The 71607-nt window shown below is 39.2% G+C and overlaps 6 protein-coding genes across 6 annotated transcripts; 2 read left to right on the top strand and 4 right to left on the bottom strand.

The window, feature by feature from the left end:
- The first annotated feature begins 11595 nt into the window (after positions 1 to 11595).
- LOC122650790 lies at positions 11596 to 25133 on the top strand. Its single transcript, XM_043844192.1, has 9 exons — positions 11596 to 11869; positions 12010 to 12076; positions 12203 to 12280; positions 13341 to 13393; positions 16890 to 16973; positions 19224 to 19276; positions 19370 to 19434; positions 19534 to 19592; positions 24886 to 25133. Exons 1-9 carry the CDS (start codon positions 11666 to 11668, stop codon positions 24973 to 24975), a joined length of 753 nt encoding a protein of 250 aa, XP_043700127.1. The 5' UTR covers positions 11596 to 11665; the 3' UTR covers positions 24976 to 25133.
- A 617-nt stretch (positions 25134 to 25750) lies between these two features.
- Positions 25751 to 27669, top strand: LOC122661202 (putative pentatricopeptide repeat-containing protein At5g47460). The gene has a single exon (XM_043856546.1). It carries the CDS (start codon positions 25828 to 25830, stop codon positions 27643 to 27645), a length of 1818 nt encoding a protein of 605 aa, XP_043712481.1. The 5' UTR covers positions 25751 to 25827; the 3' UTR covers positions 27646 to 27669.
- A 1147-nt stretch (positions 27670 to 28816) lies between these two features.
- Positions 28817 to 29847, bottom strand: LOC122642119 (GATA transcription factor 4-like). The gene is made up of 2 exons (XM_043835541.1): positions 29556 to 29847; positions 28817 to 29450 (listed from the first exon to the last, which is right to left on the bottom strand). The coding sequence occupies exons 1-2, from the start codon at positions 29817 to 29819 to the stop codon at positions 28842 to 28844; spliced, it is 873 nt and encodes a 290-aa protein (XP_043691476.1). The 5' UTR covers positions 29820 to 29847; the 3' UTR covers positions 28817 to 28841.
- Positions 29848 to 34181: 4334 nt separating this feature from the next.
- Positions 34182 to 43201, bottom strand: LOC122650949 (protein NONRESPONDING TO OXYLIPINS 2, mitochondrial-like). Its single transcript, XM_043844335.1, has 3 exons — positions 42944 to 43201; positions 42718 to 42836; positions 34182 to 34339 (listed from the first exon to the last, which is right to left on the bottom strand). Exons 1-3 carry the CDS (start codon positions 43123 to 43125, stop codon positions 34314 to 34316), a joined length of 327 nt encoding a protein of 108 aa, XP_043700270.1. The 5' UTR covers positions 43126 to 43201; the 3' UTR covers positions 34182 to 34313.
- Positions 43202 to 45275: 2074 nt separating this feature from the next.
- Positions 45276 to 46229, bottom strand: LOC122653800. Its single transcript, XM_043847743.1, has 2 exons — positions 45903 to 46229; positions 45276 to 45821 (listed from the first exon to the last, which is right to left on the bottom strand). The coding sequence occupies exons 1-2, from the start codon at positions 46227 to 46229 to the stop codon at positions 45276 to 45278; spliced, it is 873 nt and encodes a 290-aa protein (XP_043703678.1).
- A 294-nt stretch (positions 46230 to 46523) lies between these two features.
- Positions 46524 to 47777, bottom strand: LOC122653790 (putative nuclease HARBI1). The gene has a single exon (XM_043847732.1). The coding sequence runs from the start codon at positions 47775 to 47777 to the stop codon at positions 46524 to 46526; it is 1254 nt and encodes a 417-aa protein (XP_043703667.1).
- Positions 47778 to 71607: the final 23830 nt, after the last annotated feature.

Genomic DNA, 71607 nt, shown 5'->3' with positions numbered 1-71607 from the left:
GGTATTTTAGGTTGAAGATGAAGGAAAGGGTAGTCTTGTAAATTTAATTCTAAAGTTTTAATACAAGGCTAAAACAGTCTTTTTACAACAATAATTAACAGCAGACTAACACCGTTAGTGTAGAGGGGGTGACTGAGTATTTTCAAATATGAGGGGGTGATTTGAGTATCACCCCATTTTCAGGGGGTGTTTCGTAAATTTCCCAAATTTATATGGAGATTCAATGACCTTGAAATGCCCCTGATCCAGTTGGTATAAGATAACCAATGCAAGGTTTTTATGAGTTTAGGCTGTTGTAGGTGCCATTATCTAGAGTTAAAAATCCATTAAGTTCAACAGGTTGCAAGGGAAACAAAGGAAAGGGAAGGGAAGTGAAATTAATACTAAAGTGAATACTTTTATGATCATTACCTCACATGATTATATAAGTAACTCCAAAATATTTCAAATATAGTTATTATATTATTTTGCAATCCAATCCATTTGATTTTAAAATTAAAATAACATTACATTTGAAAAGTATAATTATCAAATAATATAATAATTTTAAATATATTACAAATTCACGATTAAAATACTTTTCTTTTTCGTTTCAAAATTAATTACACTTCTCTAGACGAAACCTTAGAAAAACAACTCTAAGCAATAGTTAATTATCAAAACGTGGAATGGAAATCTTTTCTATTTTTATTAATTCAATCAAAATCCAAAGTCCGAAGTATGAAATGACTGTTACAATACGTCTTACCAGTCAATGAATTTCATTTAGAGGCATAAATTCCTCCGTCACAACTTAATCCAGGCTTGGACATCCTAGACTTCCCATGTTGAACCCCTAGTTGCACACGAAGTAAGACACAAAACTGTTCCACGGAAATGGCTAGTTTCATTAATTCAATGTAAGGAGAGGGATGGGTATGCTAGCAATATGTTGTATGCCAGCACCTTATGTGTCTATCTCTCTCTCCCCCTTTGAAATTACTCCCTTATCCCTCAAAGGGAGGAAAAGATAGACACTTAGGGTGCTAGCATACGGTATACCGCTAGTATACCCAACCTATTCCCTTCAATGTAATACCAATTTAGAATTTGAAAACACCATTTACATGACCCCTCTTCTATTTAGCTATTTGAAACCTCTTCTGTTATGCCCGAACCCGGTATCCTAATATTTTCTTTCTTTTATCCTTGCGACGTGTAGAGGGTGCTGTCATGTATGCCGGTGAGCTGTTCACGATGGTGGTCAAACCAAGCTACAAGATTGTTGACTTCGACACTGGTTTGCCAGTCGAGGAAAGATTCCTCAACCGGGAGTGGGGGAAATTCATCGACGGTGACTTCGTTGACTACCCTCCAAGTACCAATCCCAAGAGTGAGGAGTATCGGACGGCACACCCTGTATTGCCCTACTTAGACACTTCACTTGGTGATCAACTTAGCGTCGCGGTGGGAAAGCTCTTCGGGATCCCGGAGGTTGCACCTTGACATGTCAGGGATAAGTAGTTGACCAAATTTTGTTGTGTGCTTACTGCCCTCTCAAAGCCCTCGAAGTGTGGTCCAAAGGCCCTGACCTCTTATGGTGGGAACCACCTTCCTACTCACATCGGATGTAAGGTTACTGGTTGCCTCCGACCCTGCATCCAATGCTGCTGACAAGGACTCTTTTGGGTGAGACCCTATGGCTAAGGTGTTATTGGTGCCCTACCATGTTTGACCCTACCCTTACCCCTTTTTATTAACTTGACCTTGTGTGGGCCTTGGGGCCCAAGTTAGGATTTTTAAAGCTTGTGTAAGGAAGGATGGTTGTTTGACCCTATCCAAACAGACCCTAGGTTACACTTATGAGGCCTTATCCAAATAGGCCAATAAAGGTGATTTTCTATATGAGAGAGATGGGTAGGACTATTCATTAGTCTTGGCTCACTTCTACCTAACCTAATCGTGCTTGAGAAGGGAGTTATGAGGAAAGAGGGTTAGCAAGGAGAAGGAAGGGAAGAAGAAGAAGGAAACGGCTGCTGGGTTTGGAGCTTTAAAGAGGGCACATGTTGTGTATCTCAGACCAGGTAAGCTAAGTGCCCCTTTTCCCCCTTGCTCGTTTGAGCTTGGGTGGTTCTTTGGTTGCAGCCCCAAGATGGGGATTTCTTTTTGGAAACCCAAAGGGTTAGCTCGAGCCATGTGTAGTTTCCCCTTGTAGGATGCTATCCTATTTTCTTTACATCGCTTGAGATCTCCAACTGGGTCTCTTGACCTAAGGTTCCAACCACCTAGGAGCCCCAAATCTGGACATGGAGTAGTTGACTCCTTTAAACCCCCTTAAATCTTTGGATGTTGGGTGTTTCTAAGACCCAAATAGACTCCAAGACACCCCCTCCCTAGTCCCTTGAGGCTTAGAGAACCAAATGGGACAACCCTGGGGGCTTTTAAAGACCTTGAAATCGCACTTGGGTTGCATCAGAGGCAGAGTCTGCGTGAGTCCGATGTTGCCTCCGATGTGGTTTGAGCCTGCAGGAAAAGTCGGACTCAAGGTCGGAGGCAAGACTGCGTGAGTCCAATGTTGCCAGAGCCTACAGGGAAGGTCGGACTCAAGGTCGGAGGCAAGCCTGCTGAGTCCGACGTTGCCTCCGATGTGGCCAGAGCCTGCAGTGAAGGTCGGACTCAAGGTCGGAGTTAAATCTCTGCTGAGTTTGATGTTGCCTCTGACGTAGTTTTCAAGGCTTATAACTTATGTAAACTGTGGGATTTCTCTATGAGGCCTCCCCTACACTCTCTCACACTCTTATTCACTTCCATAGGTGCCAACATATGTGCAATGGATTGATTTTGAGCGAGAATCGTTGCACTTATACAAATTCTATTTAAAGTAATTGGTGAGTGGGTTTGGGTGACTGTTTAAGCTTGTTTATTATTACTTATTCATGCATTTATGAATTATATTGTGACATTATCATTCAAGCATTATTGTATATTTGCATTTATTCTTATTCGATGATGATGATGATGATGATTAGGATGATATGGATTTGTGTTGGGTTACGGTGCCAGGAAGTACTGGCACCGGAACCCCCAGATTACATGGAATTGTATATTACATCTCATTCTTACTTGTATGCGCCGTGTTGTGCTGGTACCCGGGTGTTAGATGGAATTGGATGTTGATACACCCAGATGTACCTCTCAACACGATAGGATTTATGTAGTATATCTGTAGTTAGGCTAAGTTTTCTATGCTACGACCCTTACCAACAGGGGTTTAGGTGTTGGGTAGCCAGAGCACCTGCTGCCTATGGAGAGTTAGAGAGGCCAGGCCAGGGGTAGTAATGGTTATTGGGGTCTGTCTCTGGGTGGTGATGGCTACGATCGGCGCGGGCCCCATAGTAATAATTGATGTTGTATTGTGCTGAGAATGGAAGGATCCACAGTGTCTTCCCGAGTTATTGCAGTAGCATATGCCCATTGACTTAGCATTGTGTGTTAGGTGGTAAATGAATTGATTTTGCATGCCCTTTTCTTTCTCACTAGCCCGGTGGAGCTAACCCCTGTGTACACATTCTTTTTAGATTTTGATGCAAATGATTACTGTGGACCCAGAGACCGTGACTGAGGATCATGGCGATGGTTGCCTATGATGATTGTGCCTATGGGCTGTACTGTTACTTGGGATCGTTCCCGTTTTGTTATTTTTGAGAGCCTTGTGCTTTATATAAAGTTTTATGTTTTACCTTTTTGGTAGCTACTTGATGGTCATAGGAATTTTGTAACTATGTTACTTATTATCATTAGCCAATGAACATCTTATAATTATTTCATTTACGCTTTCGCAAACTCTGACCTATCTTGAAATGTAATATTCCTTTGTCTTTCGTACTCTGATATTATTGTATTTTAATATTGATTTATGACTGTGAGTTGGCCATTGCATCGAGATCCTGGCGGTGAGGTGGGATGACGTGTGTCACCCCAATCATACCCTGATATTGTACTTTATCCCTTGTCGGGATAGGGGTGTGACAACATGGTATCAGAGCGTGATGCTCTGCACCAACCACAGTCTAGCGAAGATTCATGATTTACTCTACTCCACTAGATTCAAATTTAAAAGCTTTCAAGAGAATAACTGACTTGTGTGTGAACTTAGGGAGAAGACATTGTTATGAAAAATAGTTTACAATAATAGCATATAATAGGAGAACAATGTGCTTTAACAAGGAGGATGGATCTTATTAATAGTTCAACTGTTGCTACATAAACCTCCCCTTGCCTCCAGTGTACAGCAAAAATGATTATGCTATTCTATTACATATTAAACAATGGGTATAATACAAAGTGGTTAAAGATTTTTCCATGCAATCCAACCTAGGGAGAGTCATTAGGATAGATTTCCATAAAACTTAGCATGTTGGGTGTATGTTGCTTACCAAACAAAATAGTAATATAAGAGCCATTACAACTAGAGGACTAGTTAGTTAAAGAGAGAACCTTTATTTCAACCCCACTTGCAACCTAATGACATAAGACATACCAAGCTAGTGGTGCAAGTCATGGGGTGATCATGAATAAGCCAAAGCAGGAAAATTTGGAGAATCTCAAGTCTACTTAGTAATCGTTTGTATACCATAACCTTAGGCAATAGTTGGGTATGGTTTGATACAACTTTAGTCATAATGGAAATCCTATTTTATGCAAGGCATGATGGAATCATAACATGGGATACTTACCACTATAAATCCAATCCAAGAAGACAAGTATAACAGTTGTAAAGTGGCATGCCTGAATGAAGCTCGGATGATTCAGTGAACTAGTACATTTTAATGATGTCTATGAAAGGAGTATAGCTATGGTTAATTGGAATGAAGGCTTGAACCCCAATATTGAAACCTAGTAATGGCTTGTAATGAGTAGACAAAAGTATGTATGCTTATCATAATCCATGTTCAAAATACATCAATGAGAAGTGTTTTGTCTCCTAAGTGTAGTGTGAAGAGGAAATAGAGAGTTTTATTTTCTTAGTAATATTATACCAATTCACTTAAAAAAAAAATAAAAATAAAAATAAAAATAAAAACCCTTCCACAATTTTACCCAAAGCAGTGGGGTATTTTCAATTTTGGGTTTGGCTTTCCCCAAGCCATACCCTAGAATCATGGACAGCAGTGCTAAGAAATGAATGGGTTGTGCAAACGACCCTATCTTAGGTAAAATAAGAGAATCCAAACACTCTTGGAAGGAAAATTTTAACAAAAACCACAAACAAAAGGGAAAACAAAAATTTGAATGAGAGGGCAAGCTGCGGGCTATGTTCTAAAAGGAAATTTTGACATCGGATGCACACCCTAGTTAAATCTGATTCTGCATTCGATGTTTTTTCTATGCTGCAGCTCGGATCGGATGCAGGTTACTGGCTGCATCCAATCCCTCCTTAAATCTATTTCTGCTGGCTTTTCATGACCAACCCTCCTCCAATCCTTTTGCACTTTATTGTGCCCCTTGGTCATGTTTTAGCCTTGTCTTGCGAGTGTGTCAATGTTGAATTTGGTCAAATCCGCTTGTGTTATCTTATGCTTGTATTATTGATCTTAAGGTTTAACACCTAGTTTAATTGTTCACTGTTGTTGTACTATCTCTCTATACCTAGTCCAACTGTTGGTAAGTGACTCACGAAAGGTTTTATTGAGTAGCCTAGTCATTAGAGAGAGGTACATTTTATTTTTTTGCGGCCTTAGTTTTTAGCCCGGGCATTCTTGAGAAAACAGCTAGAGAGTCTGAGTTTTAGTTCCAAGTACCCTTGGGCGTGCCCACCCTTGGTCTTGTTCGACCCTGAGTACCACTTGAGAGTATTAGTTGGAGATTTCAATATTAGCCCTGAGTGATCCTCTAGAGAGCTGATTCTTAAATCTTGCCTAACCTTGAGCATCGCTTAGGAGAATCGATCTAGAACAGAGGCTAGGAAGTGAGTAATAGCTCCTGAGATGAAAGTTGTTGTAAGTTATTCTGTCGGGAGTTGGTCTTGTAGTCTTGTGTGATTGTTTGGCTTTAAAAATTGGAACTGAAAGATTCGACAGAACTTTACTCAACAATAGGTATGAGTGGAGTAATGGGTCACCAATGCGTTCCCTCCGTATTGGGAGTGAATAATAGGAGATTCCATCAATATTCCAATTCATTCTAAAGTTGACTTAAGTATTGGGAAATCAGAAGTGAAAGTCTTCAAAGCAAAGCCTTGTAAGAAAAGTAGTACAAACCTAACCTTGCAACCCTAGTTAAAGGAAGTTTAATATTGGGCGTAGTCCAGAGGTTTAGTTAGACCTTTTGTTTCCTTGTGGTTTGTATCTGAAGTTTGAACCTCCCTGGACTTTTAGACACATTGACCTTTAATCGAATTGAGCCTAGGATTTGTTTTGATCGTTTGCTTAGAGGCAAGGAGTTGTTAGGCGGTCGAAGTATCCTCATCTATTCGGATCCCTAGGCACATCAAATTTCGAGGATGAAATTTCTTGTAAGGTGGGGAGAATGTTATGCCCGCATCCGGTATCCTAATATTTTCTTTCTTTTATCCTTGTGACGTGTAGAGGGTGCTGTCATGTATGCCGGTGAGCTGTTCACGATGGTGGTCAAATCAAGCTACAAGATTGTTGACTTCGACACGGGTTTGCCAGTCGATGAAAGATTCCTTAATCGGGAGTGGGGGAAATTCGTCGACGGTGACTTTGTTGACGGTGACTTTGTCGACTACCCTCCAAGTACCAATCCCAAGAGTGAGGAGTATCGGACGGCACACCCCGTATTGCCCTACTTAGACACTTCACTTGGTGACGAACTTAGCGTCGTGGTGGGAAAGCTCTTCGGGATCCCGGAGCTTGCACCTTGACGTGTCAGGGATAAGTAGTTGACCAAATTTTGTTGTGTGCTTATTGCCCTCTCAAAGCCCTCGAAGTGTGGTCCAAAGGCCCTGACCTCTTATGGTGGGAACCACCTTCCTACTCGCATCGGATGCAAGGTTACTGGCTGCCTCCGACCCTGCATCCAATGCTGCTGACAAGGACTCTTGTGGGTGAGACCCTGTGGCTAAGGTGCTATTGGTGCCCTGCCATATTTGACCCTACCCTTACCCCTTTTTATTAACTTGACCTTGTGTGGGCCTTGGGGCCCAAGTTAGGATTTTTAAAGCTTATGTAAGGAAGGATGGTTGTTTTACCCTATCCAAACAAACCCTAGGTTACACTTATGAGGCCTTATCCAAATAGGCCAAAAAATGTGATTTTCTATATGAGAGAGATGGGTAGGACTATTCATTAGTCTTGGCTCACTTCTACCTAACCTAACTATGCTTGAGAAGGGAGTTATGAGGAGAGAGGGTTAGCAAGGAGAAGGAAGGGAAGAAGAAGAAGGAAACGGTAGCTGGGTTTGGAGCTTTAAAGATGGCACATCTTATGTATCTCAGACCAGGTAAGCTAAGTGCCCCTTTTCCCCCCTTTTTCTCTCTTTTCCCCTTGCTCGTTTGAGCTTGGGTGGTTCTTTGGTTGTAGTCCCAAGATGGGGATTTCTTTTTGGAAACCCAAAGGGTTAGCTCGAGCCATGTGTAGTTTCCCCTTGTAGGATGCTGTCCTATTTTCTTTACATCCCTTGAGATCTCCAATTGGGTCTCTTGACCTAAGGTTCCAACCACCTAGGAGCCCCAAATCTGGACATGGAGTAGTTGACTCATTTAAATCCCCTTAAATCTTTGGATGTTGGGTGTTTCTAAGACCCAAATAGAATCCAAGACACCCCCTCCCTAGTCCCTTGAGGCTTAGAGAACCAAATGGGACAACCCTGGGGGCTTTTAAAGACCTTGAAATCGCACCTGGGTTGCATCGGAGGCAGAGTCTGCGTGAGTCCGATGTTGCCTCCGATGTGGTTTGAGCCTGTAGGAAAAGTCAGACTCAAGGTCGGAGGCAAGACTGCGTGAGTTCGATGTTGCCAGAGCCTGTAGGGAAGGTCGGACTCAAGGTCGGAGGCAAGCCTGCTGAGTCCAACGTTGCCTCCGATGTGGCCAGAGCCTGCAGTGAAGGTCGGACTCAAGGTCGGAGGCAGATCTCTGCTGAGTCCGACGTTGCCTCCGACGTAGTTTTCAAGGCTTATAACTTATGTAAACTGTGGGATTTCTCTATGAGGCCTCCCCTACACTCTCTCACACTCTTATTCACTTCCATAGGCGCCAACATATGTGCAATGGAGTGATTTTGAGCGGGAATCGTTGCGCTTATATAAATTCTATTTAAAGTAATTGGTGAGTGGGTTTGGGTGACTGTTTAAGCTTGTTTACTATTACTTATTCATGCATTTATGAATTATATTGTGACATTATCATTTAAGCATTATTGTATATTTGCATTTATTCTTATTCGATGATGATGATGATGATGATTAGGATGATATGGATTTGTGTTGGGTTACGGTGCCAGGAAGTACTGGCACCGGAACCCCCAGATTACGTGGAATTGTATATTATATCTCATTCTTGCCTGTATGCACTATGTTGTGCTGGTACCCGGGTGTTAGATGGAATGGGACATTGACACACCCGGATGTACCTCTCAACACGATAGGATTCATGTAGTATATCTATGGTTAGGCTCAGTTTCTTATGCTACGACCCTTACCAACAGGGGTTTAGGTGTTGGGTAGCCAAGGCACCTGCTGCTTGTGGAGAGTTAGAGAGGCCAGGCCAGGGGTAGTAATGGTTATTGGGGTCTGCCTCTGGGTGGTGATGGCTACGATCGGCGCGGGCCCCATAGTAATAATTGAGGTTGCATTGTAGTAAGAATGAATGAATCCACAGTGTCTTCCCGAGTTATTGCAGTAACATATACCCATTGACTTAGCATTATGTGTTAGGTGATAAATGAATTAATAATGGCATGCACCATGGACTAGTTGTGATTGTGCATCTCCTTTTCTCTCTCACTAGCTCGGTGGAGCTAACCCCCGTGTACACATTCTTTTTAGATTTTGATGCAAATGATTACTGTGGACCCAGAGACCGTGACTGAGGATCATGGCGATGGTTGCCCATGATGATTGTGCCTACGGGCTGTACTGTTACTGGGGATCGTTCCCGTTTTGTTATTTTTGAGAGCCTTGTGCTTTGTATAAAGTTTTATGTTTTACTTTTTTGGTAGCTATTTGATGGTCATAGGAATTTTGTAACTATGTTACTTATTATCATTAGCCAATGAACATCTTATAATTATTTCATTTACGCTTCCTGACCTATCTTGGAATGTAATATTCCTTTGTCTTTCGCACTCTGATATTATTGTATTTTAATATTAGTTTATGACTGTGAGTTGGCCATTGCATCGAGATCCTAGCGGTGAGGTGGGATGATGTGTGTCACCTCAATCATACCCTGATATTGTACTTTATCCCTTGTTGGGATAGGAGTGTGACATCTTCTAATCTGATTCTTATCCGAATTAACAAGAAATGACAAGAATCAATAGAACACCTTTTTTAAGAATGTGGAAGAACATATAGGGACTGGGATGGAAGGCTTCAATTCAAAACGATTGATTGTAATGTTTAAAATCATGTTCTGAACCATTTGAGCTGAGCTTGATCTAGCCTTGGTCAAGCTTGAATTGAGCCCCAATCAAGCAAGGAAAATGCCTCAAAACAACTAAACGTGAACCACAACCAAATGACATCCTCTTTGCCAAAAAAAAAAAAAACCAAATGACATCCTAGTGATACCCAAAAAAAAAAAAAAAAAAAAAAAAAAAAAAAGACGTCCTAGTGATTACATGTAAATTTAAACTCACATTTTATCCTCAATGATTCTTTTGTTCATAATCATAATCTGCATAAGTTTGAGAAAACTTGCCATATTTTGGTCCTATCAATAGTTTTTTATTTTTTATGGAGGTGTCGTAATGAAGTTATGTTTAAAAACTCTTGTCATTATCATGTTAGATTGTTATATGTCATTATTGGTTGGGTTCATGGTCTTCAACTGTTTACCCAAAAAAAAAAAAAAGGAAACTTAAATCATTTATTTCAGAACATCTTTTTTCTTCATCCACCTTTATGCCTTTTTTCCTAGCCATATTCAGTATTAGCCACTGAATAATGAAGGCTAGCAAATGAAGCATCATAGATTATTATTTGCAGTGGTACCTTTCCTCTAATAACGGGAACTGCATGATGGGTGTTTGTTTTTTTTATTTTTTATTTTTACATTTTAATATTGTGATAATATTGTGATAGCTTATATTAATCATGGATTTATAGGGGATCCCCAAGAATCAGAACTTCAGGGATTACATTAGAACTTACAGACAACAAAGGCACAAGGGTGCTCTCAACTAGAAGTCTGGGTGGATAACCAAGAGGTGATGGACTGGCTTCTGTTGGGAAGTTGTAGAGGTAGGTCATGGGAACTTTTGTTTATTTTTATAAATTACTGAATTAATGAAGTCTTTTATGTATTGTTAAAAGGTCTAAATACGAGATTTTGATTGCTCATAGATGGACATGTAAAGCAAGGGTTGAGAAACACTCGACCCCAAAGGCTAATGATTTTGTTAGTTTTTTATTATGTTGATATATATATATATATATTTATTTATATTTTTTATTTTTTTTTATTTTTCATAAAAAATACAACTTCTCTATTTTGGGATTTCATCATTACCAGTACAGACTACAGGCCATAGTCTTTGGACAAGGTTTTAGAAGATGAGATCGGGATTAGAATCAATAGGGACCAAGTATGATTTGATCCGAATGGAAATCGGCTAGAATCAGTCCCAATAACCCCTAGCATCGGCCCTCAAATAAAAAAACACAACAATTTTAAGGTTTTTAAATGTGAATTGGTCGTATCAAATTGATTGGAATTGAGATCGATCTCGTTTTGATTCTAATCCAAATCGACCAATTCATCGAACTGAATCCATGCTCATGAACCCACATGTGCCTACCTTTTCCACATGGCAAGTCAATAGTTTTATTTTTGTTTCTTTATTATTATAGGCAATAGAGGGTGGATCTTGGCATAATGACGAGGTTGCTCCATTGTGACCTATACTGGTCACAGGACTTAGTTGGAAAACAACCTCTTTCGCAAAACAAGGGTAAGACTGCATACATTATGTTGTGGGCAATAAAATCTTTTTTTTTTTTCTTTTGGTAGAGGGGGGCAATAAAGTCACATCCTTAATACTTTATACAATGGCTGGGCCAATTGGGGAGCACACCTGGGTATATCTACTTAGGGGCAAAGACATCATTTCACGGTGCCTTGTGAGAGGGTATAGAGCCATAGAGTGCGCCACCAAACAGAGATCTTTTGAGAGAATGTTCTTTGTATCACAGGGCAGGCTACGCCCAAGCACATGGACTGCCACTTAGAGGGGCAGGATAGTCATTGCGCCCACCCCCATGGGCGGCACAGACAACATCGCCCCTTTCCCAAATCTTTCGCCAAATATTTTGCACAATCGGAACATCCGAAAGGCCGAAAGGCCGAAATGCCACATTTTTTCACATATACGAAATTAAGAAACACTACAAGCCACAAGCCGTGATAAATTCCGTCAGCGCCGGAATCCCAATTTCCAAACTCCCAATCGAAGAGATACATTCATTAGACAGCAACCAGAGTAAATAAAACTTTGAAGCTTTAATGGCGACAGTTGCAGGTTCGGAAGAGAAGTCAGAGTTTTCGTCAGGTGATGACCTACAGAAGCCATGGATCGAATACGCCGTTCAACAAGCTCAGCTCATGCAGAAAACCCTCGAAGAAACTGTCGATTCCGCCATTCAAACAGCTGGTTCTCGTCTTTCTGAAATTCGCTCTACATCTTCTGCTCATTTCCATATGACCCTAGTACGTTACTACGTATCCAAGTACTGTTAACATTTGAGTTCCCTTCTCGCCCCACCTTCCTTATTCCGGCCCAAAATCGATACTTTTCTTACATTGGTTGATAAAACAAATATATTAAATTGTTGTAATATCGATTTTAGGATATTCTGCAAGATAAGAAGTCCGATTACCATGCTTACGAAGACGATTTCATTGGGAAGATCAAAGGTCGCCTCCTCCTCTCTTCGCTGCCCTCCATTTTTTTTTCAAAGTATTACTCTTGGAGCTTACATTGCAGTTAATATGGAGTTTCTGCTCAATTTGACGGACACTTTTTTTTTTTTTTTGGGGCAGAGGGTATTGTTCTTGCAGCCTCAAATCCAATGGTTACCTGTGGGGTCGCAGCTGGTGTGGGATTTTTGACATTGAAAAGTATGTTTGATGGTCGTTTAGCATTTGAATTTTATGTTGTTGTCTCAATTAGAGATCAGTGAATGATAAATAATTGTCCAGAATGAAAATTTTGGTGAAAATCTTTGTACTGCCTGTTCCTTTACTTCGAGGTGCTGAACACAGAACACCTACGGGAATTCTTTTACTTGTCCAAACATTGTTTGGCCCAAAAAGCAGTAGTGTTGAATGTTTAATGCTTCCTTTCAAATCAGCATAATAGCATACCAAGGGGGAAAAAACATGTGGTTCAGTCCAAACAAGAGTCTTTTTTTTCTTTTGGTGGCCCTTTGTTAGGGTTGGACCACAATTTATTCCTATATTGGAACCTTAGACTGGCACATAGCCCACTTCTCTCAGAGGGCATTGACATTTGACTGACCAAAAATCTTTCCTTATACATTATTATGCATGAGATGCATAGAAACCTAGATGGAGCAGAGTGGAGGCTTAAGGGCATATTGTTAGCTACTATCCATTGTTGTGTCTCACTTTCCATGTTTTCCAGGATTGATATCCTTGCCGTGGATATTTTTATGTACTTTGCCATTTGGTAATTATATTGGATCTTGCCTCATTTTCAAAGCTCATAAATTCAAGATTTCCAGCTTAGAACAAAAGATTTATGTCTGGGTAAACTTCTGATTATGGATTCTGTGGCAGTCAGATTCCGCAGAAGGGTGGCATGTTTAGTTTGGATTCTGTGATGGATTCTAGAACATAGGGACAGAATCAGGTTGATTCTCATGATCTATCTTAGAGTGAGTCTCTAGGATTTTGGCGGTGATTCTCCTTCCAGATTATGTAATTCAAATTTCAAAATTTCCATGGACTGTAGAATCTAATTAGTATCCTATTTAAGTATAGCCAAATTTACACTTGATTACATTTAAGATGCTCATTAATTGCAAGCTGTGGTTCACATATAATCTCAGTTTATTGTATGATTAACTGTGTTCTCTGCAATTAATGAAACCAATACCGGGGGTTTGATGTCTTCGTTATTTCTTATGCATGATCTTCATTTATTTCCTGTCTGCAGAGCCAAGGCTTATCTTGTACCACAGAACACTACGCCTTTTTATGAGTGAAGAGGTATGCATAAACAATGCCAGTAGCCACTTGCCCACTTCATAACACAATTCATTCTTATCATCTCTTGATTTTTTTTCCATGTAATATTCTTTAATTCATTGTTTGGAAAGTTGACTAGTTACTTCAGATAGCTGGTCAATTATCTCAACTTTATTGACACCTTGGGCAAGTTTTATTCCTCCCATATTTTCATTTCTAAAAAATCAGAGAAAATTAACCTTTTGAAGCTTGAATGAGCTACAAAAAGGAAAACAGAGAATGTTGGGCATAAAACTAGTTAAAGAGAAACCTACTTTAAAGCTCTACATTATCCAAGGATATTATGTTGGTTTTTCCATGGAGTCAATCTACACTCTTAATTTCTTAGAACTTGTTATAAATTGTTATTTTTTCATTCATCAAAAGTGGGCCGTGAGAAATGTTAGGTTTTAGCCTATAAAAAGTGTGGATATGCTCATAAAAAGTCTAATCTCTTTCCTCACCAATGCCTTTTATGTTATATTTCTTACAATAATTTAGTGAATAATGACAGATTTTATTGATAGGATAAAGATTAAAAAGATATTGTGGAAGGCTCGACCCACGAAATGAGGGGCTTTGAGAGCCTGTTTGGATGATGAGTCACCTGCTAGACAATGAGGTGCTCTTTGCATAAGATGTTCATAGAGGAGACCAAGTTCCTTGTTCATTTTCAAGAAAGCCTCAAATGTCCATATGTAGATTTACAAGGCCTACCCTACTAGCCTGGAAATGCACTGATAACAGCTTGTGAACTTCTTGTGGATGCTCAAATGCTAGATGAATCCATTCCCACTCAACAATCAATTAAATTCATATGATCAAGTTGTTGGTTGAGGGGTGGGTTTCTATTGTGGAAGCTGATAGATTGACGCTTTGTGTACAAATTTGGTTCTTGAATTCTGCTAACTACCTTTTCTATGAATGCACAATCTGCATCTTTGATAACAATGCGGTTAATAGTATCATGAGAGGGAGACATGTCTGTCTCAACTCCTGATCTAGTCTAGCATCCTCTCTTCCCTTAGGGCCCACAGGATGGCCAGCAGAACACATGTAGCAAATGTTTTACACAGAGCAAAGAGTGAAGCACCACAACAGATCAATGATGGTTTTTAGGACAATCCTTGATCATGCCAATGAGTTGTACAAAATGACATGGAATCTCCACTTACACATTTGCCGGGCAAATAGTTAGGTACTTTTCTCATCGCCTTATAATTACATGGGCAATGATCAACAACCTAATAACTCTAGTTGCTGGACAAATAGTTGGGTACTTTTTCCTCATTGCCCTATAATACATGGGCAATGATCAACAACCTAATAACTTCAGTTAATTTGTCAACATTAATAACCAGGATAATGAACTTTTTCTTCGAGGATTGGTTTCCCTTAATCCCAAAATGATCCCCAAAGTCTTAGGGTCAAAGTTGAAGAAACATTATTAAAAACTCAACCAAAATTTGTTGGCTTATAGAAAACTCAACAAGGAACACATCCATGCAGCATCTTGAGCATAGGTTAAAGATAAAGAGACCAAGTAATAAGGATTGGAAATTTGGACTTGCATGTAGAATTCATGAATGAGGGTGGGCCTTGGTGCAACCGTAAGGTTGCTCTATTGTGACCAAGTGGTCATGGTTCGAGTCTGGAAACAGCCTCTTTGCGAAAGCAAGGGTAAGGCTGTGTATATTATGACCATCCCCAGACCCCGCAGTGGTGGGAGCCTCGTGCAGTGGGTATGCCCTTTTTTTTTCCATGTAGAATTCATGAATCTGATATTCGTATCTGATGGCCTATTAAAGGAGCTACTCATACAATATTGGCTTTGTCTTAAGTAAAAGCTTGAGGACAAAGATGAGACTCCAAAGTCCAAATCTCCAATCTTAAAATCATAATTCCAGTAACCCTAAATCCAAGGTTTGTGTAATGCTTACAACCTACATTAATTACATCTAATTGGGATACTATTATGACTTTTCAATTGAATAGGAGAAAAAGAAAAGAACCTTATACAACCAAGAGAAACAGGAAAGCCAGTTCCAAGCAGACTAATGCATCCCAATAAGATTAAGATGTCTGGGGATGACTTGAAAAATACCCAAAACAGAAATAAAATTCATAATTTCAGAAATATCATGTCATAAAAAATAATAAAGTCCATTGAAATTCAAAATAATCTAACTGCATGAAGTAAACAGTTATTTTATACTGTAAACTTAATTAAAACCATAGGACTCTGTGGTGCACTGTGATATCGTATGGCTTGGGCCCTTAACTTCTTGGCAACCCAACTCAAAAAGGGTTTAGCTTCTGAATTAAGGAACAAGTGCCAGTTTTCCATCTCCTCCAGGGCATGTCAGAAGTGTTAACCTTCTTGCTGGCGACCTCCCACTTGAGTGTTTTTTTTAAACTTTATTGAACTGTTTAGAATCCACAAATAATGCCTCTTTCTTTGTTGGATTAATTGGAAACTTGATTATTTTGCAAATTTAAATATGGAAATTGAAGAGAACCAGCAAAAAGATGGTACTTGAGGTTATTTATAACGAGTGAGTACGAAAAACAATTATGTGTACTATGATTTGTATCCATACAAGTTTATTAAGTCAAAGCATTGGATGGATGCTATACAATCGTGTGTAGGTTCTCTCATAGTTGTTCTCGAGTGAGATATCATCCTGGATCAGGATGGCATGAATGGATCCTCTACCTTTCCACCCTTGTTGTACAGTTGTAACCTAATGATTACTCAATTATGGAAGTTGACACTCACTTGGTTGTGAGTAGGGTGGTGTACAAAGTGAAAAACCCAATGGTAGACTCTTGACTGATTCTTGATCTTCTCATTGACTTTGCTCAAGTCCAAAGATCTTGTGGAACCATGGTTTTACAAGTGTCATTCTTATTGATTGAATGTGGGCGAGCCTCGGCGCAATGGTTAAGTTGCACTATTGGCTCGAAACTGGGAAACAACCTCTCCCTGGCAAGGCTGAGTACATTTGCCCCTCCCAGACCCTGCAGTAGCGGGAGCCTCGTGCACTGGGATGCTTTTTTATTCTTTTTGATTGAATCATGTCTGCAGCCCTTTTTATTCAAGGTAGGAATTTTTTAACCTTGTCCTGTATGTTTTTTCTCTATTATTTAAAGAACTGACGCCCCTGATGCAAGTAGACCTAAAGTTGGTGAGGGATTAATGACTTTAATTATTGGTAGTTTAATACCTTTGCCTCCCAGCTTGTCTGGATATGCAAGTGCATGGTCACAGATGGGATTAACAATTACCTGATTTTATTATGCTGTGATTTAGGGTTTTTAGACAAATATTATGGCTACGAATTAAACTGTGTTAGTGATTAATCAGTTTGTGATGAGTTAACAGTAAAACTTCTCTTTCCAAATTTCTTGGTGTATAATTAACAATGCAACATGAGTGCTCCCACCACAACCCCCACACCTTTTCCCCCTGTTGCAGTCCTTGGTTTCCCGAGCTGATGCCAAAGTTAAGGAGCTGAGGCAATCTATTGAACTTATAAAGGCTGAAAGTGAGAAGTTGGAGGTAATCCTTTTACTGTTTTTGAGTGTTTGATTGATATTTAAGAATAATTTTGCATTCATTTATGTTCTCACTTTTTTGTCGAACAAACAATTTGGCTTTGTGTATGGGAAACAGGTTTAGGATTTTTTTTTAATATGTCAGATAAGACTGAGCCACCAGCTTGATATTCGTAAGACCGAAGGAAAATCCCATTGTCTGATTAAGTTGCTTCAATGCTCAAGGGTGTAGGGGTACCTTGCTGGATCCTTGAAATCCAAATTGGCATGAGAGTAAAGTGTTGAGTAGTTGCATTGGCCATATTCACATTTGATTGGGTCACAGCAATTGTCCCTTATTCTCTCCTAAACCAACTCATTACTATAGAATTGAAAAAGATCCACAAAAATGCATCAGCTTTGATGATGCAGTTATGCGCGGGGTTAATTAGGGTTATTATTGTAATTTCATGTTATTTTTATCCTGTGCATTGTCTATTAATTTGGCAGGTTAGGAGATCAGATTTAGAGTTTTAGTTTTTGATTAGGAGTCTTAGTCTTACAAAGTTATATATGTGTATGCTTGTAATCCATCAACGGATTTGAGTTTGGAATAGAAGTTTTTATGGTTGCTGGTTACTCTCATTGGAGGCCATCTTGCTGTTTTGTCTGATATGTCTCTCTCTGGTAATTCTTCTTAATCCTACTCCATCAGAGGTCATATTTCTCCATATTCCCTTCTTCTTTCCTCTTCTTTTCCTTCAGTTATTCTCCATTATTTTATTTCTTGTTTCCCCTTGTTTCTTGTGTACTCTCTCCAACGTTAGGTTACTCTGTTCCAGCGCTAAACTGATTTGATGTTAGGGTGAGTGATCTCTCTCAATATTACTTTTGCAGTCTCCATTTTTAGGGGTATGAATCACTGGTTATGGGCGACTTAAACCCTTGAAGATCACCTCTTTCTCACTTTCCTAATGAAGCTTACTTGGTTAAAACCAAACCTGGTCTTGCTTCTACCGCCAGGCCTGGTTTCAGATTTTTTAAAATCACATTTGGGCTTCAGATTTGATTGATTGTTAAGTTGGTTTAATAGTTCAAAGGATTAAGAACCTTCCCTTGAAATTTCAGCTATAACCGAGCTTTCTGAAGTGAGGACTTCGTCCCGGTAGCAGACCTGTTCTTCAGCCTTCTATTCTGGTCGTGAGGGTGAAGACAACCTCTTATTTTACCTACAACTAAAGGTCATATTTCTCTTAATTATGAAAAACTCTTCACTTCTCAACTTAATTCTGTTTTATTTCTCCTTCTATTTAAATGCCAGAAAACCCCTATCTTGTCAAATCCTATTTACACTTTGATCCTTCACTTGCATTATTCACTCTTAGGGCACTAAACTGTTAAAAAAATTACAGAATTGCCATTGCCTTTAAATTTTGAACCGTTAATTATTTGGGAGGGCCCTCGCAACCAATAATCAGTGTTATTGAAATCTAGGTTGCATTATTTGAATTCCTAAGGAGTGTGGGAATTGCAAGAGCCTGTCAAAGCTATTATATTTTACAAATGCCCATCTCTATTTGAGTACTAAGCAAGTGAAAGTGAGTAACCTAGGATCAAACCGCAGTCTTGATGCAAACTTGATTCCGTGCTCAAGCCTCAAGTTCCTTTGACTGCTTTGAAACTTAAAATATCAACTTATACATGATCTTACCTTGTGTACAACAAATGGGGTCGGCTACATGGATTCGTGGAAAGACAAACTATAGATAATAAAAGTAAGAAGAAAGGAACACAGCAATATCGACAACAACTCAGCAATACGCCACCTATATGGGGTCGGCTACATGGATCCTTGCCCTCCAATCAGCTCTATTCAAGGTCATACTTGAGACAAGACCTAAACTATGCATGTCTTTCCTCACCACTTCTCCTATGGTCATTTTAGGCCTGCCCCTGGCTCTTTTAGTCCCTTCAATCTGAATTAACTCACTCTTCCGAAATGGTGCATCCCAGGGCCTCCGTTGGACATGACCATGCCACCTCAAACGATTCTCCCATAGCTTATCATGAATCGGTGCCACTCCCAACTCAGTTCTAATACGATCATTCCTAGTTTTGCCACACAACCATCTCAACGTCCTCATCTCTGTTACACTTAGTTTATCCATATGACTCTTCTTACCTTGCGTTTTGATACCAAAAACCTTCTTCTTCGTCTCCTTCTATGTGTGTGTACCTTGCAATGATAATTTGAATGAGTCACTTTTGTTTTCAGAAGAGGGCTTTACAAGCAGAAGAGGAGATGAGACGGGGAAGAACAAAACTTAGGTTCGTTGTTATCCATTTACAGCAGTGCACTGATATTTTCAATTTATGATTTCTTTACGTACCCTATTGACACGTTGGCTTGATGCATTTCAGACAGGCAGGGAATCAGATCCAAGGTGTAATTCGTTCGGCTTATAAGATTGAAAGACAAGCAAGAGGTATGATATTTTCTCCTTCACAAACTCACCATGATAAATAAAGATAGTTGTATGTATTCTTCTGTCTCTATCTTAACAAACTGTTTCATGTTGTAACAGGCTTGAAAGATATCCTTGAAGAACTTCCTAGCAGAGAGGCTTCTCGATTTCGATCACAGGTCAGTTATCTTTATGGCTTCCTAGTCTATGATTTCTAGTTTGGAGATCAAGGCTTCCTAGTCTATGATTTTTAGTTTGGAGATCACTCGGTAAGAACACTTGGTAAATACATGGTCATGGTCCAGAAAATTAATTCATGAGCCTGAGGGCCTTATTCGAGTCCCAGCCATTTGGAATTGCTTATTTTTTGAACATAGATAACTCAAGGAGATTACTTTATTTATTTTACTAAGCAAAGACTTTCATGGTCTCCTTTCGCTACCACTTTGAGGTTACCTACCTAAGTTTTTATTATAATGCTTATGCCCCCATTTATTTTTCTTTATGATAATTACTGGAATAATACATTGATTATGGTCCTACTTTTGGAAATTGGTATGGAGATTAAAAAAAGAGACCGTTATAGCTTATTTTAACTCTTTATGCTATCTGGTCAAATTGATGTTTATTGGATAATCGTCTCTTCAGTTTGATACATGGTAACTGTAACAAAACCAAATACAATAAACCAGAATCTATGAAGAAGATGGAGAAGAAGAGCATGGTGGAGATGGAGGAGAGGAGAGAGGGTGAATACGATAGGAATGAATGGAATGCCTTTATCGTGGACAGCCTCTCCCTTATATTAATAAAGCAATCAACTCTTAGTAGGAAACTTACTAAGATTCTAAATAACAATGACTAACTTGGACTTCTCCCACTCTCGACTTAACAGTAACTCTCCCCCTCATGGTACGATATTCGACACTTCACCTCAAGCTGGAGTATATATATATAAAGGCTCCAGCTTGGAACAACGAGAATAGTTATTAACAGTGGAACCGGTCTTGAACATAAATACTATATAGCAGTCGTAGATGCCAGTGAGCACAGAGAAAACTTCATTCTGGTAGCAATATTAACTCATACACACCAATCATAAGTAGTAATAGTATGGAAAGCTCTTCGTGCCGAATAAATCTAGACAACAACATAAGTGGCAGAGAACACTAACCGCAATCCAAAATATCATAGCAGCAACTACAACATCATAAGCCCTTCTCAAGGAGTAATATTCACAAAGAAGAATGATAAAAGTGTAGCATAGGTTGTTGTGAACCACTGATAAATGTGCAGCATAGGTTGCTGCGAACCACTGATAAAAATGCATAGGGGGAGTTTTAAAATAAAAGAGGAGGTGTAGTTAAGGCAAATAGTATATATAAGAGGAGTGGAAGAACAACCGAGAGGTTGTCTTGTACCTCCAGCCCTTGAACTACCGCCATCAAGGCGGAAAGACTCAACTGGAACTCGCGGGTATGGCCTTAGATGGCCTTGGAACTCTCAGCAAAGTATTGTAGGAGGGTTTCTTGCATCTCCTGCAAGATCGAGTCGAACCAACAACCAAAAGGGTTGTTTTGAAGACCCTGCAATGACTGGAGGCTGCAAACAGAAACAAGTTGCAGAACAGTGACAGGAAAGAAGAACAGATCCTGTGGTGTAGAGATATGCTGAAACAGGGGTGCGATTAGCAGCGGGAACAACAGTAACAAAGGGAACAATCTGTCTTCATAGAAAGGAAAGAAACCCTAATTTTTTATTTTTCCAACTAGAGGTTACGTAGTTTGTGTGCAGCTAAACAGGTAATAATAAACCAGAATGGTATATATATACATACCGTTGTGACCAAGAGGTCATGGGTTTGAGTATGGAAACAGCCTCTTTGCGAAAGCAGGGGTAAGGCTGCATACATTATGATCCCTCCCCAGACCCTGCAGATGGGAGCCTCGTGCATTGGGTACGCCCTTTTATATAGATAGGGAGAGGTTCGGGTAAGCCACCAGCTCCAGGTAAGCTAGCGGTTGTATCCAATGGGGAGGGTGGGATGAGGGCAGGGGGTGTCATTTCTACAGAGGTGGGAGAGAGACAGACAGGCTGGGTAAGCCGCCTGCTTACCATGTAATAAAACCAAATACAATAAACCAGAATCTATGAAGAAGATTGAGAAGAGAGCAAGGAGAGAGGGTGAACACGATAGGAATGGAATGGAATGCCTCTGTTGTGGATAGCCTCTTCCTTATATTAATCAAGCAACCAACTCTTAGTAGGAAACCTACTAAGGCTATGTTTGGTAAATGAAACCTACTAAGGCTATGTTTGGTAAATGTCTGAACAAAGAACACCCGTTCTTGACTAGAAACGTTCTTTGGCGTTTCTAGTCTGGAACGGCATTTTGAGACCGAAAATGACCATTTGGTAATGGTCTCAAGAACGCCGTTTAGAACGAAAATGGTGTTTGGTATAATCTGTTCTTCCCTATTTGATATTATTTACAATAATGCCATTTCTTTCTAAATTATACCAAATAATACTTGTAAAATCCTTTTCTCTGTTACCAACCTTAGCATAAAATTAAAATATTTCATTAACATAACCAAAATAATTATAAAAATGTCAAATTTCAAAAATACTATTAATATTGGGTTCTTGTGTGGATTAGTGTCATAACTAACTATACTATGAACAGTTGAATAAAAAGGGTCTTGGTGGATTCGAACCACCATCCCCTTGGAACAGGCTCATGTTCCAAATGCTCTACCAATTTGAGCTAAAGACCCATTAAGTAGAGATCCAAAACAGAAATACAACAAAAAAAGTCACAGTAGCATGAATCTTTACATGAGGAATGAAATGAGAAAAGGTCTGAAACAGAAATACAGCAAGAGAGTCGCATTGAAATGAAGCTTTGCATGAGAAAGTTAACAAGCAAGATTTCCAAATAGGAATTCAGCAGGTGAGTTATGATCTCATCAAAATGGGAAATCAATAGAGCCAACATGAATGCATCTAACTTGAAAAAAAAAAGGAAAATGAAAATTCAGGAGGGAAGTTATGAATACAATCCATTCACAAGAAGGAAAAGAGATCTCATCTTCCATATGTTCCCCAAAGCTATGCAGGTTTGAAGGCAGCAATTGTTCAAAGGGAAAGACCCTTGATTGATCTGTTATCATATATAGTTAGGGTAGAGAGACTAGAAAGGGAGAAAATAAAAAGACCAGCATAACTAGAAAGAGAGAAGGAAAAGAGATGAAACTCCAGATTCCCATCTTCCCTTTGAGAATTTACCTGGGACTTCAGAGTTCAGACACTCCACATAGAGTGAGTGCACCTTTCACACCACCACAGTCTAATGGATTTCTTTCTCATCATTTCCCTCCTCTTCGTGCTATTATTGCAACAGCAATGTGAAACATAACTTGGAAGGGACTCAACAGCCCACAAGGCAGCCTTATGAAGCCCCATTTGGCAGCCAATAAATGGGTATTGGGGATTGTTTCTGTACCACTACAGGCCGATCCTCTAGAAATGAAAAAAAAAAGATTGTCTTATAAAAACAGGGCATAGCCTGTTTGTGTCAATGACAGGTCTTAAGGGAGTTGAAATTTTGGTTGGGAGGTAGACCCATTGTTCTATTCCGTATGGCTATGCAGGTTTGCATTTTCCTTCCTAATCTAGCACTGAAATTTCATAGCTGCTGTATATATTGCCTTCACCATGGACTGATTTACCACAAGAAATATATTACAGCTTGTATCATATGATATAACAGACAAATTAATAAGACATTACCCTGAGGAAGGGAGGGAACCCAAAAACATTTTCCCTAGCAAATTGCCCAAAACCATGGAAACCCAAAATCCTTGGCAAGATTTAAACAGAAAAAGAAGAGAGAACTTTGTTCTTTCCCTCAATTCATCATCACAAGTAAGAAGAGAAATTAACAAGACAAGCTTTACCTTTCCAGTGTCTCCTGAACTTTCATCATCAACATCATCATTAGATACCACTCTTCTTCTACCTTCCTTAACCACCATGTTTCCAAGGCCAAGAGATCTTTTCAATGTAGCATCCATCATATCTTTTGCAAGAGATCTCTTTCTTTTGCTCCTCAAACTATTGTTGTTTAGAGCTCTTCATTATTAGTCTTACTTATAATGGTTGGCTTAGGGCCTCTCTATCGTTTTTGACTTTTAATTTTTCAACATATTCAAAACCCAATTGAGAAATTGAGTTATCTTTCTCCATTACACATCCACCTACAAAGAATCACAACCCATCTAGGACACAAAACACCTCAAGGGTTTTGTTAAATAGTGAAATAGAGAAAGAACAAAAATTTGAAGCACGGATGACATATTGAGGCACGGATTATCTACTCAACAAAGAACCCTAAAAATTTTAAATATGAAGAATTTCTAAATCAATACATTACACTGAGAGAATGTTACATTATCCAAAAGCCCTAAAATTGCTCAATTTCTTCTGAAATCCATACCTTTTGATCCGATTTCTTTGACCTAACACCAGAGGGTCTACAGCAGGGTAGAGAGAGAGAACGAGACAGAGAGAGTGAGAGGGAGAAAGAGAGAGAGAATGAGATAGCGAGATAGAGAGTGAGAGAGAGCGAGACAGAGAGAGACAGAGAGATAGCGAGATAGAGAGTGAGAGAGGAAGCGAGAGAGAGAGAGGGAGAGAGAGAGCGAAAGAGAGATAGAGGGCTTCGGACCATGTTCTTACCTTGAAGGGATTGCAGTTTTGCGTCTCTTCCGGCTGAATCCTTCTCTTCCCCTCCTCTTCGCAAGTTAAACTTTCTCAAAACCCAAGATGCTTCACGGGTTTAGCTCAATAACTTCTCGCATTTGTCGTTCTTGTTCTTTAAGGCAAAATTCCAAAATTCCATCTGGGTCATTCTAAATGAACGAAAAAACGAACCGGCATGCCAAACGTTTTTTCCTGTTTTTTCGTTCTCAAAGAACGGAAGAACTGTTCTGAACGCCATTCAGACATTTACCAAACGTAGCCTAAGAGTCTAATTACAACCAAAGGCTAAGTAAAGTAAGGGAGAAAGTTCTATGTGGTGGAGGGTGCGTCCTGTTCCCGGACAGAGAGGGGGGTGAAATGACCGCCCTGCCTCCGTGAAAGGTGGTAATGACCGCCTTGTTGATGACGCTGCGCACGCTCCCATTGGCTCTTTGTGCATGCAAGGACCACGCTCCCCCACAGAGAACTCTTGCTCCTAAAGTAAATAACAATGACCAACTTAGACTATGACTCTAACAAGGACTCTAAGTTAGACTTCTCCCACTCTCTACTTTAACACTAATTCTCCCCCTCACGATAGAATATTCCGCAGTAACAATCAAGATTCTGATTCATATCGGAACTGTTTGGAGATTTTATTAATCCATGTTTTATAAGTTCCTTTCCTTTCCTTGAGACAAGATTTATTTCGAGTTGTATTGTTCGCAGGTTTCTAATCTTGCTTCTGAGGCAAAACGAGAAAGAAAGGTCTTGATGAAAGAAGTCTCAAAAATTAGTAACCATGGAATTTCAGTGTGATTGCTCTCTTGTTTTCTATTTTTTCTTGTGTATTTGGAACTTTGATTGTTACAATTTTTTCTGGTACTCGATTTTTATTGTTACAATTATGCGGATCTAATATGTAAAAGGAGATGGATTGTTCACATCTTAGAGCAATAGAAGACAAAATTTTGTAATGTTTTGCATGTGAAAGCCAGTTCATACGCCTAGACCCATCTGAATCTGGTCTTTACTGAAAAAATTAGGCAAGGCCTCCCAGTTTCCAGATTTGATCTGCATAAGCACTGGTAAATGCTCAGGTTGGTTTGGTTGATTGTGTTCCCATCAAATCCAGTTTTGGAATTTTCATCGACCATTGCCAGTCCATACTAGGAAGGGTATACATCAATATTGCATGTTTATCACAATAATGAAGTTAACAGAGAGGTAAGTATTTTTTCAGGGACAGGGAGGTATGCATCCATAATTTTAGAAAGTTGAAGGAGTTTGAGGTTCCTGTAAATTTACTTGGCACCTCAACTTGTTCAAGGGTGAATGACTTTCAAATTTATGAAACCAAACCAGCCTGTGCTCCTCTGTTAAATGGAATATCTTAGCAGCAAAAGGAGAAAAAAAATAGAGGCAAGTAGCCTTCGTTTCTTCTAGAAATGAAAAGAGTAGACGCCTTCAACTATATATTAAGTATTGGAATCAAACGTCCCCCACGCCCCCGAACACAAAAAAAGGTTTTTTAGTCTCGCCTTGTTTTTTTAGGAATAACCTTGACCTGAGCTATACGAACTAAAAAATATCATGAACACCTGTATGATGGAACTGGAACAGAGTGAAAAAGGTGAAGCTTAACCGAACTACTCTAGTGACAGTGTTCTAATGCAAAGATCTCTATTGAAGAGCGTTAAGCGATCCATACAACTGAAAGGAACAAATAATTACGTTGCATATCTTTCAAAATCTACCATTCAAAGGAGCCACGCTATTGAATATACCACACGTAAGGATGTGGTATCTTGGACAAGGGTTATCTCGGCTCTTGCCAAATATGGCTCCAGCTGTGAGATGGCTTTGCTTGAGGCTTCTCAGATGCGTAGCTCTGGTATAAAACCCAACAGCTACACTATGGTCTGCCTGATCCAAGCTTCAACAAATCTGGGATATACTTCCTATGTTCAGCAGCTTCACAGCTACATTCTACTGTCTGGGTTCAGCACTAGTGTCTTTGTGTCGACAGCTTTGATTAGCTATTATTCAAAATGGGAACTATTGTACGATGCCCACAAAGTGTTTGTGGAAATTCCTGCGCCAAATATAGTTTGTTGGAATACTTTGATTTCTGGATATGTGCATAACGATCAGTTCCACAAAGCAGTGAGTTTGGTTTTGGAGCTGTACAGGACGGAATTACGTGCAGATTCTTTCACTTTCTCTGCAGCATTAGCTACCTGTGCCCAATTGAGTTTCTTGGAATTAGGCAAGTCGTTCCACTCAATGATAGTAAAATTCGGACTGAAATGGAGTGTTGTAGTTGGGAACTGTTTAATTGATATGTACGGGAAGTGCGGGTCTCCAGAGGAAGCAATCCAAGCATTTCATGAGATCATCAACAAAGACACAGTATCTTGGAATTCAGTCATTGGGGCAAGTGCTAGAAATGGAAGACTCAAAGAAGCATTAAGCATTCTTCTTCAGATGCCAGTCCCGGATACAATCTCGTATAATGAAGTGATCAATGGCATTGCCCAATTTGGAGACATGGAGGATGCCATCAATGTTTTGTCAAGAACACCAAAACCCAGTCTGGCTTCATGGAATTCGATAGTCAGTGGGTATGTAAACAGGCATCGGGTGCCAGAAGCACTGGATTTCTTCAGCAAGATGCATTCTGAGGATATCAGAATGGATGAGTTCACATTTGCTAGCATTCTACGAGGGATTGCCAGCATCTCAGCTCTAACATGGGGGATACTTATTCACTGTTGCATGGTTAAGAGTGGCTGGGACGCATCGGTAATCATTGGCAGTGCTTTAATAGACATGTACTCCAAATGTGGGCAGGTAAACAGTGCTGAATCGGTGTTCTATTCGATGCCAAGAAAGAATTTGGTATCATGGAATGCAATGATATCTGGCTATTCTCACAACGGGGATACGAGTGCAGTAATTGCGCTGTTTGAGCAGATGAAGTTGGTACAAGAACCTGATGGGATCACTTTTCTAAGTGTGTTATCAGCATGTGGCCAGGATGTGGGTCTATCACACCTGGGTATCCAATACTTGGAGTTAATGAACAGGAACTATGGAATTGAGCCAACGGCCGAACACTGTTCTTGCATAATTCATGTACTGGGGCAAGTAGGGGAGGTTGAGAAGGCAAAAAGAATGATACATGAGATGGGGTTTGGGTCATGTGGGTTGGTTTGGAGAGCCTTGCTTGGTGCAGCATGCAGAGCTTGTGGGGGGAATCTAAAGATTGCTAAGGTTGCAGCTGCAAAGGTGATTGAGTTGCAGGGGGAAGATGAGTTCGTGTACGTGCTTTTGTCAAACATGTATGCATCTCATGGGAAATGGGGAGAGGTGAGTGCTGTTAGGGAGATGATGAGGGAGAGAGGGTTTAGGAAAGAAGCTGGTTATAGTTGGATTGAGGTTGAAAATATTGTCTCAACCAACTCAGTTACCCAACATAAGAATTAAAGAACTATACAACTTCATTTCTCAAGGAAGGTCCACTGTCATTGTTTTGATTCTTTTGAAATCTTTGGGGAATGGGGAATTGATGCATTATGCAGAGATAGGCTATGTCAGGTCAGGTCTCAGAATCATACATGCTTTGGGATGGGGGATATCAAATAAACTGTTATCCAAAACCTTGATTCAGTGTACTAAGTTCTCAGCTCCCACCACAAAAGGTTCAAACTCGGTTCTGGTCAGAGTTAGGCAACCTCACAAGCTCACATGGCTATCACGTCAACGGAGCTGACAATGAACAGATGCTTTGGTTTGGTAAACCCCTCTCTCTGTCGGTGTGTGTTTACAGAGGGATTTTGATCACTGCTCGCTACCCAACCCCCCCAATATCCACAGAATAACACTTTTTTTTCTTTCTGCCGCAGCAAAACAAAACGGGTCCCCTGTTCGCTACCCTGCCCACAATATCCACCAGTCATTGTGAATTACTTGAACACGGTTTACTATGAATTATTGAACACAGTTTACGTATAAAGACTGTGGGATCCTCGTTATCGCTAGCCATTGGTTCTAGTGAAGGATGTACGGGAAGGGACAGAGAGAGAGAGAGAGAGAGAAAGAAGATATTTTCATCATTTACTCACTGACTCAAAGTTACCTGGTGTTGGCCGTAGTATATTAATCTTTCTCACCTTCCCATGTTCGATTTCCATCTCCCTTCTTCTTCTTTTTTAAATTTTGTTTCTCTGTGTTCCCTACTTCAGAGTTTAAACACTCCTTCCTTCCCATTGGTTATACCTGCTTCCCCCCATGACTCATGAATCATTAATTCATTATTCATGAACCCCCTTCTCTCTCTTGCTCTCTGTTTGAGAATATTCGGAAATGACCCTTATTCTGCAACCTATCATGTGGAACGCCACCGTCAGTCACACAAAACATCACCATCATGTACCCAGTCCTCTCACAACAGAAATGAATTTCAAACTTTCTCCATAAAAGAAAGAAAAAACTCCAACTTTGGATTCTTTCATTTGCTGCTTTAGTGAGACTAATTAGAAGTCTTGAGCAGTTAAGAAGTACAGAAAACACAGAAAAATTTCATGAATTAAGAAAGATGAAAAGAGTAGAAATCCTAAACACAGACACATGTGGGGATTGTGAGACTGAAAGAGCTGAGTATCTGGGACCCCCAAGCAACGTCAGCAAACCTTGTAGAGTAACTGCTGCTGGTTGTGGTTTTGGTGGTGGTGGTTGCCACTCTCTTGCTGCCAGTGAATCTCCTTCTGACTCCGCAGCTCCATCACCTTCCGGTGTGAGTTCGAATGTTGAGTCAGCACGAATGTTGGGCTTGCAGCTGGGCGGTACTCCGGGACCAGCCGACCCGACTTGTAACGTACGCCGCATGCGTTGCATAGCGTCTTAGGTCCCAGTGGTCCCGTGCGCCACTGTGGTGTCTTCTCCGATGCGCAGTGCATGCACTTCCGCAGTTCCCCTGGGGATGACGGAGACGATTGCTTTCCCACCATCACTGACGCACTCCTCGACGAGCCCTCTCTCTTCCTTGCCGTTCTACTGCTACTAATGTTGTTCATATGCTTATACTTGCCCGTGAATAGATTTTCGTACTCAGGCATGGAGGTCCAGCTATTGTGCGTCGAAGCCACCCTGGAGCGCTTGCCCCTTGTCTTGCCGGGAACTGATGCTTCCGGCCGAAAATTCGTAGTTTCTACGATTTCGTTCAGAGAAAAGTCGGTGAAGGAGTCGTCCACGAACTTCGAAAGCCATTCTAGCTCCGCAACATCATCGCTCTGCAACGACAATCACAAAAAAGAGAGAAAGCAAAATCGTCAATTAGTGAGGATGAATATGAGTTTTGAATATGGGGTGATGGTGGTAGTGGTGTTTATACATACAGAAACACAAAAATCGTCAGTGAAGTTATTGGATCGGTTGGAGTTGGAGCTGGAGTCGTTGCGTTTGACGGTAATGGGTGATGGGCGATTACCGACGAGACTTTCAGGCGGAGGGAGGTGATGGTTGTGGTGGTGGAGGTCGGAGTCGGCGATGGGAGTGGAGGAGGAGGAGTAAAAGATTTCATCGTTGGAGAAGTTGAGGAGGTCGTCGATGTGGAAGAAATCATTGGGGGGTTGTCCGTACATATCCATCTCCATCTCCATCTCCAGCGGGGTGAACTGAAAAAGTCACCTCTGCGCAATTCTCTCTCAGCTCTCAGCTTCGTTGGGGTTCAAAGAAGCAAAACAGATGGGAGGGTTGAGCATTCATTCGTTCATTCATACTCTCAATACATAGATTTCAAAGGTGGCTTGCCCATGCAGTCAGTGAGTGAGTGAGAGAAAGAGAGAGAGAGAGATTGATTTTATCTTTTATTTTTTAATAATAAATTAAATAGGAGTAAGAGAGGCGAAGTTCACGAGAAATATACATACTCTAACTTGTTTACTTTTTATTGAGAGGATAAAAATTCTAAGAACATGGGCTCCTCAATGGTGGCCCATCCAATATCCATCCACCACGTAAAACCGGTATTAACCAAGAGAAGCGAGAGAGGGTAATTTAATCATTCAGGTTAAAGGCTAGTCGGGGGCATATTTGTCCAAGGAGAAGTTCAGTGCCCACTGTCGGGGGGGGGGGGGAATTTGGGGATCCACGTGTACGCACAAAGTTGACCTCAAAAAGTTGGACAGCTGGATCACATTCCCCGTCAGCTCTCGTCATACGGATGGGAAACTAAAAGGAGTTGTCATAGTCATATGTGAAGTGAAGTGTGAAGGGTTGCATACTCTGATTAGGTGGGGGTAATTATGATTAAGCCCTCGAAGTTATTTCAAATTGAATGGGAAATTACGAATTAGCGAGAGATTTGGCGAAGAACCCTCTCTAATCACGTGACCATGATGCCCATCCCCATGGGGTTATATGACCCCATGAGACTTTGGGACTCGGGAGAAGATTATTTATGATCCCGATAGAAAGCAAACAGCATGCACGTGCATGCGTCATGTGCTCATTAAACAAACTTCTCATTGTTACTAACCCAACCCCCCCTTAATTAATTAATTACTTAATTAAATCTCTGAAACTTTGTAAAAAAGAACAGATTAGTACAAAAGTATATGTACCAACACATGCAAGGAAGTGGAAAAAGATCATTTCCAACTCCAATTCTTCTCCAATCATCCATTTAATAGCGGGGAGGAATTTTGACATGCATCCGTATTATTGACAGGTATTAAGATACGTGTCCTACATGGGATTCCTTTCTCTCAAACGTCAGATTGGAATCTATTCGAACCAATCAGCAAGTGTGATATTTCTGTAATTTCCATTTGAGTTTTAAACGCTCAATCCAAATAGCTTAACCTCTAAGTGTCGGCACTGGCCAATAGGAAGATAATGGACACGTGTCCGTTTTCACCTTTTGTTATCAACTCTGACGGTGAGCCAGCCAGTCTGGACTCTAGAAGTCTGCTCGGTGGATTCAACTCATTCAACCCCATGAAATCCATTTAAATGAAAGAAGAGGGTGCTTGTGGTCCTTGGGGGAGGGGAGAAGTTCACATGGGTTGCGTCACTAGTGGGACTGAAGCCTGAGCCCTGAGGTTGAGGTGAGGAGGATTGCGGCTGTTGCAATCAATCCCATCTCTCCCAAGGTTTTAAATAATAGGGGCACTGATCTTTGTGCCGCAGTGATAGGCTGCATCCAGGCACATGGGAGTAGGTGCAATGATCACTCTGTCCCCTGCACAGGTTGCCCATGTGTCTGGGCACAGCCTACGCTGTGGCACAGAGAACATTCTCCCTAAATAATAATATATAAATGTGTCAAAAATTGAAATTGGCCATGTAAAATTGGGCCAAATCAAACTGAAAAAGAATTGTTTCGTTTTGATTTTATGAGAAGAATTTTTTTTCTTAGTTAGGTTTGATTTTGATTTCAAAATTTTTAAGGTTTTGGAGTTCGATTAGAATTGAATTGAACTAGATTTCATAAAATGATCATCACAATGGCAGTTGACAATTGGTGACACCTCTAACACCAATTGTTTCCGTTTAAACCTAGAGAGTGGTGTTGTTGCATGTGACTATGTGAGTCTATGACTAGCAATGACACCATAGGATGATAGAAGTGGGTGGTGGTACACCATGTTTTCATATGCTGTCATGCGCACCACATTGTCTCACCTTAAACTAATGAAGAAACCATTCTATTCTCACACTATCCCTGTTTTTTTTAACGCCTTTGTCACCTTCTCTGCCTCGTTGAGCATCTCTCTCCTCATGCTCTCACTCTAAGATCAAGATGGGCTCTTTGTCTCGCCTCAAAAGAGCTTCCCTTATTACAATATCCTTTCACTTGAAGGGATGAGTCCGTTGTTGATAATTATCACAATGCTAAAATCTCTAATCCATATCAATGGTATTTTACTTCAATGAGGAGAGAATTTTTCTTTCCAATAGTGGAATTAAGCTAAATCCGTTCATCTATTTATTGTTATTTTTCCCTAATTCATAAATGCTAATATAGGACCTAAATTGAATTAAAACCTGTAAATAAATCATCACCCATTAGGGTGTTATCTGAACGGAGATAGGAACGTAGTAGAAGAGGATCTCGTACTAGTTTGGTTATAAGTTTCACGAACTCGAACAATCTCCTTCACGATTTTTGAGTATCTTGTTAGGTTTCTTCACAGAGAACTCCACACCAAAAATCTTTTGGAAGAGATGAAATCCCACAGAGAACACAAGTACTTGGAGAGTTAAAAAAGAGGGAAAATTTGGTTTCCAGTATATTAGCCTTAGGGTTAAAGGTCCTCTATATATAACCAAAACCTTAAGGCCCCCTCCCCTTTTTAGACTCACACTAAGAATCAAACACAAGAGAGGGGGGGGGGAGAGAGAGTCAGCCCCTTGTGGGCATGCATGGAACGGGCCCAAGGCCCAAATCCGTTTTACAAAACTGAACAAGGAATTAAATATAAAACTGAACCGAGTCTATTTGGTTTTGGTTTTTAAAATGTGTTTCTATTCTTGGTTCGGAATGGTTTTGATTTATGCATTTTGTATCTTGAACTGAACCAAATAATTGAAACCAAACTAATTGACACCCTTAATATTAAAAAGCGGATAGAGTGGATCGTGGTTCAGAATGGTCCAAGTTAATTATATTTCGATCAAGATCACTTCTTAATAGGTCAAAAAAAAAAAAAAAAAAAAGAGGCTAGTGAATTGCACTTGTTCATCGCCTACCCCCATCCCCCATCCGAGGTGTTGCTACAACTCACCGCCACATTATGTCATGTAGCTTCACCTCTCCTATTGTTATAGTCCACTTTGAGATATCATTGTTACTCACCAAATCTAAAGCGAAAAAACACCCGCTTCTTTCCAGACTTGCACTTTTTCATCGCCTGAACCATCTGCAATCTCTAACATCCCCCTATCCCTCTTGCTTGAGGTCCAACAATACATACCTCCACTTGGTTCTACACTCCTTGCAAGTCTGTACAGATTCCCTTCTTTGCATCACAATCATGGCCCCTCAAGAAACCCTGAGAACTCTAACTTCAAATGAACATCTAAAATCTCTCGAATCCAATGTTCCCAGTAAAATCAGATTCTTCCATAGATCTGGCACATGTCTCTCTCTCTGGTCAAAGTTCACACAATCCCATCAAATATGTGAATCCTTATGGTCCAATTGGAAAGGATAAAATATTTCATATTAAACCAATTGAAAGGAAATTTTCCTTCGGTGTTCACCAATGCTCCATTTGGTGATGAGGCAAAAAAAGGAAACTGAAGTTACATTAAATCAATACTAAAGTGGAAGTTTTAATAACAATTACCTCACATGATGATATAATTAACTTCAAAACATACCAAATACTATTATTAAATTTCACTTTACATTGCAATCAAATTCTTTCATTTAAAAAATAAAATAAATTGATTATTAGAAAAGATATTTACCAAATCTGAAAAGAGTTTAACCGTAAATTACACAATCATGATTACAAATTTTTCCATTTTTTTTCCCTCTTAACAAATTATTACACTTTTCCCAAAAATTCAAAGAATTCGAAGAAAGCATGATCAATACAGTGTGCTCATGAGCAATGGTATAGAAGAACCCAAATCACCACACTTCGTACCTAGGTTGTTCACCCCCCTAGCCTTATGTTTGGTATGCATTCTCAGAATAGATTCTAAGTCTAGAACACAATCTGAAATCTCTCTATTTTTTCCCTGCCAGAGAATCTTTTCCGAGAATGCACCAAACATAGCCTTAATTTGTACATAACAAACCATCCGGCTGTGCTAAAGGCCTGCCATGAAGCTTACATTACACACGAAAGGGAGAGGGAGAGAGAGAGAGAAGAGAGAGAGAGAGAGAGAGAGAGAGCAGCAACAAAGCAATTGAATATAAATTGCACACCTTTGTGAACAGACGTTTGGCCATAACCAGACAACACCACCTCTTCTTCTTTTATCAAAAAAAATTTAATCACAGTTAGTTGGGAAAAATCAAAAATATTTTTACCGCTCTGTATAATTTCCAAATCAATATCATTGAGTAAGAATTACAACAGCCTGTGTCTCTGAATGCAAGAAGATAGATGTTGTCAAAATGTGATCTGCTTACACTGTCACCTTGGAACGGATAGACCGAGCTCTAATGCCAATATCAAAGAAAACTTAAATCAGATATTGTAACAAGGGAAGGAAATTTAAAATTCATATGCTACCTAAATCACATTATTGCCAATTCATTATAGCAACATGGGTGGTTCAGACTAATAAGCAATACAAGAACAAGGATTAGCCAATGAAAACTCCCTGGTTAGCATTCTTGTAATTTGTCTTCAAGATTCATAAGAAAATATAAACAAATAAATTTGATGGGATAAACAAATGAGGGTTTACAACACCACAATTCTCAGCTGATATGCGAATAAGCATGTTTTACATAACAGGAGCCCACCTTCTAAAAAGTATGAAGCAAAACGATTCACGTACCATCAATTCCATCTGAGAAAAGGAGCAATTTCTGTTACCATATTATAGCTATTGTTAATTTATTACTATTAATCTACATATGAGTACAACTAGCAGCAATAGAATATGCAAAAACTCAAGACTTAAATTGGCATATTCAATAATCTGGTGTTCCCAATTCATCCCTCTTTCCAAGATTGGGAATGTTAACAAGGCATAGTACTTGTAGAACTCCATGCCATAAATGTCAAGTTGGTAGAGCAGCCCATGGAAATATTACTGTCCAAACATCTGGATGCCTACAATGTAGAAAATAGTTCAACTTTTGGGACTGGAACATCTGGTCAGTGTGATCTGGGAACTCTACAAGGTGACAATCAATTAATGTTACTAATCTTGCTATTACTAACCTAGAAGATATCTTCAGACAAATTTCTCTTCTTGTTGTGTTCTATAGTTTTTCTTTTGGGGGTTGACAAAGCATTAAAGCTTAGGGCAAGTGCCACCATATCATGATTTTGTAATTTGTGTTTCCATACGCGAGGTAGAAACAACAAGAAATCAAGTAAAAAACCAGAAGTAGATATGCACAAATTTAGAAATGATTTCCACTGCCCCTTTTCTTTTGTTTCATAAGATGCCCCTCTGGCTTCTGTCATCAATCTCTAAAGACAAAATTTTCATGGTATATTTAGGCACTGATATATTTCAATCGTCAAGGATAATTTGGAAATATGACATAAGTTTCTTCAATCTTAAAATGCACACACACACGAGAGTTAATCAATATCAAGAAAAACAAGGGGAACCTTGTCCACTATTATATCTGAATGTGTGAAATTAAACAAATACTGAAAAAAACAAGACTTCTCATGACTTAGGATTGTATTTTTCAATAGGCAAAAACTATTCTTTTAGTTTTGCACGAGGCTAGATGGAAATTTGGCAGCTTTTCTTGGCTGTTTTCCTCCATACCAATCAGATGATCAAATGGAAATGTGCAATGGGGGGGGGGATAAATGATATCTTTTCTGCCAATTTGTTTTTTCTTTGCAAACAGCCAGGGCTTTTTGGCATACATGGCCAAGGCAAGGAGTTTCCAGTGTCAGATAACTGACAACAAAGATACATCATAAACTTTTGATCATAAAAATATACAAAAAATACTTTGAAGGTGCATGCCAGAACAAAAGGGCATAGATCTTACAATTAGGAATAATTATGGATTAAGATTAATACTTTTCCTAAAGAAGGAGCTTTAGTATTGACCAAGAGAAAATAATATATACAAATAAGAATAGAATAGCACAAGATGAACGTCACTTTTTCTACAAAAAAGAAACAATTTCCACATCTCAAATTTAAAAGAACATATAGGTACATTCACATAAATTTTGAAAACTGAAACATAGATAATTAATGAATTGAAAAATGCAGAGTGGTACTACATTCACATCTTTATGTACTTTTTGGATCAGTATGTAACTAGTTTGACTGTTAATGGTGTTCGTACTTGATGATGCTGGGAATCATAGTTCGCAGGTCAAAGCCCAGTTTATTTCTTTCAAGCATTGGAAGATTCATGTGCCTGCAGGAACCAAATATCTCTAGTTGGTCTCAAGAGCTGAGCGAAAGTTGTGATGTCTCATATAAACAAAAGAAACCATCCCATCACTTCCCCTTTTATTAAGGCAATTCAAAGCATCTAGTTTTATATATTTACTGCATATTACAACAAAGAATTCCTTGACGATGCATTTATAATAATATCATGTCTTCATGGGATCAATCTTTGGATGGAAATGCAGAACCTGAGGATGATTTCTTTTACATGTAAAGCTGGGAAGTTATTTTTTCTCAAACCAGAGAATAACTAATGATTGACAACCCATTAATACATTTTTACCAAACCTAATCTCTTAACAGTCATAAAATGTGATCAAACAAGACTCCTCATAGAGAGAGGGGGAAAAAAAACACAGAAAAAGGCACCCCACAAACATAGTAGTTCTGATTGACAACGTAATCATTTTATAGATTTGTACACATATACTTCCAGCCTTGAGCACATTATAGGTCAAAAGGTGATTGGAATTGTCAACACTAGATTCCATTCACTTGGGAATTATTTTATGCTGCCATGTGTCTGAGACTCTTTCTTGTATTAATTTTTCCTCAATTAAAAAAGTCCACTTTAGAATTGGTTTTGATGAATATGGCAGGAAAAAAGCAGCTAAATGTCAATGCACCACATGAACATGGTTGTCTCTTCTGTAGGAGGCCAGTGGGTTTTGAACCAGTGTTGTCAACTAGCACACTGCCATAAGCAGACCAGTTTGCACTCAATAGATATCCACTACATTGTCAATTTCTAGGATACATAGTATGCATCTTAAATTTAATGTGAGACAGGAAGGCTCACTCGTTCCTCCCACTCTCCCCACCTCCTCCCTCCCCCAAAAAAAATTATTTATGGTGGCTGGCACCCAAGAGTAATATTATACAAGCCACTCTTAAATTGTGTCCACTAAATGACAAAGCCATAACCAAAGAATGAGATAGTATAAAGAACTAAGCCAGAAGCTGAAGTACTTGGTAGTCAGTTCAGCAGGACTCTTCATAAGTTATCTACTGAAAGAGAGTATCTTTGACCAAGTAAATAACCTCTAGTAATGAGTTTCTGCATCAAGATTAAGGAAATGGCTTAACAGTAGAAACTAAAATCATAACCTGATGATGGATTCCTCCCTCCCTCTTTTTTTTCCTCCCCTCACCCCCCCCCCCCCGCGTGGGGCAGGAGGTAGGAGTATTCAATCAGGAGGACACCAACTACATGAAAAAGAAAGGAAAGAGAGAGAAGGTACAACTATTCACCAGAAACCAACTCCCAAAACAGAACTAGACTTCAGAGCTACATTCATGCACCATAGAATCCCAGAAGTACACCACTGCACACAGCCATACATGAATAAATTTGCATTGCATATATAGAACAATTATCCTCTGCTATTAAAGAGACGGTCTACACTGGCCATTTTTCAATTTACACATGTTCATTCAATGACCCAAAACCAACCAAGAGGCTACTGTTGAATAGACCAACTCAACTCAACTCAACACAACACAACACAATGAAGCCTTCAATGGAACGAACAACGAAACTTTATGAAAGATTTTTCGTACACGTTCACTTACATCACATACACCAGTGCTCTCTGAACCTTATCTTAAGCACTGAACAATGCAGCATTTGCTCATCATTCAGGAACATTTTTCAGCTGATTTCAGTTTCCATTGAAAGTTGCCATTGGGTAAACTGGGTTCTAAGGGGCCTTTTATAGATGATTAACCAAACACTACTAGAAGAGAGGGGGAAGCATACCAGAAGGTGATACAACTGCAGAAGCAAACAAGGCCAACCAGCTAAATGAATCCAGTTACAACCATAGAATATATGGACAGGCCACTTTATGCTACTGGAGATATTGGCTAACATAGGCAATTGCCTCCCACATCTAGTGTTAGCTAACTCATCATCTAGTGGAATACTCCATTTAAGTTGCCAATGAAAGGTAAACTTACTGCTACTGCCGGAATCCAAGGTCTCCAAAATCACAGGAATAATCCCTAAGGTGCATTTATTAGAAAATGACATCCAGCCGATAACCGCATAACGCTTCCACCTTAAGCTATGATATCCATGAAATGCCAATAAATTAAGGATGACAAGGAAGGTTCTAGTCGCCACATTTTTTTTTGAATCCCTAGGACGAATAGAACCCACACAATGAGCATATTTTGATCACTATCTCTAGAGAAACTGCACAAACTCGATGAGCCTGCATTGCCAATAGAATAGCAGTTGAGATGAGGTTAATGGAGTCCATCAGCTAAAGGAGGAGCCCAACGTCCAAAAAATTTTCCCCCCTGTTGGGCTTTTGGGGGACGAAGATCATCCGACGCTTTATTGCTGATGAAATTATGCGTGAATCGTGATAGATATTTGCCTTGAAATATATCAAAAGTTGATAGACTTGACAATGGTGGAGTCATTAACAGCCTAAGGATATTGAATAGAGTCTAAAAACCTAGTATTCCTTATGTAGTCCTAGATAGGTAGGAGACCTACTAGGAGCCAGATAACAGGATCAATAGCAAAAAGGGTTGCTGGTTCGAATGGACAACACTAGGTTTTAGGTTAATTCTAGGGTTTAGGATGGGAATTTGGGAATGGATCTTATATGGCTTTAATATGCAGGTCTAGGAGGTCATTATGGGATAAAAATAATTGGATTTGGTTAAGTTTAAAATTCTGCAATTCTGGACAGAATTGAGTTGCAGGTTTTGGGCTTTAATGGAGTGGAATAATGGAGGGGATAGAGTGGGAGTTATGAGCTGGATTTTGGATCGAGTGTGGGGGTTGTAGGCTAGAAGTTTGGTTTGGAATTGATGGATAGATCTGAAATTATGAAGGAGTCCTAGTTAAGGTAGGAGTTGTAGGTTTAATAGAAATTAGGGTTTGATGGATGGAGGGGGGTGTGGATTAGGTTAGAGGATGAAGAGGGGAAGAATATATGTAGGGAACTAAGATTACTTACTGGTTTGATCACCTTCAAAGGCAGCAGCAGCAGCAGCAGCTTGTAGAAGCTCGACAGAAGAAGAAGAAGAAGAACCTCCCGGTACTGGACAGACGCAAGGAGTCGCAGGAGTCCACCCACCCTATCCACCTTGAGATCCACAAGGATATACACTCACAAAGAGCAGCAGCAATGGCAGCAAGCATAAAGCTAATTTTTATTAATCAAATTCGTATGTAATGCTGGCCTCCCTTACAAAATTATATAGAAGACTCAAAAATAGACTTAGACACTAAAAAGGAATGGCCTAACCCTATCCCTAACCAATTAGGTAACTTAAACCAACTAGGAAACTAAAATACTAAAACAAATAGACTCAAAACATGGCTGGACTTATAGGGTCTTAATCCAACCCAACTTACATCACATGACCACTTAAGTTGTCACATGACCACTTAACCAAGTCACATGATCACTTAAATTGAACCAATTGGATGCAACCAATTTGAACCGGTTCAATTAAAAAACATAAAAATAAACTAAGTATTGGGCTAATCCCGTATGCAACCTATATACCCATATTTTAGGCCCCATAAAAGTGGCCTATTACATTAGAAACCTATGGGATCAAAGGCCCAACATGTATGTAACCCAACCCTAGACTTATTCCCAATGAAACAAGCCCTATTTGGTGATGAATCTGCATCAATTCCTCTCCGTCCCAAGAGCTCCATTAGGTCTATCTGGCTTTCCCCAATAACAATAGGAAACTACTGCAAACTCCACAGAAGACAAGAATCTCCAGAGAAAACACCCAAGAAAGTTGGAAAAAAGGCGTGGGAAGCAAATATGGATCTTCACTTCAAACTGGCAATAGATGAACAGATGATCAAGAGTTTTACTTTCAACTTAATGCATTAATATGAAGAAGTAATGTCCATTTTTTTTAATGTTTATAAAAATGGATTATAGTGGTCAAATTCTTTCAAGATAGGACTATAGTTGTCAAATTTGCAAATTATTAGGCAGAACCAAATAATATGAATAGTTCAACCGAATCCAAACTTTCCTAAAGATTCGGAAATGGCACGAATTCTTGATATTACACGAATAATTCGTTATATCGCATTATACGGTCATAAAAATCGTTCGAGAAACCCGAGCCCTTTCTTCCGCCGCTGTGATTTATTCTCCCCTGTTCAAGTACCACCCCACCCAGCCCTCTCTCTCTCTCTCTCTCTCCCCCGCTTGATCCTCGAGTTCAGGGGTTCATTCTGTCCTTGATGCTTGTAAATAGAAGAGGGAAATAGAAGAGAAAGAAGAAGAAGAAGAAAGAAAAGAAGAAAGTGAGGGAAAAGCTGGACTGTCCAATAATTGAGAGAGGCCAGCAATAATCATTAATATAAAGGGGTCTTTACAGGGGTAAAACAGGGAATGAAAATGAGGGGAAACAAGCCTAGCGCCATATGGCTGATGCTATTCTCGAGACAGGGACATTCCCATTTTACCCTTCACAAGATACTTCTAACAATGCTCTTCAAGCCTCGATTTATGCCCTTTCCCTCTCTCTGCTTCAGAAGTGAAAATGCTCTCTCTTCCTCCCTCTCTATTTTGTCTCTCTCATGCAAACCCTCTCTCTTGTCTAAGTTCTAACACACTCACTCTGCTGTGAAAGAAAGGAGAATTGCAGAAGTAATATAGGAGGAGAAGAAGAAGAAGAAGAAAAAGAACAAGAAGACAAAGAAAGAAAAGGGACTGCCGAGGAAGATGGGTAACTGCCTTAGTTGTCACGGCATGTAAGCTAGCCAAGGCGTTGGAGGGGGCCTGGATGGCTGGATGTAAGGAGACACCAACAAGGTGACCAAGGCGCTCAAGGTTTTTTGACAGTTTGGCTTCAAATAGTTCTGGTAGGAGATTCCTAAATCTCTCTCACAATTTTTTCAACGGTACTGTTCTTTTTAATCTGTTTCATTTATAGAAATTGTAAGTCCTTGACTTAAGTGATAATGATTTCTTCAGCTTACTTCCTCTTGAGATTGATCTTCCCTCACTTAAGCATCTTCACATTTCAGAGAATCTGTTTGAGGATGCCATTGATAATAGGATCTGCTATATCTTGACCCGAATTCAAGTTCCTAATCTCTCCATGGACTACTTCTTTGGAAATTTTCCTCTTGGTTTTGGTAATTGTAGTTCGTTACAAAATCTGTCTCAACTCAAATTATCTCTCTGGGAGTTTGCCTCAGGATTTATTTTTTTAGGCAATGCTGAGGAAATTGTATCTTCAAGATAACAAGAATTCTGCGTCTCAAAGCTATGGGATTGGCACCATGACAAACCTCATCGAATTGGATATCTCCTTTAATAACTTATCTCGACCATTCCCAGATATTTCCAGTAAACTTCAAGAGCTAGAACACTTTCCAGCCCTTTCAAATGAATTTGATAATGGTGTACCCATTTACTTGTCAAATTCTCCAACCCTCTCACTTAATCTGAGAAACAATTTGTTAACTGGTTGAATCATACAAATGACTGAGCTTGGTTGTTTGTTAAAACCCCAATATCCTGCTTTTTATTAAAAGGTTGTGATTACTTGATGGGTATGGAGGGAATAGTGTCTAACTAGATTACTCGAGTGATTTCAATTGTTGAGTGCAGCCAGGTGACTATATTTTGGGTTCTTGAATTGCAATCATATGGATGACTGTGGAACTTGATTTCAGATCTTGAGTTACCATTCTAAATAATTGAAATTGATTATAGTGATAGAAACCCAATTTTTCTTCTTTATTTTGCATTTATTTACATAAATCTTTGGCTATCAGTGGTGTGAAATATTGACTTCTGAAATTAATGGTGAAACTGATGAATATGTGCATGTCACTTGTATGTTATGCTCATAATTATTGACAGATAATGTGAATTTGGTACAGCAAATAATAAAGATGAACATCCAAATTTTTTACCCAAATTTTATATAGGTAAACAAATAATTCCCGAATTAATCCCAATACAAATTTATTTTAAGCATGTTTTTTCCCCTCTCTCTCTCTCTCTGAAACAAATTATTCCTGATCTAACGCCTTCCAAATAATTACTGAATCTGAAATTTTCAACTATGATGTGACAAACGGTGACTTTTCTTAGTGGTGATCTCACATGCTAAGGCTTTCTAGATTATATTATGAGAGATATGAGATTTGGGTTGGCAATTAGAATCCCCGAAGTTGGTGTAGAAATGTTCTGTTCATCATATTCAAAACTAAGTCGTAATAATTCGAAACAGATAAAAGAGTCAAAGAAAGCCAACAAAAGGTTGAGAGATCTCAGTTCTAGTTTGAATAAACTTTTGCTTCAGCACACGTCAAAGCATAAAAAACGATTAATTTTTGTATTAAAGCATGGTTATAGAAGCAGCTACTCACACGGAAAAACAAAAAACATTAGGGTCCGGGAGAGGTACGGCAGAGGGTACCCTGTGAGAGAGCGCGGCAGCACCTCGAGTTCGAGCTCAGACATGATGTAAGCCTCGCAACGGCGACAGCACTGTGGAGAGGCAACAAAGAATGCGCGCATCCAAGTTCCGCTGGTGATCTATTGGACACAAACCATTGACAGACCACAATTAGCAAAGACACCAAACAGATCAAAATATAATCAAATAGATACAGAAGAACTATCAAGTACAACTTTTGAGTGACCTATTCAACAAGGAGAAATGACGACTAGGAGCCGTGCAGTTGGATCGACTTGAAAGAGGAACACTTGAAGATGGTGCTGTTGCAGACCCATCAAACGAAGGTGTTCGAATTTTCGATTTAACGGCTGACTTGAGGGGCGAAAGAGCCGTTCTTCTGATGAATCTGCTACAGGCCGACGCCATGACAAAGAGACGGTCAAAAGTTCAATGCCAGTGCAATTGCAGGATTTGGTTGCCGTTTAGGGTTTAAAGGTTGGGGTTTAAACTTTAAAACCTTAAAACTCAAGCAAACCAACCGTTTCTTTCCCCATTTTGAGTACTAGGGCTGCAAACCTGCAACACGGTCGGGTTGGGCCGGGTTTTCTAAAATCCCAGCCCAACCTTGAGTTCCCTTAGCTAGAGTCAGCCCGGCCTGGCCCGACCCTAACTTGGGTCATGAAAAATTCAATTCTGACCCACCCTTAGGGCTTGGCTGGGCGAACCCTGATTGACCTTGATCATAGGGAGGGGGAAGGGAAATGCTAGAGTTGGGCTAGGCTGAGGAGGAGGAGGAGGAGGAGGAGGAGGAGGAAGAAGAAGAAGAAGAAGTCAGGCAGAGCTGGGCCGGGCCAGGCCAGGCTCAGCCTGAGTTCCATAAGTTTTGTGTTGTGAGAGGTTCCTTAATCATCTCCTGCAGTTTTTGGGGCACATTCCAGACCTGCACGTTAGTCCATCCATAAGTATTAATAGTTTGTAAACCTTAAGGACGTGTTTGGTTGGAGGTGTCGTAGGAGCCGGATTCTTAAAATGGATCGGATTCTTAAGAATCTGGTTCATGTGGATTTGGATCCTGATAAAAAACCTGTTTGGCTACCCAAAATCTGTCAGGTGGAATCCAGTTGAAAAACTGTTTGGTTGCCCTGGTTCTGTCAAGTGGAATCCAGCTGAATCCATATATAAGACTGTTTGGTTACCCTGAGTCTGACAGTTGGATTCTTCCTGAATCCATATTCAAAATTGTTTGGTTACCCATGAATCCATTAGTTGGATTCTACTTGAAATAACTTTTAATTTTAATTTTTTTTTAAATACAACATATGCATAAATTTAATGATAATTTATTTTTAAAAAAGATAAAAAAAAATTGTAAGTGGTGACATGACACTTCAATATGTGATCTTTCCCAAATTTTTTTGTATCCATACTAATATAAAAATCTGTAGTAAGTGGTGATATGGTATTTCAAGTCCACAAAACGCATGGATAATAAGTCACAGCCAAATATGGAATACATTGTAGTGAATTGAAGTACATACATATGAGAGATCATCTTCTAAAAATACATCACTTGTTAAGATCTAATGTTTTTATAGCATCAAGTATCTCCTCCAACGTCTTTGTATGCTGCTCACATAATCTTGTTTGTTGTTTTGAATCTTTGATTTTACTAGTAAGGATTCTCTCCAGATTTTCTTTGGATTGACTTGAAGTTGGTAGGATGGTTGGTTCATGTTTGTCAGTATTCCTCGCTTGCTTGTCTGAGGAGGATGTTTGTCCATCATTTATAAATTTAAAGAATCCACAACCAGTATATTTCCCCTGTTAAAAAATGAAAACAAAAATTTTTATGAAAAATGAGTAAGAATGAATTATTACAATGACAATAATATTAAAGAGGAAAATTGTATGATAGCCATACTGCAGTGGAATTGGGGCAACACCAAAAATCTCGCCCTATGTCTGATCCTCTTGTGCACCTACGGACCTTGCACTGACCTTTTCCACAATCACACATTCTCAAGTGATCCACTCACATAAAAAAAGACATGTGAACAGGGCATTTGAAGAATTTTCTTCCCGGATTATTCGTCGTAGTTGATGTAAATACGCTATATCTACTTTGACAAATTTCGCATCTACCAATAATGTCCATCTAGGTACATTAGAAATTGAAGAATATAAATAAATAACAAACGATCCAATGGCTGATTATAGGGTGAGAACCAAAAAATCAGAATCTGAGATCACATCTAAAATTTGAGGAGATTTTTCAAAGCCCCAGATAATAAAGGTCGAAGGACCTTCTTTGGGAAGGCAATAATGCGTCAATATATTAGGAACAATGAAATCAACACATTGAGCTGTTCTTAAAATGAAACAAACAGTACCATTTGATAAAATTGTTCCAAGATACCATTCTAAAGACAACGACCACAGAAATATAAACTCTAAGTCATAAGTTCATAAACACAAAATCACAAAACATCCATGTCAACTACTTAATATCTCAGAAACAGAAAGTCATAAGTTCATAACCAAGTCTTCCACCCAAAGCATCAAATAAAATTGTCCTTCTACTCCATCATTTGAAGATAATAGTCAATCATTTCAGGCCTCTCTTCAGAAGGAGCAGTCAAGAATAGAGTAGCCTTATCCTTCTTCTCCATCAAATACTCTTTGATAACCATTTTCTTGTGAAAGTCAATCCCTGGAATGGCACCAATTGCTTCATGTAACTTAGTTGCAAAATCAGTCTCCTTGGTTGATATGGCTGACATTGCCTTGGCTATCATTTTTAATGGACTGGCAACCTTATCAACACCTGCTTTCTTTTTCTTTGATTGGGCTTGATTTTTGCTAGATGTAGAAGCCCTTTTCTTTGAACGGTTTGTACTCTGTTTGAGAGTGGTACCTTCTCCTTCAAGATCCATGTCTTCACTCTCAAGGTTGATATTATCAAATGCCCTTTCATTGGCAGACAAATCAATGTCTTCATCATGGGCTCCATCAGCAGGGTGTGAGGCTGCTGCCCCTGTGGCTATTTCATTGCCTAGCCAAATAGCAACTTCAACATGAATTGGTAGAATGCTATGATCTTTCCAATATCGTTGCTCCTTCTTCTGCCAAACATTCAAATACATTATTATTCTAGCTTACCATATACATAAATTTATAAACATTGAAATGATCACCAATATTACCTTGAATTCATTCCAAACATGTTGGCCTGCATCAAACCTATTTTCCTGAGCATTCCAACCCATGCCACTATTTTTCTGCATATCACTAAGCGCTTTGAATCTTGCCTTCCAAATCTTGAAATGGTTTCGACATTGTTCCCAATCGTATGTCATCCCATACTTCTCATTCAACCTTTTAGATATGTCAAGCCATACCTCCTTCCTTAACCCATTGTCTCCCCTCTTTCCAGTTTTATGTTGTGTGACACATAATTCCAACATATGATGAGATACTTCAAGTGGCGAACTTGCTTGTGATCTAGACTGGGTTCTCTCTTGTGTGGCCATTGTTTATGCCCAGTGTGACTAGTAATAAAAATAATATACAAAAATTATTGAACTATCTTCATACACAAAATCAATAATTGCATGACAATTTGTATTAATACAATCATTTATCATTAAAATCTAATCATCCATTCAACACTGAGATCATGAAACATAATAAACGTAAAACTTAACACAACATGACATAAGTCTATAAACCAAATATAAAGGAAATATGTCAAAAGTTTAAACACCAATTCAACACAAAAATCAAGATTTAAGTTTATAATCCAATACATTAAACTATCAATTACATTAACCATCAGCAGAAGTAGAAGTTTCTTCATCATCCATATCGCCTGTCATCCAGGCAACCCACATGTTGTCAGCTATTTCTTCTCTGAGTTGATCAACATTAAAGGCTTCCCCACTGTAATCATCCTCAACTTCATCATCATCATCATCATCATCAATTTGTTGGTTTGGTTGAACAGTAGAACTAGGCCCTGCAGCTCTCTCATCTGCATCTAACCACTCATCTTCTTCTTCAATACTGTGCTGTGTAAGGATATGGTTATGAAGTAGAACACATGCTTGAATAATTTTTACTTGAGTCCTAAATGGGTATTCCGCTTGAGCCTTCAATATCTTGAACCTTAACTTCAAATTAGAGAATGCCCGTTCAATAACGCTTCGTAGCTTAGAATGTCGCAGATTAAACAATTCCTGTTTATTTGTTGGTGACAAGTTTGAATTCTTCCACTCCTTTAAATGGTACCTAACATTACGATACGGTCTCAAGAATCCAGTTTTGTTGGCAAACCCAGCATCAACTAGATAAAATTTACCTGTAGGTACCACTAACTTGCTGTCACCCTGTCTATGAATGGCATCCTCTAATATTCTAGAATCTGATGCAGATCCTTCCCAACCAGATAGTATGTATGTAAACCTTCTACCATGATCGCATGCAGCTAAAATATTTTGAGATATAAGTCCTTTCCTATCACGAAACTTACAATGATCAGCAACTGGAACCCAAGCTGGTACATGTGACCCATCTATGGCTCCAATGCAATCCTTGAAGTAGGGGTAGTAGCTTATTGGGTTATTCAATATTTTTTCATGGGTTGTGGTACTTGGAGGGGTCAGTAACACTGGGTACAATTTAAGAATTGCATGTAATACTTTGTTTAAATACCGACTTACTGTCTCACCAGAGTGTCCAAAATGCAGCTTCATAACTCGATTCTTAACATTGTGGGCAATTGTAAATAAAAACATGACCACTTGTTCTTCCACTCGAACTGAGTTCGTGTGATACAGAAGGCCACCATCTTGTAGCCTTTGACATAAGGTAAAAAAAGACCTTCTACTCATTGTTATTATATCTCTACAAGTCCTGTCGGAAGCACCAATTATTCTCTCTGTCTCAATCCATCCACGATTACCCTCAAGTCGATAAGGTTGTTTTTTGAGGAAAAGTTTGTGATACTTTTCTACTGCTATTACAACAGCGGTAAGTACCCAAAACAATATCATCTCTTCATCATCGGGGTCAATATCCATCTAGTACAAAAACAAAAATTACAAAATACGATGACATCAATTATGACATATGTTAACCATATGAAGTACTAAAGCAAAATTTTCATATACAATCTTTACACAACAACTTTATATACACAGTTCAAGCCATGATTCAAACATTCAATAAAACAACAGGCTTTTCACCCAAGCAATTCCCCTGAAGCTCTAGCTTTCTAATCCCTGTTTTGTCCCCTTATTTTTATAATCCCCTCTTTGTTTTTAAGGAACAGAGGATAAGGACAGTGCATTTAATTCATCCCACTCCTTGAATATGACCCTACTGTCTACCCGTAACCAATTCCAAAGTTCCAAAATTCTTTCCTTCTTTCACTAAAGCTAGAAGTAACAACCCCTTAATTAACTTACCATAACCCTAGAACCCCACAGAGGAGACTAGAGAGAGAAGATAAATGATTTCAATGTTAAATGACCCCCATGCAAAGCATACAAAGATTCCAAATGCTTCAAAAAGATATTTAAGATTAGATACTGAACAACAGAACCCACCTTCAAGGTCAAATCCAACAGGATTTTAGATTTAGAATTTGTCCAATTTAAAATTCAGTTTAACTCAAGCATATTCTTAACACTGGTTTTCTCAGAGTGGGTTCTCAAACAACTGATTTCAAGGATCAAGTGGAACAGCCTGCAACCATAGCTTAAGAAAGTATGATGATACTGTGTTATAGTGGTGATTCATGGTAAGTTATTTGATGGGAAGACATGTGAACCAGCTGAAACTTAGATTTTGTGCTGGAATCAAAAGAATTAGAAGTGAAAATTGAGGTGGTCCCCATTTATTTTTTCCCTCGTTAGAGTAAGGTGGCCTTGGATGATGGATCAAAGAATGTAAAATAATCCATCCTTGTGTGTAAAGCTGGATTTTGCTAGTCTGAACTGCTATCAATGAGTAAAAATTTTGATCTTTGTTAACTCTTGAGATTTTGAAGCCAGCCAAGCTTATGTTATCAGAAATCTGAGTGATAAATGATGACCATTGGTCCACATTGGGTGTGCAATATTTTATTGAACCAGGATACTTGTGTTATGGTCCTGTAAAGTGATGGGTGCACCTTATTCATCATAGCTTAATATAGTGGGTCCTATTGTTTTACGTGGAAGCAATTCACTGTCTGGGATGGATTCAGAATCCTCGTAACTCCTTCATGGCATGAAGCCTACCCTTCTCATTTGCATAATCATATTCAGAGAATTTTGATATTTAGGGAATATAAGTGATACAAGTATTCAGCTTGAGTTATACTATGTTCTTGCTGTGTGTTTTTGATGGCATTGTGACCATTGATGCTAAAATCCCAGAATTGTTTGACAATCAGCTCGGTGTGGTATAGGATTGGGAACAAAAGTGGTATCCCTACTGAGTAAAGGGTGTCTAATGATATTTTCTGTTCTTGTTTACCGATTTATTAGTTATTACCTAAATACGACTCTCCTAGATCTACTAGGATTGTCCCATATGGCCTGAATTGTTCTTTGATTTAAAGATATTGTCTATTGGCTATTGTTTCGAGTCTTTCAAATACAATACTACATTAGAAGGGGTAGAACAGGATAACAGTAAAGAGAGTAGGTAAGGAAGAAGAGTAACAAAGAAAGATGAAGGGAAATCATACCAAGGGGAAAAAGGAAGAAGAAAAAAAGAATGGAGGAGAGAGAGAAGTTTCTCACGCCACAGCCATAACACAGTAGCAACTCAAAAACTATTTCACTTCATTTTAATCTTCCATTGTATTACATCAATATAAAGAAAAACACTTTTACATGATAATAGAAACTCAAATAAAATGGAAACTAAACAATCTAGGCAATATATCAAATATGCTTTCAAGTCACCCCCAAATCATCTACTTAACCTATGTATTTTTAAAAAATCCATAACTATAATGCAGCTGTCTCAGAGAAGGGAGAGAGTGAAGAAATGTGGCATACCTGTGTTAATCCAAGATGTTCCTTCCACCACAGATTTTCAAAACAACCCTAACTACAATCGAACCTGAAATGGAGAGGAAAATCGGTTAGCAATCAAATAATTCCATTTTTAAAAAAAAAAAAAAAAACCTAACTACAATCGGAGAATGATAAAGGGAGAGACAGGGAGATACATAGACACAGAGAGAGAGATAGAGATAATGTGAGAGAGACAGAGACAACGATAGAGATAGAGAGCGGTAGACAGAGAAACAAATAGAGAGAGAGAGAGAGAGAGAGAGAGAGAGAGAGATAAATGGAGTAGTAAAGAACCTTTGTAGACGAAAAGGAGAAGGCTGAGAGAAACCCTATCGACTTCCTTCGTCTTCGGTTTGAAGAAGAAACTTGATGGCAAGACCAGAGTTGCAGAGACGACTTCGGCTTTGGTTTGGAGAAGAAATGAGAAGGATGCGAGAAACCCTAGTCTCGATTTCCTTCGTCTTTGGTTTGGAGAAGAAACTTGATTGCAAGAGGAGAGTTGCAGAGACTACTTCGTCTTCGTTTTGGAGAAGAAACGAGAAGGCTGAGAGAAACCCTATGGACTTCCTTCGTTTCGATCTCGATAAAATTGGAGTCCACAAGATTCCACAGTATTTATTTGAGGGCTTGGAATCCTGGATTCTATTTGGAATTCACCCCCTTGGACGAATTCTGGTGGATTCCGAAATTTAGCCTAAAAAGTAGATTTTTATGGATTCTTGGAATCCAATACGGATCTGGGTTCCGAGAAACCAAACACCCAAAAAATGACGGAATCCGGATTCCGTCGAATCCGACTCCGAAGATACCTCCAACCAAACACGTCCTTAAGCAATCCTCTGGCTTCTGCTTCTATACAGTTGCTTGTCAAAACATTGTTCAGTTCTACCAAAACAAAATCTCTGTTATACAAAATGCCAAAAGCCCATCCTGATTTGTTCAGATATCTGTTATAATATCCTGCACAAATTAAGATAGGATTTATTAGATATGGACTGTTAGAAAAGCACCAAAGGAAAGATACATTACCATTCTCATCGATGGATTGATCCATCTCTTCTAATGGAAAGGGAAATAAATGGACGTAGATCAGCAATCCATCGATTGATGTTGTCGATGATCATCTTTGGGTTAGGATATGCTTCTGGCATATCTACTTGGTTTCTGTGTTTCCAAATAAAATAGGAAGAGGTGGCGATAACACTGAAGACCCAATTGCTTGTATGTTTGTTAGATGAGAGAGAATACAATAGGTGTAGGAAAAAAGATTTTGTAGATTCAGTAGAGAGTAGACCGGTCATAGACCAAGAGGTCCAGTGCTCCAAAGTCTAGTGGATAAGTTATCAGAAAAAATGCATGCCACTCAGATTCCTGTTTGGAGTTGCATAGACCAAGGGTTTTGTACCCTTTTTGGCTAAAATTTCTGTGACTGAGATCCATTATAGAAAATTCTCTATAAGAAGATTTTTGAATTTAGGGTGAATTCCTAGCGAACTTGGTAGAGAAGAGTTTTTTTTTTTTTTGGGTGCAATTCAAGGCCGAATGGCCATCATGGCCCTACAAGGAGGCAAAGAGGGGACCCACAAGGGGGGGGGGGGTCAAATATGGTACCAACAGGCTCCACTTCTTGGAAAGCAATTATATGTGGACTAGGTGTCGCTGAGGAGACTTGAACCACCGATCAAGCTCCCGACGCTGTTTCTCCAAAGGAATAGCGAACCAACAGGGCAAGCCCTTGATCGACGATAGAGAAGAGTCCATTTGATGATAACTTGCACCACAAAAAATCAGGGCCTTGTGTAATGGGAATATTAGTAATATGGTGAACAATCTGAGGAGAGAGAGTATTTGAGAGGAAGTCAATGTTCCATTTAAGTGACTCAACAAATAAAGATACTTTTATTTGAGGATCAAAGTGTGAATGATGTGTAGAGTTGGAAATTAGAGTTCTTTGTGAGATGAGATCCAAGGATTAGTCCAGAAGTCTGTGTCCTGACCCGATCTTATTTTTCAAATGACTATGCTTTGAGCATAGGGAGGATGTAATATTCGTGCCCAAATACAAGGGTAATTTGATCATTTGCTTTTCCCATAGATTCTGAGCCGGTGGCTAACTGAGAATTTGGATTTTTGATTTGCGATCACTCGATTTTGAGGTGAGTTAATGATCTTATTGTTATCCCTGACAGTGTTGAGCAGATCTTATAGGTGTTGTAATTGATGTCTACACAAGTGTCAAATCCTATGGTTATTATGTTGGGTAGTATTACAGATTTGTTCATTGGTACAGTGATTTGGTTCATTGGTTCATCTCAAATTGAATTGGTTCAATTATGGTCTGATATAATAGTTCATTTGTGGTTCATTCAAGGATATAATTTGGTTCCATATGGTTCGGCTTATGGATGATGAGGTCATCTTCCATTACAGCACTTGAGATCGGCATGCACCACAATACTTTATTTTATATGATGTCATTATGGAATCATCAAGAAGTTATATAATCTCATCACACATTATGGAGTTTATAGTTTCAGCATAGCTTTATTTTTGATAAAAATATTTAGGGGCGCTGTTCTCTGTGCCGCAGTGCAGGCTGCTCCCAGGCACATGGGGCTGGGCACAATGACCACCTTGCCCCCCTGAGTGACAGGCCCATGTGTCTGGGTGTAGCCTACGCTGCGGCACAGAGAACATTCTCCCATATATTTAATATGGGATTGCATACTCATATGGAGTTTAATATAAAAAAAAAAAAGAGGAAAAAAAAAAGAAGAAAGAGAATAGGATGGCTGGTGGCATATATGGGCTAACTATTGAACTGGATTGCGAAGCCACATGAGTGGAGAGGGTCAGCTCAGTTGGTAAAAGATCAACTCCTCAAATAAGAGGTCATGAGTTCAAGCCACCTTGGGGCCTATCCCCATCCCCTATCTCCCCTATTAAAGCTCTCTCATCCCCCACCCTACCCCTCCCCCCCCAAAAAAAAAAAAAAAAGCAGAAAAAAAAATAAAATTTCCCTGCACTCATGCGTGGATTGGTAAACCATGGTTTTCACCTTCTTGTTGACAGTGAGGATTATTAAAAAGTTGTGTTACTGAGAGTAAAGAGTAAAGATGAGAATCAAGTAGGATGACAAACAGTCGATTTGGCCTGGTTTTGGTAGACTGAATCGATTTTAGTCTGGGAATGAGTGAGACCAAAATCAAACCGTTAAGGAGTTTATTAGGGTTTATTAATGTTGTCCTAGGGGTATTATTGTAACTTGTACCTCACAACATTCTATTATAAATAAAGGGAGATTGTCTCTCATTGACATAAGTTCAATTCCCCAAAATCTATCACTAATATTAAAATCAAAGGATAACTAATTAGTGATAAGATAACCTTTATTGAAATCACAAAATGAACCAAAATATCAAATCATTCATTTAATTGTCTAACTAATTTTGTATAGTGAACAAAGAGATCAATGATGACTGTGGGCAGCCATGGATGTCGGTTCGGAAGCGTGGTGGATTGTTATCATCCTATATCAATCATACAAGGGGCTGATCCCACATTGATTACGAGAGCAATTTGGTGTGGGTTGATATGATCTTGGTTTCCCTCACCTTGTAAGCTGGTTTATGGGGTAGAGTTTTTCTAAGTTCATATCAAATGAGAAGTTGGAGGTTGCGTTTTCTTGCAACTGTTTGAAACCACAGCCCCGTTGTTGATTCGGACAGCAAGAGGAGAGGAAGCTCCCAAGAGAACTTCAAGGACGAGCTACATAGGGATAAACAAAGTTTGGCTACGATTTCTATTTCAAATTTCTCATCAACTTTACAAATTTATTTTACAGTAAGGCAGGTCATTCTTTCACTATTTAAGGATTGCCAATCGATATACTACATTTTCTTTTGAGATTTTCTTATTGACACCCTTCAAGGTTTCCAATTACATGTAACCTTACTTTTTTTTGTCATTTCTATAATTTCTTACCATACTATTATTTACCAAGATTTAAAAACTGCATTGATGACGAGGCTACTTGATCTACATCGATCCCATTTCCGATTGTTTTAGTTGTTTCGTAACAATCGATTCTAGGGTTTTTTGGACTAGATTGCTCGGTTTTCATATTTAAGGGCCAAATCTAGGATTTTGGGACTTATTAGATCTACGATTTCGAATTTAAAATCCTTGGTTGAATCACTCGATTTGGATTGGAACCAGCCATGACCGATCCCAACCAACAGTTCATGAATGATTGATTCTAGAGTTTTGGGACCAATTCGATCCCCAATTTCAAGTTTAAAATCCTTGGTTGAATCAGCCATTTAGGATTGGAATCGACAATGATTGATCCTAATTAAGTTGTTTTGGAATGATTGATTCTAGGGTTTTGGATACGACTGTGGGTTTTCAAAATTAAGGACAGATTCTAGAGGTTTTGGGATTAACTTTGACCAATTCCGATCCAATCTCCCATTTGATCGATTCCAAGTTTGGATCGATCACGACTGATCAAATTGGAACCTATTGGGACCGATTTAATCTCCAACTCAATATCTGATTTTTTTAGTTTAAAATCCTTGGTTGAATTGTTTGATTCATATCAGAATTGGCTGTGATCGAGACTGATTCCGACTTTCGGACTAATGGATTCTACAGTTTTTGGGATTGGAATATTAGATTGCTTGATATTCAAATTTGAGGGCCAGTTCTAGAGTTTTTGAATCAGATGGAAATCGACAAGAGTCTATTCAAAATTCAATTTTGAGTTTAAAATTCTTCGTTGAATCGGCTGATTTGGATTGGAATCGATCATGAACGATTCAATTTTGACCATTTAAAAGTGTCAATTCTCGGGTTCTTGGGATTGAATACCTAGGTTATAGATTTCGAGGGCCGATTCTAGGGTTTTGGCATCCATTCCGACAAATTTTGATTCAATCTAGATCAAAATTGACAAGGGCTGATTCGATATATGATTCCAAGTTTAAAATTTTTGGTTGAACCAATCGATTTGGACCTATCCTAATTCCGGCCGTATGAAATGGCCTGGCTGATTCCAATTTGATCTAGGTCATAATCGGTTGGGATCGATTCAGAGTCATGGCTGATTGAATCAGTGAAGTAACTCCATGTAGAACCGAGTTAAAAGAGTTTAGTTATGATTTCAAGAATGTGAAACTGAATGTAATATTGTTCGATTCTGATTTCTACATTGCCAATCTCATTTCGAAATGGATCTGAACCAAATAGTCAGAAACGAACCAGATTGACACCCTTAAGCCAATCTCAAAAATGGCCTATCCGGATCCAAGAAAAAATGTGCCATTTGAATTTTGAATTTTATTTAAATTATTTGGCTCTACTAGAGATCTCTCACGTGATCACGACAGAAGGTGGTTTTCAGTTTTCACCCTTAATAGCAATTAGAAGTTATTTGAGAGAGAGAATTTGATTCTCCATTGCAATTCAAACTATTTTTACTCGTATACTTGCAAAGAGAGAGGATTTGATTTTCCATTGCAATTCAAACTACTTACGCATATATTTTCAAACTAGCTTACAAATTTTTTTTAATCATTCAAACATAGCTGGAAACCCAGGTTTTTCGGTTCGACGTGCCCTCCTTAAAGCCTGGTGACTCGGACGAGTCAAATCTGATCATGACGAGTCATGTATTTCTTTAATAATTTAGATATACATGTGCAGTATAGCTAAATCCTTCGAGAGTTCTTCTTCACCTCCCCGCCCAAGTCCATGGTAGCTCAAACTCTCGTATCCCCAATATCCAGGCCAAGAGATGTCAATTTTCCATCTTCTTTGCTAACGTAAGAGTTTCTTTTTGATAGTTGATGAGTCATAGTTCAACTCATCCAATCCCCATGCAAAACATGGAGAACCGGACAACTACCAAACCAACAAGGTTAAACCTAACTATGCAGAAAGGCGTGAACCAAATGCCCGCAGGCCTCGGATCGGGATAATCGAGTCAGGTCGGCCTGGCGTTCCAAGAACTGGGTGTGGTTAACTAACCTAACCACAGACCCCGATTAGGTCAAAGTCACATTTTACACATGACTACCAGCCTGACACATGTCAAGCACAGATCATTTCACCTAGGACTACATGAAGCCGATATTACAGTCTATGATCAAATAAGTACGCATACCGATCCAGTAAATCAAAACTATAAATAGACACGCCTAACCTAGGTAAAAGGGGACTCTCTCTACTCTTTTTCTTTAGTTCTTTAATTGGGAGAGTTATCAAGGTTTGACTTAGACATCGGAGTGTACTTATCAGCCCAAGCCAACACTCTTCTGTCTTGTGTTGTCTACCTGTGCAGGTCGATGGATTTTTATCTCCTCCAATTCTGACACCCCTCCAATTCCTCTTTCGATGGTTGCCACGTGGCCAAATGTTAAAATTAAAAACAATTCAAAACCCAATCCAGCCCAACTCTAACCATGGTTATCTAACCTATCACTCTAACCTAATCCCTTTCTCTCTTGCAACTATCGGAGACGTCAACCAGCACGGCGATCCCCATCTCTCTCACTTCGGCGCGGCAACCCTCTCCGTCCTCTCCTCTCTCGCTGCCAGTGTTTCATCTGGAATTTTCTCTCCAGTGCTTTGAGAAATTTCTTCTGAGGGGCTTGATTATTTTTTCCTGATTCCCTCTCCTCTAGACTTTGGCTTTTTCATCTTCAAACTTCAAAGAGGTTTCTAGGCGTTTTTTATTCTTTATCAGAAAAATTCTGAGAAGTTACTTGGAATCGAAATGTGGGATTCCTAACCTCGTATTTGTAAATTGGTAACAACATTACGGGAGAGTTATCAAATAAATGGCCGAATGGGTTCTCTTCTCTTGAGTCCTGACTCCTGAGTCCTGAGTCTCCTGTAAGGAGGGAGTTGCAGTTGGACAGAGTCTTAAGTGGAGGTTTCTGGCTGAGCTCTAATGTCTGGATCTTCTGATTTCTTTATTGTTTGACTTAAAGGATGGTTTGAAGCTGGTCTTGCAATTTTCATAGCTCGACACCAAATTTGTATTCATTGCCTGGAATATATGGAAAGCCAAAAACCACAAAAGCCTTACAAATGCGGAAATTGGAGACTGCAATTCTCAGAATGGTTATACAAGCCAGCCATACAAGTATTCCAAAAATTGGAAGAAGAGATCATCAATTCAACTCACGAAACAAAGTAGAAGAATACAGAGAATAACCAAAGGACGTAAGTGAACCGATTATGGGAGCTCAAACCATATATGGCTTATAAAATTTTAAACCAATTCAAACTTTGCAGCAAAAATGTCTGATTGTCAAATCCTTTAAATCCTTTGAACCAGCAAGAATAGAACGGAGTTAGAATGTGGGATCTAATCCGTTCCCTTGACCAATCCATCACAAACATGCACCTTCGTCTGGTTCTATAATCGTCGTCCTCCTCTGTACTCTGGTTTTGTTGGAGACTTTAACTGTAGTACAAAAAGAATAAATATAGACTCTTCTTCTTCTTCTTGTTCGAGATTACTAGTTCAAGGCTTCAATCTTCAAGCTATTACAGTCTTTGTCATTAACCGTTTGGCCATTCGAGTATGTATTTCAGAAGATAATCACTAATGCATTAGTTTCGGAGGACAAATTCATTAGTGGGTTTGATCTTTATGTTAGAATTATATTTGGAATGTAATTTCATATTCCCTAATATGGACTAATATTAAATAAAGTAAAACCCAACTAATTATGGTATTGGTCTAATTAAGGGGGTTATTGAGTTATCTTAGGAATCCTATGTGGACTGGCTTTAGTGTGGGCGGTTAGATTCTTTTTGGGACTGTGATGAGTCAGACCCTATAGGGATTACTATATAAGGAGAGCTAGGTCCCCCCTCTACCCATAACAACTAATTATTCTCAATCACTATTGAGGCATGCATCCTGGAAAGAGAAGGAGATATTCAGTGTTCATCGTCCCTGCGCATACGATATTCTCATCAGGCCAGTTACTTTGGGAATAGAGGGGAAGCACTTAGATCTTTGTTTTTTATTTTTCGCTGCAATTATCATCACTATGAATGCGAAACAAGATTGGTGGTTCTATCCCTGTTTTCTATTATTTATTTGTTTGTGTTCTTGAACACCCTATGGAGATCCTAGCTTTTGGGATTTTGTCCATATTCGGATCGATTTATTCTAACATGTGGTATCAGAGCCTCCATAGATCCGTTCTTGAACCTATATGGATTCAAAATAATAGATTTGACTAAGGGAATCAAATTTTTTTTTGTTTCAAATAAGGTTTTTTGAAAAATCAGTACGGACATAGGCTTACTGCCGGAATTTTTCTCCGGCGAAAGTTGAAACAAAGTATATTATGGTTGGATAGATCTCAAAAAATCAGAGATTTTGGTGGGTGGATCGACGCCGGCCGCCACCGGCAGCGGCGGGTGATATCACTCGCCATTCAGATTTAAAAAAAAAAAAAAAAAAGAATCGTGGGTTTTGCTATCGTGTGCTGTGTATCGCTTTAGGGCTTTTGCTAACGTGCGCCGTCAGGTCGGGTCGGGTCAAAATAGTTTTCAACCCGAGGACCCGACCAGACGGCCCAGATTTTTGACCCGATTGGGTTGACCCGAACCGGTGAGTGAACCATTGGGTTGACCATTGGTGAACCGGATCGAACCGATTTCGGGTGGCTTATATATGATTGGACCGGGTCTGCTGACCCATAAAGAACTGGGGCAGAACCAGACCTAGTCGTGGCCCGGCCAGTCCAGAACCAGGCCTAGCCCTGGCCCAGCCAGACCTGACCCAATAATCAGTACCTGATTGAACCGGGCTGGACTGAGCAAATGCAATTGAACCGGAATCTTTTGGTTAAACCAAACCGAACTAGTCAACTATTGATCGCCTTTTTGGCTGTAACTTTGACCGGGCTTTCTGGGAGCTACGAGACTCTGTTTGGGGTCCCGTTTTTTGTGTTGACTTTGTTTTTTTGTGCTCTACACAGTGGTATGCTTGGTTTTGATCAGATATATATGTTTCAAATATTTTTTGGTATTCTTTTGATGCATGCCTTTTTCTGGAATTTGTCGATTCGTTCCATTGGGAACCAAACTAATTTTCTGACTTGCTGGAATACCTACTTTGATGAGCAATATTGTTGGCATATTTATGTTAATTTTGAGACATTAAACCCCTTGTCATAAATTATAAAATATCACAAATTGTTTAAGGATGCAAGTAATTCTGTAAAATCCCAAGAGAGGGTTCCATGGGTTCGACAGGATGCAATCGCCAAAGCGACCTTCCTTGTTGGATTCGTGAAACACCGGTCTCATACAATTGAGGGATGTCCTTCAACTCTGATGTGTGGTCATACACTCAAAGGTGGTGATCATGTATTGGTACTTAAAGGGGATACATATGCAGTATGCATGAGAATAGGCTGACCCTAGAATTCTGCACACCCAAAGGTGGTGGATTTTGAAAGTTGAGTTGTATTCCCATGGCCACTGGTATGTAGGGATTTTTACAATTGCATGTTGAAAATTCAGCCCAAAAGTGTTTTCACAATGATGTGTGTAAAATTCTCATTAGCGTATAAGGTTTCAAGCTGTACTTGCATCATGCTGATTATTGTATTGTTCATTGTTTAAATTTTCAGTCACCTTTTCTGTCAACAATAATATGGTCACTATTGAGATTCTTACTGGGTCAAATTTTAAGAAGTGAAAAGAGGACATTATGTTTGCTATGGAGATGGCAAATGTGCATACGTCCCTTGTTATAGATAAACCAATGGACCTAACAGCTGATAGTACTGAGGATGAAAAATTTGTGCATTCTGCATGGGAAAAGAGTAATCGCTTAGCTGTACTATCTATAAAGAGGTTGATATCGGAACACCTTAAAAGTGGTCTACCTGATAAATGTACTGCCAGGGAATTACTGGATGTAATTTCTAAGAGATACCAAGTTTCATCGAATGCTGAGATTGGGAGATTTCTACAAGGGCTATTTAATATGGAATATCATGGTTCTGGGGGTGTTAAGGATTATATTGTTTGGATGGTTGACTATCAAACCAAAATCCAAGCCTTGAATATTGCTCTTCCTGATGCCTTGATTGTTCATCAAGTTCTTAATACCCTACCTTCTGATTTTGACATCATCAAAACCAACTATCTTTCCCAGGATGGTGTCTGGAGTATCAATGACCTTATTTCTAGAGTTGTATCTGAGGAAGAGAAACTACTTGTTATTTTCAAATCCCATGAGAGTGAAAAGTCTAAAAATCATACTCATAAGTCTGCCAATAAAGAGTGCGATCGGATTAACAATTTGGGACCCAAGAAAGACTCTTTCAAGAAAGAGAGTGATCGCTGCTTCTTTTGCAAGAAGAAGGGTCACATAAAGAAGGACTGCAACAAATACAAGACTTGGTTATCAAAACCCAAGCCATCACGTAACGATTCTTTGGCTTTTGTTTGTGAATCCAATCTATCATAAGCCTTATCCAGTTCTTGGAGGCTAGACGGTAGGGCAACTAACTAAGTTGCTTTTACCATACAGGGATTCATAAATCGGAAGAGGCCAAATCAGGATTAATCAAGGTTTGTTATAGGGAACGATGGATATGATTGATGTAAATTTTGTGGGAGATATCATTTTATTACTAGTTTCTAGTTTTAATTTGACTGTAAAGAATACTTTTTATGTACCATCCTTTGGGCGAAATTTAATTTCGATTTCTGTGTTGGACAATGGTAGTTACCATTTTGAAATAAAGAACAGTATGATAAATTTGTTTTAAATAAAGTTGGTTCCTGCATTGCATCCAATGGATTGTACAGACTGTTTATCTCCCAATGATATCTACGCCTTCTATAATGTTGAAAACGTTGTTTCCAAAAGACCCTTACCTAAAGAATGGTCTTTCACATTGTGGCATAAGATGTTAGGTCATATTTCTAAGGTAAGAGTGGAAAGGCTGATAAAGTCTGACATCCTACCTACTCTCAAAAGTGATCTAGAAACTTATGTAGACTGATGTAAGGGAAAGATGACCAAGATAAAGAAGAAAATTGTAGTCTATAGTTCTGACTTGTTGGTGGTCATTCACATTGACATCAGTGGTCCCTATTCAGCCACATTGTGTATAAATTTTTTATTTCATCACTTTAAACAGACGACTACTCTCGATATGGCTATCTGTTCTTAATTAAAGAAAAGTCTGAATCTCTTGACAAGTTCAAGATTTTTTGGACTGAAGTTGAGAAACAGTTGGAAAAAGTTATTAAAATTGTTAAATCCGATCGTGGGGGTGAGTATTATGGCAGACATGGCGATGCTGGATAGCTTAAGGGTCTGTTTGTCAAATATTAAGAGGACTCTGGGATAGTTGGTCAGTTTACTATGCCAGGAAGTCCTGAGAAAAATGGTGTCGTCGAAAGGCATAACCGCATTGGTGAGGAGTATGATTAGTAAGATAAATTTTTTCCTAAGTTCTTATGGGAGAAGTTTTTGAAAACTACTCCTTGTATCCTTAACCATATAGTTACTAAACCCAGAAACCATCTTAGAGTTTGGGGGTGCCCTGCAGAAGTAAAACTATATTATCCGACTTTGAACAAGTTGGATCCTAGGACTACTCGTTACTATTTTGTTAGCTACACAGATCATTCGAAGCGATATAATTTTTATAATCCCTGTAGAGGCACTAGGATTGTGGACTCATAGACAGTGAAGTTTCTAGAATTTGATGTGACCGAAAAGAATGATTGTTCTCAGACTGTTCAAGATAGTGACATGGTTGATACATTAGTACCTATTCTTCTACCTATTCAGACGGATGTGGGCCATACTATGCCATTGGTTACACCTGCTGGAGTTCAGGATCCTGATATTGATACGGTCCTTAACATTCATGTAACACCTGATGAGATTCCTCTTAATCAGGATGCGGTTTAGGATCCTATCATTGATGCAGTTCCAGCTGAGATTCCTCAGATTCAGGGTGAGGCAGTGGTAGCACCATTATGAAAATCCATCAGGGAGAGAAATTCAGTTATACCATCTATCTATGAGGTCTATTTGGGAGAACGTGACTACAACATAGGTTGTGTGGTTGATCCAGATACTTATTCGGGCGTTGTTTCTAGTCATCAGTTAGATTTGTGGTTTGATGTAATGAAAGATGAGGTGAAATCGATGAAACATAATGATGTTTGAAAGCTTGTTGAATTAAACCTGAGGGTCTTGCGGTAGATGGTTCAGACCATTTTGCGTGGACTCAAGAAGTCTATTTACGACCTCAAACAAGCTTCAAGGCAGTGTTATTTAAAGTTTGACAGTGTCGTGACTTCATTTGGTTTTGTGAAAAATAAAGCGGATCAGTGTATATATCATAAGGTCAGTGGGAGCAAATTCTATTTTCTCATATTTTATATGGATGACATCCTGCTTGCTAGCAGTGACCTAGGGATGTTGCATAAATAAAAGCAACTATTATCTAGGGAATTTGACATGAAGGACCTTGGTGAGGTTTCTTTTGTCCTTGGCATTGAGATCCATAGGGATCGTTCTCGCCGTTTACTAAGTTTTTCTCAGAGGGCTTATGTTGATCGTATTCAGGAAAGGTTCAATATACTGGATTGCAAACCTGGGAATGTTCCTATTCTCAAACTGAGCTCGACATAGTGCCCGAAAAATAAAGCTGAGAAGGATGACATAATGAGGTGCCTTATGCTAGCGCACTAGGTAGTATTATGTATGCTCAGGTCTGTACCAAACTGGATATTACCTTTGTGACGGGTCTTCTTGGCAGATATCAGTCAGATCCTAGTCTTAGTCATTGGATTGCTGCCAAGAAAGTATTACGGTACTTGAAGGGGACAAAAGATTAGATGTAACATAAAGACACATTCCTGAACTCAAGCTAGTGGGTCATACAGATTCCGACCTTGCTAGCTATGAGAATGATAGGAGATCCACATCTGGTTATGTTTTCCTGATGGCAGGAAGGGTAGTATTATGGAACAGTACAAAATAGACATTGGTAACCACATTGACTATACAGGTAAAGTTTGTAGCATGCCATGGGATTGCTACTCAGGTTATTTGACTCAGGAATCTCATAAAATAGTTGACCATTTTAGATTTTATGAATAGATCCATCCAGATATATAGTGATAACAGCTCTGTTGTGTGCCTGTGTTGTTTATAAACAACAATAAAGAACTTAGAGGGTCTAAGCACATGAAGGTCAAGTATTTGACCGTAAAGGAGACAGTAAAGAAAGGTGATATAGCAGTGAAGCATATTGGTACAGATGATATGGTTATAGATCCCCTAACCTAAGGTCTTCGCCCTTGTGTTTTGAAAGACATGTCATAAGCATGGGCTTAGGTGCATCATGGGATGCGGTTGGTTAGTGGGAGTTGTTTTTGCTCCATTGTAAAATGAAGTTTCTTTTCATCTGTAATTTTTATCGTGTGGTAAATTTTGGCTTATATATATCAGTTGTCATTGCATGCAAGTTTCTTTTGAACATATGGGTGTTTCATTTATTGACATGATATATATATCTGTTTTTAAAGACTTAAGGAATATGTTAACATTAAGCAAGGCTAGCGCATTAAGTTATTAGCTTAAAGGTATGTCTTGTAACATATAAAGTAAAGCTCGAGTTATTCAAGATGAGACATATAGATTCGTTGGAATCATAAAGATTATTTCTCTAGTGAGCTTGTGCCACTTAAAGAAGAGGAATTTTGGATTGACAAATTGATAATACATAAGGAATCACTATGTGAGTATTATCTCGTTGCCACACTACCACATTACATCCATGTTAGTAGAGTTGAGGGCTCTCGTGACCATGGAAGGCTCTGTGTCGCTTGATCATAGATGTAGTTACCGCCATGATTCGGTGTCTAAAACTCTATGGGACAGGTTTGATTTTCTAATATGACCTCTAGACCAATTTGTTTTTAAAATGTGCACATAAAATTTTCTTAAAGAATTGTTAGCCTATGATTTGTTTTGGTCAAAATTATTTTTAAATCTCTTTAAAAAATGAGTGATTTAATATAAGTCCAAGTGGGAGAATATTAGAATTATATTTGGAATGTAATTCCATATTCTCTAATATGGACTAATATTAAATAAAGTAAAACTCAGGCTAATTATGATATTGGTCTAATTAAGGGGGTTATTGAGTTATATTAGGAATCCTATGTGGACTGGCTTTAGTGTGGGCGATTAGATTCCTATTGGGACTGTGATGAGTCAGACCCTATAGAGATTACTATATAAGGAGAGCTAAGTCCCCCCTCTACCCATAACAACTAATTATTCTCAATCACTATTGAGGAGTGCATTCTGGAAAGAGAGGGAGATATTTAGTGTTCATCGTCCTTGCGCATACGGTATTCTCATCAGGCCAGTTACTTTGGGAATAGAGGGGAAGCACCTAGATCTTTGTTCTTTATTTTCCGCTGCAATTATCATCACTATGGATGCGAAACAAGGTTGTTGGTTCTATCCCTATTTTCTATTATTTATTTGTTTGTGTTCTTGAACACCCTATAGAGATCCTGGCTTTTGGGATTTTGTCCCTATTCGGATCGATTTATTCTAACACTCTACACTTTTACTTTCACCTCACAACTGTTGTTCAATGGACATGTTTGTATGGAACCCTCAACAAATGATCCCAACCCAGAAGAAAATATCAATGAATTGGCACACAACCAAACCAGAAAACCTCCAATGAATGGCCTAAAGCTATGGTTCTGACGCTCTGTGTCATACAAGAGTCACATGAACTGTTGTTCTATGGATGAAGTCAAGTCTTCAAAGAATGGATGACCAAAGGATAATTAAGTGAGAGAGGAGAGGAGGGAGAGGGTTGCAACGCCAAAGTGAGAGAGATGAGGGCCGCCGTACTGGTTGACGTCTCCGATAGCTGCAAGAGAGAAAGAGATTAGGTTAGAGTGTTAGGTTGGATAACCATGGTTAGAGTTGGATTGGGTTGGGTTTTGAATTATTTTTAGTTTTAACCGTTGGATTTAATTTGGCCACATGTCGACCATCAGGAGAGGAATTGGAGGGGTGTCAGAATTGGAGGAGATAAAAATCCTCACCGCAGGTCGACCCGGCCAAGTGGACCACAACTCGGACCAAATCTTGCAGCAACAACAGCAAAAACTATCCCTTTGAGCAGTTTAATCTTACTACGGGTATGAAACAAGCGAGAGAACACCACATGAAGGAGAACCCTACTCTTGCCATAGTTTATGATCTTCATCAACAGCAGCGCCGCCAGTCCCAAGGCCAAGACCGCTATTACTTGTTAGGAGCTTGAAAATAAATGGTGTTGATGTAAAAAATGATGCCAAATGGTTCCCAATCATCAATTCTGCCTCTGTTCTATAACAAGCTGATTTCCCTCTTTATTCTCCCCAAAAATATCTAGAGGGTTCAAAAAACTAGAATCGCTCGTGACTTGGACACTTTGGAACCGAGTCTGGTAACTTTTTAATCTGGTCAAATTAATATGACTCGTGACCAGGCTTTATAAAATTTTGAACAAACATTCAAAATAATAATTTTTTATAATAAAAATAAGGTATGTAAAAAGGATTTCAAGATCCAAAAGCACCTATAGAGGTGTCATTCAGACACTCTTTTAAATAAAAATATTACTATATCATCTTTATCAGAGTAAAGAAAAAACCCAAAGCCGTACCAAAAAATAACGATTGGGGAAAAAATAAAAAGACAAAGGCAAAGAGGTGTTTTAACTTACCATCTTCTTTCTCTTAAGGCTAGAATTTCTGCCATTGCAGGAATGAGGAAGCAGAGGGGGGGAAAGGAGGTGGAATTGAAGACGAAAGATGGTGGGGAGGTGATGACCTCGAATCGATTGCAGATCGTTTTCTTTTAGTACCCCAAGAGGATTGAGAGGGACAACTATCTCTCTCTTCGGTTATCAGCTGTGGAAGTTGAAGAAGGATTTCAACAACTTCAAACTCGTCATCATCGAAAAACCCAGTGTGGCTGTTCATAATCTCTTTCATCTTCTATTGTTTCGTAAACTTCGAAGGAATCACCATTAATGATTTCTAAAGGATAACTACCACAAGAAGAAGAAGAAGAATTTGACAAGAAGAACAAACAACAACGATAACTTTCCTTTTTGTGAGTTTTTTGCCTTTATAATGGAAAACCCATAGTGCGATTTTGGCTAAACTCGACTCTGCTCTTCTACTCCTTTTCGACTTCAAGTTAGATTGAGGGAAGACGAAGAAGCCGTAATTGACAAGAATTCTCTTATTTATTTATTTATTAGATTCGATTTTAAGGGATCATGAGAAGGTAGTATCGTAAATATGGTGAATGGTGGCTATTGATTTGGTATTAGATAATAGAAAGCTATAAGTTTTTAGTTATCCAAGAGTGTTAGTCCGGTCCCACACCCAGATACTCTGACATCTTAGGTCTTGGGCCCCCCCATTTGAGGCCTCAAAAGCATATGATGTTAGGCCCCAAAACAGCTGACAAAACTGGTGGTGGATTCAGTTTCAAGAACAATAGCTCTATCCTTGATGCCCCTGCAAATGAGGAACCTTTTCTATATGGCTTGAGATATGCTCCCCTTGAGCTACTCAAAGGCCTTGCTCGCGCGATCTTCTCTAATGAAATTCCTGCGAGCATTATTGTGGGACCTCTTCCCAAATGGCCTGGCTGCCCAAGAAAGGACTCTAGTATGGTCTTACCTGTCTGTCCCCCTGCCTGCTCAATGTTGCCACAAATGTGGAATAGGGTATTATTGGTGATTTTGAGCCACCTACACCTATCCATCTCCTTTCTGAGGAGGTGTCCCCTGCTACTGCAAAATCTTCTGTTGGCTCTCAGACTACACATAGCTCACCCACTAAAGGTCTATCATAAGGAGAAGATGTTTCTAGCGTAATCGCACTTGCTACTACATCCAAAATAATTGTCGTTACCTGCCCAGATCCATGTGAAATCTACTCCTCTGTTAAAATTGTGGAAATCTATAGTCCAAAGTCGCCAAGTAGCCGATCCTCACTGAAATACAAATTGGATATTTTGCCTTGCCCAATAGTTTATAATTTCAAGTGGCTTCAGATTTCCCAAGGCTTGAGTTTTGAACCCCCATTAGTTGCTGGGCACCCTCCTTCACAGGGTGTCTCCCGACAACTTCAGTTCCCTATTATAGAATCAGAACCTGAAAGGGTGTGGGTAGCTTCCCTAGACCAGCCCCCCAAGCTGCAATGAGTCTCTTATGCTGGAATTGCCAGGCAAGTGGTCGTCCCCTGACAATACAATACTTGAGCACGCTTTGCTCCTCATCTAAGCCAGACCGGGTCTTCTTAATGAAGACTAAACAACAACAAACTCATCTGATCAAGATAAAAAGGAAGTTAGGTTTTCGCAATATGGTATGTGTTGACCCAGTAGGACTCAGTGGAGGGAATGTCTTAATTTGGAATGACTCCTTCAACGTCAGTGTTCAGTCTGCCTTGTCTAGTTTGGTTGACACTATTGTGAGCAATCAATTCTTTGAATCTAGATTGCGTATTATGTTTGTGTATGGCGAACCCCATTCTGATAGGAGACATATCTTTTGGTAGGAGCTAGCCCAACTTGGTAGATCCTTTTCATGGCCATGGCTATGCATTGGTGATTTTAATGAGGTTCTCTCAAATGATGAGAAACAGGGAGGGATCCCCAAAATGATTGCTCAAATTAGCAATTTCCGAAGCGCTCTGGACTTGTGCAATTTATTTGAGTTTAAAATCTCTGGCCCCCCTTTCTCTTGGTCAAACAAACGACAAGGTAATGATCTTATCATGTCTAGTATTGATAGTCTTTGGAAATCCTGATTTCATCCATGTCTTTAGTTGTGCTGTTGTCCATAGACACCCTATGATTGGATCTAATCATACTCCTGTAGGAGTTCACATAGTTCCCTCTATGAAGAAAAAATGGCATTGCTTTAGATTTGAAGCTAAATAGGAAGGTCACCCTGACCTAAAAAGGACCATTGCTAGTGCTTGGGCCACAGACTTTGATGGGTCTGCTTTGTACACCCTTCACCAAAAAATTAAGAAATGTGGGGGTGCACTTCGGTGTTGGAGTAAAGCCATTTTTGGCAATTTCCGCGATGAAATCTGTAAAATTCATGAAGACCTTGCCCTTATCCAAGCCGATCCTAATCGATTTTCCCTGCAACGTGAGGAGGCACTCCTTAGCCTTCGCCTAGAAACTCTCCTTAATCAAGAGGAACGTTTTTGGGCACAACGATCTCGAGTTAAATGGTTGCAAGCCGGGGATCGCAACACAATTTTTTTTCATACTACTGCTTCCCGACGATGACAGTTTAATTCAATCCATTGCCTTAAGAATGACTCTGGAGAATGGTTATCTATTAAAACTGGTCTTGCAAATCATATGATCTCATATTTTAAAGATGCCTGTGAGTTCTCCAATCCGATAGATTCCTCATCTTATCTAGATAGTTTTTCCCATAGGGTGTCTGCTTCTCAAAATGCCTCCCTTTGTTATCATTTTTTTGCTGAGGAGATCAAGACAACAACGTTTCAAATTGGGGCCTATAAAGCCCCGGGCCTTGATGGGATGCCAGCAAAATTCTTTTAATCTAACTGGGATACAATAGGTGCTGATGTTGTTGCTGCTACCCTTAGGTTCTTTAATAATGGGTACATGCTCCATGATTTTAACAAAACTGCTATCATCCTTATACCAAAGCAGAAACATCCTGAAATCAAGAGTCATTTTTGTCCTATCAGTCTTTGCTCTGTGTTTTACAAGATAATTACTAAGTGCTTGGTTAATAGGATGAAACCCTTTCTGAATCTTATCCTTGGACCATATCAAAGTGCCTTTATCTCCTTATGCTCGATTTCTGATAACATCTATATAGCCCACGAAATTCTACATTCTGTGAAAACCAAGTCGGGTCGCTTAGGAAGCATGGCCATAAAGCTTGACCTCAGCAAAGTCTATGATAGGATAGAGTGGAGTTTTCTTGAGGCAATCCTCCTCAAGTTTAGTTTTTCTAGGGTTTGGGTACATTGGATTATGCAGTGCGTTACAACTGTAGAATTCCACTTAAGGGTCAATGGCTTTATCATTAGGCTTTTTTCTCCCAAAAGAGACCTTCGACAAGGCTGCCCTCTCAGCCCATATCTTTTTATTTTATGCCAAGAGGCCCTCATCCATCACTTCACTTTGGCTACTAGTAACAACACTCTTCTGGGTCTTTAAGCCAATAGATCTGAACCTAAGATCTCCCATTTGTTTTTTGCTGATGACTGTCTTATCTTTGCTAAAGCAAATGTGGGTAATTGTAACACAATTTTGGATATTCTTTGTTAATATTGTTTGGTATCGGAATAAGAGATAAACTTCAACAAATCTTGCATTCTCTTTAGTCCCAATTCAACTTCTCTCTTAAAAGACAAAATTTCTTCCCTTTCAGGGTTCACTTTAGTGAATGACCTTGGAAAGTACCTTGGCTTACCAATTTTTTTTTATCATTCAAAACATTTGGCTTTCCAGAATATTCTTCAACGAATACGTGCCAAGCTCTTTGGTTGGAAAGAAAACCTCCTCTTTGCAACTGGGAAGGGAGTACTTATCAAATTTGTGTTGTCTTCTATTCCAGTATTTGCCATGTCAATGTTCCATCTCTCTTTAAACATTTGTCATGATCTTGATAAAATGTTAAAATGATTTTGGTGGAAGGATAACAAAGATAAAGACATCTATTGGAACAAATGGGGCAAACTCTGCTTGAGTAAAAAATCTGGGGGCATGGGCTTTAGGGATTTTGCTTGTTTCAATCAAGCCCTTTTAGTCAGACAATGTTGGCGACTTATACACCAGAGCGATGCTCTTTGGGTCCAGGTCTTTAAGAGTCGTTATTTTCCTAATTCCTCTTTTCTGGAGGCTTCTCTTCATTCTAACTCTTCTTGGCGTGGAACAGCCTGTTGAAAGGGCGCCATCTCCTCCTTAGTGGCCTACGAAAGAAGGTTGGCAATGGGCAACATATTAATATTTACAATGATGCTTGGGTCCCTGGTACCTCTGGCGATCGTATAGTATCTTCTCCCATTATTAATGGCCCTACGATGGTGGCTGACCTCATCAATCCACTTTCTCGTATGTGAGATATCTCCCTAGTTCGACCTTGCTTCTCCCAATCAAAGGCCACCAATATCCTTACCATTCCTCTTAGTCCTCGATCTCATAGTAAAAGTTGGTGGTGGGCTTTCACTAAGTTAGGGATTTTTAATGTAAAATCTGCCTACTTTGCTGCCTTTGACAATAAAATTGCAGGAGCCTTTGAGAGCCCATCTACTTTTAATCCGTTATGGTAAAAAATATGGAATTTGGATATTTTACCCAAGCTTAAGATTTTCTTATGGCGTTGTTGCACTGATAGCCTTGCTGTCTATAGTGCTTTGACTAATAGGTACCTCTTGACTATAGATACTTGCCCTATTTGTCGCATAGAATCTGAAACTATATTGCACTTAGTTGTACAGTGTCCATTTGCGGCTTCTTGTTGGAGGGCCTCCCCTTTATGCATTGACATTTCGGACTTCCGTGGCTCAACGTTTCAAGACTGGATTTTCTTTCTACTTGGCCGGTTCGGCAATTCTATTGATAGTAGCGATATTGTCATCATCTGGGTTTCTGTACTGTGGGCTATTTGGAAAGCTCGCAACCATTCGGGTTTTCGTAGTTGTGACCCTGACCTTAGGAACACTATGTGTACTGTGGACATTCTGATGGCTGAAGGCAGGCAAGCAGCCCATCGATCTGAGCAGCTTCGTATTGTTCCGCCTATGTTCTCTATGTGTCCCCTTCCTTTATTGTCGGACTCCTACCATTTCTTGTTCACAGACGGTGCTTAGTCTTCTTTGTCCCAAAGGGGTGGCCGTGGAGTTGTTCTCTGGAATAGCTCTGGATGTTTTTTGTTGACGTAGAGTACTGTTGGTTTTGGTATCTCCCCCTCCGCTATGGAAGCTGAGGCATTACGAGATAGTCTTTTGTTGGGTCTTCGCTCAGGCTCTTGTGGCAGATTTACACTCTTCGTCTAGAATGGCTGATTGAGCTACTTTGGATATTCTAGCTGATATAGATTCTCTTGTCAGTTTGTTTCCTTCAGTTTTTTTTTGTTACATTCCCCGAAAGCTCAATACTGAAGCTCATTATTTTGTTGTGCGAGCTTCAAGTTTGTTTCTTTCAAATGTATGGTGGTTAGTCCCCCCCTCCTATCCCTATTGTACTCCCAACACCTTGCTGGAATTCTTCGATTTTATAAATCATGGTAGTGTTGTGTTAAAAAAAAAAAAATCTTTATCAATAGTGAAAACAATTATGTAAATCTGATGTTCCAATTGATTCCATCCTAAAAAGTGAATAAGCATTTTATCTATTGGATTATATATTCAACGATTGTGCTATGTAATGACGACTAATTTATCTTTTATTTTCTTTTTCAGTTATTAAAACTAAATTCTTGAAAAGTATTTCCTTGATTATTATCTCTCCCCCTACAAAAGGCTACACATGAATTTTCATGTAAAACTTTGCTCTTAGCAATTGTGTGTACCATTATCAAAAATACGTTTCAAACTCCGTTTTTCGTTTTTAAGGTTTTAAACATGCATTACTGTATGTCTCTCAAATGAATGGAAAAAAAAAATACATACTTTTGTCTTCCACATTTTAAATGCGTTCACATTTGTTTAAAAGAAAAAAATATCCACCTTTATC

This window comes from Telopea speciosissima, chromosome 1 (assembly GCF_018873765.1).
Source record: "Telopea speciosissima isolate NSW1024214 ecotype Mountain lineage chromosome 1, Tspe_v1, whole genome shotgun sequence".
NCBI lineage: Eukaryota > Viridiplantae > Streptophyta > Magnoliopsida > Proteales > Proteaceae > Telopea > Telopea speciosissima.
This window is presented reverse-complemented; position numbering and strand designations above follow the sequence as displayed.

Coding starts and splice junctions, on each gene's coding strand:
- LOC122650790 (XM_043844192.1), top strand. CDS start 11,666: ATGGCGACAGTTGCAGGTTCGGAAGAGAAGTCAGAGTTTTCGTCAGGT. Junction 12,281..13,340: donor GGGATTTTTGACATTGAAAA/GTATGTTTGATG, acceptor TCCTGTCTGCAG/AGCCAAGGCTTATCTTGTAC. Junction 16,974..19,223: donor CTGAAAGTGAGAAGTTGGAG/GTAATCCTTTTA, acceptor TTTTGTTTTCAG/AAGAGGGCTTTACAAGCAGA.
- LOC122642119 (XM_043835541.1), bottom strand. CDS start 29,819: ATGGAGATGGAGATGGATATGTACGGACAACCCCCCAATGATTTCTTC. Junction 29,451..29,555: donor CTGACGATTTTTGTGTTTCT/GTATGTATAAAC, acceptor TTGTCGTTGCAG/AGCGATGATGTTGCGGAGCT.
- LOC122650949 (XM_043844335.1), bottom strand. CDS start 43,125: ATGGCGTCGGCCTGTAGCAGATTCATCAGAAGAACGGCTCTTTCGCCC. Junction 42,837..42,943: donor CATTTCTCCTTGTTGAATAG/GTCACTCAAAAG, acceptor TGTGTCCAATAG/ATCACCAGCGGAACTTGGAT. Junction 34,340..42,717: donor CTGCCGCGCTCTCTCACAGG/GTACCCTCTGCC, acceptor TATTGGCATTAG/AGCTCGGTCTATCCGTTCCA.
- LOC122661202 (XM_043856546.1), top strand. CDS start 25,828: ATGCAAAGATCTCTATTGAAGAGCGTTAAGCGATCCATACAACTGAAA.
- LOC122653790 (XM_043847732.1), bottom strand. CDS start 47,777: ATGGATATTGACCCCGATGATGAAGAGATGATATTGTTTTGGGTACTT.
- LOC122653800 (XM_043847743.1), bottom strand. CDS start 46,229: ATGGCCACACAAGAGAGAACCCAGTCTAGATCACAAGCAAGTTCGCCA. Junction 45,822..45,902: donor ATGTTTGGAATGAATTCAAG/GTAATATTGGTG, acceptor AATGTTTGGCAG/AAGAAGGAGCAACGATATTG.